The sequence below is a fragment of the Anolis carolinensis genome, chromosome 3 (assembly GCF_035594765.1).
Source record: "Anolis carolinensis isolate JA03-04 chromosome 3, rAnoCar3.1.pri, whole genome shotgun sequence".
NCBI classification, from domain to species: Eukaryota; Metazoa; Chordata; class Lepidosauria; order Squamata; family Dactyloidae; genus Anolis; species Anolis carolinensis.
In genome coordinates, this window is record NC_085843.1 from 17,301,981 (window position 1) to 17,374,069 (window position 72,089).

Here is a 72,089-nt window from a genome sequence, read left to right on the forward strand (position 1 = left end):
AACTATTCACCTCCCAGCCAATTCTACAGCACCCAAATCCTGGAACCCCTTTTGTGGTGCAGGCGGACGCCTCTGATGTGGCAATTGGGGCTGTACTCTTACAACCGGTGGGAGATCACCTCCATCCCTGTGCCTTTTATTCTCGTCAACTAACCACACCAGAGAGGAATTACACCATTTGGGAAAAAGAACTACTGGCCATAAAGGCAGCCTTTGAAACTTGGAGACATTGGCTAGAAGGGGCCAAATTTCCCATTGAAGTCCACACTGATCATCGTAATCTAGAACATCTAAGAACTGCCCGCAAACTAAATCAGAGGCAGCAACGTTGGGCTTTATTCTTTGAACGTTTCAACTTCCAGATCCATTATGTGACCCCAGCCCAAACCAAGCAAGCAGACGCCCTGTCACGTAAACCGGAATACGCTGCAGGACGCAAGGAGACCTTTGAATCCCAACTGCTACAACCCGAGAACTTTGCCACGCTCACGGTGGGGAACACCAAATCCATTCCCATTGGTTCAACTTCCCCTACTCCAGGACCCATCTGTGCTCAAGAAATCAGGGCTAGTCAGCAAGCAGATGCCTGGGCGCAGGACCAACTTCGCCAAGGTCTGCACTTTCCCTTTTCGCTTAAAGATGGGCTGCTCTGCTATAGAAATCATGTTTATATCCCACCCGGACCGGGCAGGGAAAAAGCGCTTCGTCTGTGTCATGACTGCAAACCAGCAGGACACTTCGGACTATTTAAAACTATGCATTTGATCCTAAGGGATTTTTGGTGGCCCAAGATCCGCAAGGATGTGGAAAAATATGTCAACACCTGCCCAGTATGCCAGCGCTCCAAGATACGAAGGGAGAAGCCCTCAGGGCTTTTACACCCCCTTCCTACCCCATCTCGCCCATGGGAAATAATTTCCGCGGATTTCATCACTGACCTACCACCTTCCTGTGGATTCACCACGATTTTGGTGGTGGTGGACCTTTTCACCAAGTTAGCCCATTTCATTCCCTGTGAAGGCCTCCCCACGGCCAAAGAAACTGCGGATCTATTTCTTCAACATGTTTTCAGACTACATGGATTGCCCAAGAGTTTAGTCACAGACCGTGGATCTCAATTCACCTCTCGTTTTTGGAAGGCACTACAAAAACTATTGGGCATAGACTCTCGCTTATCTTCAGCTCATCATCCCCAAACAGATGGGCAAACGGAGCGCACCAATGCCACTTTGGAGCAGTATCTTCGCTGTTATGTAAACTACCAACAGGACAATTGGGCTTCTCTGTTACCACTGTCTGAGTTTGCCTACAACAATGGAGTTCAAGCTTCTACAAAAGAAACGCCGTTCTTTGCAAACTACGGCTTCCATCCACGTTTCTTTTCCCCTGTCATTGAAACTTCAGAAGTTCCCGCAGCAGAGGATTGGCTGCAGGAACTCACAGCGGTGCAACAACTTTTGCTCCAGCAACTGGACCAAGCCAAGGAGGACTATAAACGCCACGCTGACAAACATCGCCAGCCGGGCCCCGAAATCAAGGTAGGAGATCGGGTTTTTCTGTCCACTCGCTTCCTGCCCTCCCACCGCCCCTGCCGGAAGTTAGATGCCCGTTTCATTGGCCCCTATCCAGTGGTGGCGCAACTTAACCCCGTGACTTTCAAACTCCAACTTCCGCGTTCAATGCGCATTCACCCAGTGTTTCACCGTTCCCTGCTCCTTCCGGCGGATGGTGTGCGACCTGATACAGACCAACCGGCCCCCCCTCCTGTTTTGATGAATGGGGAGGAGGAGTTCGAGGTTCAGGACATTTTGGATTCTCGCTTTCACCGCCGCCGCCTACAATATCTCATTGACTGGGTGGGTTTTGGCCCTGAGGAACGCTCTTGGGAAGACGCCTCCACCGTCCATGCTCCTGATCTAACCCGTCGCTTTCATCAGACCTATCCCACCAAACCGCGGCCTCGCGCCTCGGGGAGAGGGCCCCAGTTTGGGAGGGGCCTTGAGGAGGGGGATAGTGTGATGACCCATGGGCCTTGTAGTCCTGCTCAGGACATTGTAATTCCTGATGAAGATGAAAACTTGGGTTTTTTACCTTCCCAGTCTGAACTGGATTCCTCTCAGCCAGATCTTTCCCAGGCAGATCTGGGAACCTTGCACCTGCAAGAAAGTTGTCTCCCAGAAGTATGTCAAACAAGCCCAGAGCCTACTTCTCCCGTATTCTTGCGCCGGGAGTTTTGTAAACAACAGAGAAGTTTGGATTCAGCTTCGCGCAGGAGTGCAAGGATTGCAGCTAAGAATGTGGCCAATTAAGACTGCTTCTCGTGAGAATCTTTGGGGAGTCTCACATCTGGTCTCAGAGTTAGCTTTCGGTTCTGATTCCCAGAGAACTGCTTCGGCGGGAAAGCTAGACTCTATTTAGGTGTTTTACCCGCGTAGTAACTTCGCGGAGTCAATTCGTCAGCCTACGGAGCGGGTCGTGTCTGGACAGCGCGCTCCGATTCAAGCCTCGCTCTCGCTCAAGCCTTGCCTTGCTATCCAGCCTTCGCCTTGCTTCCCAGCCTTTGTTTACCTACGGACTTTGCCTTGTTTCCCAGGACCAATCCTTGCCTTGTACCACGGATTTTACCAAGTTATTCCACGGACCTTGTTCTTGTTCCTAGTTACCTTGTTCCACGTTCAAGCCTTGTTTCAAGTATCAAGTTATTTCCTAGCCTCGCTCAAGTTTCATGGACTAAAGGACCTTGTCATCTCCCCTCACTTTGCTTGGCAAAGTGAGTGTTTCGGTTATTGGATTACAACTTTGGACCTTAATATTTCTTATTGGACATTGCTTTCTTGGACTAATTCTGACCTTTCCTGAAAGGTCTAATTCTGGACTATTTTCTACACTTGTTTTTATTAACTTTATATATTCCTTCAATAAAGATATTAGATAGATTCTGGCCTCTGTGTATGGTTATTGGTGCTCTGCAGCCTGGGTCTTGACACTTGTCTTGTTCTTTATGGTGTCATAAAATACTTCCCTTGTAATGTGTGCTATCTAATTTCTCTACTTACAGCTTTACGCTGTTTTTGAACTGCTTAGGTAAATGGTGAGCTGGGCTTGACGGTCAAGTGTTCGCCCCGACCGGGCTTCGAACTGGCCACCTTTCGGTTGGTAGATCTTATTACTGCTAGTGATTTACCAGCCCAGAAAGAGGTGGTTCTTTCTCTATCATCTCTTAGCATGGGATATGAGAGACGCCTCCCACAGGATGGTAACACATCTGGGCTTTCCCTGGGCAACATCTCTGTAGATGGCCTATTCTCTCACACCAGTAGTGACTTGCAGTATATTCTCAATTCACCTCTGACACAATTTTTTTTAAAAACACCCTCTTAGCATTTCTCCATGCATCAAATTGATCACTTTCTTGTTCCATTTCTCCATGAAGCAGACACATCATTTCCTTGTCCCATGTTCTTCCTCCTCTAGTGGGGGGAGAAAACCTTTGAATTATTTTTAGCCTCTCTTATAAGTGGGATATCATTCTGACTGTTAGCCCTCCTAACCTTTCCTCTACAGATACTGGCTGTTCATTTGTACTGTTCCTTGGGTGGTTTGCCCCTTCATCCATTTTTATACATGCCCTTTTTAAATCTCAACTCATTACAAAGATCCTTATGCCACCATCTTTACATGCTTCCCACATTTCCTTCTTGTTTGTAAAAGTGCCTGTGATATCTCATCTTTAAGAAACTTTCATCCATCATGAACTCTGTCCTCTTCGAGTGTTTCTGACCTACATTCAGCTTTCTATTTCTTCTGTATAATAAATCATAAAAAGAACATGTCACTTCTACCCAAGGTTCTTACTACTATCATATTTTTTGCTAGTTTTTTCATACTGGTGACAATGAGGTCCAAGATGGTTGCCAATTTTAGGGGGAAATGGGATTGCTAGCAAAACAAGAGAGGAATTTGTTGGACCTTACATTCCTGGAGGAACCTGACTTGCCGTTGTTATTAGGATCTATGAGTTCTTCCATTGTTACGTTTCTATTGTCTGGTCATCTTATCTAAGGAGGAATTATCTAGCTGAACTAAGAACATGTTGATGCTATGTATCTTGACACTGTGGACAAGATCCTATATTGGGATATATAAAACTCTGATATAGCTACATCTCCATTGCTTCATCTCCAAATAGTAACCTCTAAAATCCATCTTGTTTAACCACACAGCACATGCACATGTGTGTGCGCACACACACACACACACAGGTATTTCTGAGATACTCAAGAAGTAAGGGATCAAAGGAAGTATATCCAGCTCGTTTCCTTTCAGAGATCCAGCATGGTGCAGTGGTTTGAGCTTTGGGACTACAAGTTTGGAGACTGGGGTTTGAATCCTCACTTGACCATGGAAACCTTCTGGGTATCCCTGGCCAAATCACACACTTCCAGGCACTGGAAAACCTTGTGAGCATCTAGGTTGACATAAGTCAAAAATTACTTGAGGAAACACAATAGCAACACAATAGTCTTCCTTTCTCTGGACATACTCTAATAGAAACCAGCAGGGAACTCTAGAGATCTTTGGGATCTCCCTATAATGACATTCTTGCAGAACATAGAGGAAAATAGCTACAGTATGGCTGCTTATTATTTTACTCTCCAACAAGCTGGAAATGCTTAGGTTGGAGGGGATGCACAGCTCACAAGGTGGTTTGGGGATTGTTCTTTGTGCGGTCAGAACAGACCTACACAATAACCAAGAAAATGAGTGGCGAAAATGAAAGACAGACAGATATGCAGTATCACAACCTACTAACAGGATGCCAGAATATATTCTGTTACATTCTGTCTCTCATTCTGATCAGCTATTATCAAATGCTCTTTTGTTTATACTAGGAGCCAGCATGATGTAGTGGTTTAAGCATTAGACTCTGTAAAACAGAGTTTAAATCCTTGCTCAGCCATGAAAACTCACTGAGTGACATTGCCATAACTTCAGAAAACTCAGTCCTGAGTTGGAAATGACTTGAAAGCACAGAACAACAAAGTTTAGAAGTGACACCAAATGTCACTGTTTAAAGAATTTCAGATCTAAATTTTAATCATGACTCCTTTGGAAAATGGCAATAAAAAGATTAAAGTGATGAAAATGGAATATCCACATTTCTCTTAAAAATAAAAAGGTTAGACCAGCCATGACAATTCTCCTACAGCCATGCCAACAGGGTCATGCTGGGCCCACTTCTGTCATATATATATTCAGTGGCTCCCAACCTTTGATCCTCCAGTTGCTTTGGACCTCAAATCCCCCAAATCCCAGTCAATTTACCAGTTGTTAGGAATTGTGAGAGCTGAAGTCCAAAACATCTGGAGGACCAAAGGTTGGGAATCACTGATCTATATAATGCTGATTGTTATTTCACATTTTAGTTCTACTTTATATAGTTGATCCTCCATATTCGCAGATTTAACGTTTGCAGATTTGATTATTTATGGATTCTATTAATATGGTCTCCCTAGGAATCTCAAGACCCCCTGGATGACCCCTATGATCAATGTGTGCTGGAAGTTGAACACATAATTGAGCTAGAGGACCTAGATATTACTAAGGATGGGTTCTCTCGGGTTAAAACAAAATGGAAGCTTTTTATTTGCAGTTTTTCCACTTTGGGGAAATGGTCCTATGCACCGAACTTCAGCCAATGTGGAACAGCATATAGCATTACCAGTATAATGACCAGGAAATAGGAATAGTTGTGATGAATAATAAATGTAGCCTGAAGGTGCATCTATATTGCAGAATTATTGCAGTTTGACATCACTTTAATTGCTATGGTTCAATGCTATAGAATCAGAGAAATTGGAATTTGGTGACATACCAGTACTCTTTGGTAAAGAAGACTAATTACAAAACCAAAACCACCATGATTCCATAACATTAAGCCATGACAATTAAAGTGGAGCATTAATTCTACAGTGTAGATGCACTTTAGGAGTATATTTGCACTACACACCAATAGTACAAATTTAACTACCATGTTTCTATTTTACAAATTCCTGTGGTTTGCAGTTCAAGGAGAGCTCTGCAGGAGAACTTGAGCACTACTGTGGAGACCTCTAGCACTGTTAATTTTAAAAAGCCATAACCTCCTTCTAGACTGCCATATAATGCATATTATCAAAGCAGATATTTGCTTTGAACTGGATTATATGAGTCTACACTGCCATATAATCCAGTTCAAAACAGATAATCTGGATTTTATATGGCAATGTAGAAAGGGCTTTAGAAATCTCTTTCAAAGTTTTCTATGTACCTCTCAATGCTGCATATCTCTGATTTCATTGAATAGGAGACATAGCTACTCAGGTGGTATCAGACTGCTGTAGGTTTATTATGGATGCAATCTAACTCCCTCCAGATTTGCCTCTACATAATTCCAAAAGCATCTCCATTGTCTCTTTTTCTCCTTCAGTCATCTGTATGCAAATGCATTCCACCCAACATTTTATACCCATCACTCATTCCTTCCAGACTTCCCTATTAGTCTTACAATAGCTAACATTATAATACAAGGACACAAGCTATAATAAAATTCATCTAACATCATACCAATGAACAACTGGACATGCACAGAATTGCCAGAGTTGAGATGCTTAGTCATGCAAAAGGCTAATACAAACATCAGATACATTATATTTTATTAATTCATAAGCTGCCCAGTTTGGGTTGGGGGAGGATAAAGTATAAATAAAGTAAATCAATCATTCTCAATTTTGCTTTGAATACACTACTTTCTCCACACAGCCTCAATGCATATATTCAGCACACAAATACAATGCATTCTAATAGTAAACCATCCACTTTTTGACACTGATAGCATCTGTACTAATACAAAAAAAAAGATACAGACCAGAAATAAATTTACTCACATCACTATTTGTGGCTATTAGTTGTTCCAAGGGCCAATCTTAGGACTGAGATGAGGTTACGTGCCCCATGTCTGAATGGTTTACATAGATGGACTATAGTATTCATCCCCACTTGTTTTTGTGGTGTGTGGCCTGAGACTTATGGTGGCACTAAAGCAAACCTATCACAGAGTCTTCTTGGCAGGATTGATTCAGAGACAGGATGCCTTTGCCTTCTTCTGAGGCTCAGATGGTGTGATTTGCCCAACATCACCCAGTGGGTTTTCATGGCTGAGCAAGAATTCACACCCTAATCTCCAGATTCCTAATCCAAAAATCAACTCACAACATCACAGGATTATTAAACTCATTTCCTCTTGCACATCCATGAGCAAGCTTCTATGGTCCAAGATACTGAATTGGTTTATTTCAGTCAGGATTAAAATGGTGGGTGCTGGCCAAGCATCTCTCTTCAAAGGCATCATTATATCACAGCCTTTTGCAAGTCCCTGGCCTCTCTTCTTCTAACAAAAGTATTCCATGCAGTAATTTTTTCCTTGGGGCTCCAAAATTCTCAGCTGCTTATTGCATGGCCATTCCAGATCAGAAATGCTCCAGATTATCCCCAGAGGCCTCCAAGACAGCCACATATTCCATCCTCAACCTGCAGCAGTAACAGGACATAGACTACCTTACCATCACTATCACTGCTGCCAGACAACCACAGAACTACTTGGGAACTCCTGGCTGTTGTGGGCACCCTATGCTGACATCATCAGTGACACCCATTTGACCAGGGAGAAGGAGAGAGCAATAATAGTGGTAAGCAATGTGGTCAGCAGACCAATGTATGGGACCCAGTCCTGCTGTTCACAGTGTAACCAAACTGCAGTCAAACTCTGGAGTATCCCCCAACTGTCCTTAAAATGGGGCTAAATTGGATAGACTTGGTTTACCCTGCAATAAGGACCAAATGTGCCTGGACATCTGGAAGACAGGCAAAAGTGGCTTCATGGTGAGTGTACACTATTGTTCTCATGCAGACAAGACCTTAGATCAGTGGTCCTCAACCTGTGGGTCCCCAGGTGTTTTGGCCTACAACTCACAGAAATCCCAGCCAGTTTACCAGCTGTTAGGATTTCTGGGAGTTGAAGGCCAAAACACCTGGGGACCCACAAGTTGAGAACCACTGCTTTACTTTCTCTTAGCCTGTTACCTCTGGACTCACTGAATACTGTGATGACACCTGGGCCTCCTCTGTTGACTGGGATATCTGCCAAGCTTCCTGCAGCTGCTCCTGACACAGTAGTCACAAGAATGGATGCTGAGCCTGAGGCCTCCTAGTCTGGCCAATTTGTTTCTGAAGCCAAGCTAGCTAATTCTCTCCCTTCAGTTTGCTTCTCTGTCCCTTTTAATCCGCCCTCCTGTCTTGCCTTTCCAAAATAGAATGCTATTATTCCACAGATGTTGCATATTATTCTGCTGAGGGCAATAGACAGGTGAGCTGCATTCTTTCTTTTCACCATTGCTGGTTCTACTGATTAATCCCATCTACACATAAAGTTTCTAGGTTCCCTTGGGTTCATCAGCAACTTTTGCTCTGGTGAGTCTGTCCAATTTTAGTATATTCTAGGCTGTCATACATTCCTTTTATGAGTTTTGGAAAGCTCCCCCTAACTTGGGATAAAATTTTGTAATTGGATTAAATTTATTTATTTATTTACCTGGCTAAGTATTTTACTATGGTTCTGTTGGGGTCACAGCCATTTGTAGGCTCTACTCTCTCTGTAATATTCTAAGTACAAAGGACACTTGGTATCCCTTGAGGTTTGCTTCTAGGGTGCACACAGACACACATGGATACAAAAACCCATGGATTTTCAAGACTCATTGTATAGAATGGCATAGTAAAATGGTGTCCCTTATTTAAAATGGAAAAATCTAGATTTGCTTTTGGATTTTTTGGAGAGGAATGTATTTTCAAGCCATAGATAACTGAAATCATTGATCCAGAATCCATGGATATGTAAGGCCAATTGTATTACAATTATATTTTATTTTTCATTATTAAAATGCTAAACACACCTTTGAAATGTATTCTTTTAAGTTAAAACTTTAATCCTCATTCTTATAGGAAAGTAAGTTGTGCTTGAATTCTAGTGACATTGCTTGGATTTTAGTTAGCAATGGTGGATCTTAGCTACCAGATTTTTTGTTTTAAAAAAAGGACTAAAAGTTATCTCAATTAGGACTCTTTGAGATTTTCAAATCTCATTCTTCTATCCCTTCCCTCACCTGGACTTGTTTCTCATTTGTCTAAGTCTTCAGGGACACACACTGCTCATAATAAAACATAGTATTTCAATTATTGCCTCAGCAGTGCTGTGGAGAGCAAAATAATTATTTGCTTGGTTTATATGCACCAAACCCCTCTTCCTCATCTTTCTTGTCACTGACCTAGAATACGGTATCTAAAATCCATGTAACATTTGTTCCAGTTCACATTAAGGCATAATTGCTTTCTGAATCAATGCCAACCTTTTATTTATTAAAACTCAGAACTTACTTCTACTGGAGTTTTTCAGCTGTTCAGTATACTGCAACAGGTCTCAAAATGGAACTGCCCTACCTTCCTTATATCAGGATATTTTAACTCATTTCATGAAAGACCACAATTAAGCTTCTGACAATATAAATCATGTTGCTAAGTCCCAATGGTTCCAACAATATAAATGTTGCTGGTTAGAACAGTGGTTCTCAACCTGGGGTCCCCAGATGTTTTTGGCTTTCAACTCTGAGAAATCCTAACAGCTGCTAAACTGGCTGGGATTTCTGGGAGTTGTAGGCCAAAACACTTGGGAACCCTAGGTTGAGAACCACTGGGTTAGAAGAAGCTTGAGACCTAAGACATTGATCTGAATCCATTGTCATCTCAACTAGAGTTAACAGATTGAATCAACGGAATGCATGAAAGTGTTGGATTCCTGGATTCTGAACAAGGCTCCTCTAGTTAGGACTAACAATTGAATTAGGGTTCTTTAGCTAGGACTAAAGGTTAGATAGGCATATGGTCTGCTTAATTCTTATGGACCATTGTACTCTCTCAGATTCATATACTGTCCCATGACATCTTTCAGATGCCAAACATCAGATACGTAGGGACCAATTTTTAATTTTCCCATCATGCCCTTGAGTTATGTGTCATCAGCAATTAGTGAATAATCAAAATGGCCAGTGCCAGGAACTCTCGAATTCTGCTATCCCTGATGCTGCCAACAATCAGGGGCTGTTTCACACTGCACAATTATAACACTATGATTCCACTTTAACCGCCATGGTTCCATCCAATTAATCATTGGCAGTTCTCCTTGATACCCTGGTGAGAGTCCATTACTATTAGTGACATATGTCTTATGTTATTTGCACAATTTATCATACTTTCAATAGAATGTCTCAGTATGTCAGCTGCCTTGGAGTGTGGTGGAGTCTCCTTCTCTGGAGGGTTTAAAGCAGAGGATGGATGGCAATCTATCAGGAGTGTTTTGATTGTGTGTTCCTACCTGGTAGGTGATTGAACTAGATGTCTCTTGTTATCTCTTCCAACTTCTATGATTCTTATTCTTCTCTGACAAGGATGAGAAACTTTTGTACACATCTAATACATAGCAGAGCTTTTCCACAACTGTTTAAGCTTTTTGTAGGGTTTTTTTTTTCCAGATCAGAAGTGGATGTCTAGACAATTTCATTTAGGAAATAAGAACAGTTTCATTTAGGGGATATGATTGGTTTATATGACCCCTACAGTGTCTCCAGGGTAAAAGGTAATATCTCATGGATCCATCACAGTTGCCGTAACTTTTTCCACTGCAAAAAAGTTCCTTTTGACTTAAAAGCCTTGAGCTGTTTCCAACTGGCTTGGCTTCTTGGTCTTGACATGATGGTTCTACTTCTTTGGACAAGTCTTCATAATGTGATCCTTTGAAGATATGTATGTTGCTTTCAGCATCAGTCCTCCTCCAGGAGAAATTAGGTTCTCTTCAATGTAATTCCAGTAAGATTGAATGTTAAAGTCTGAAAGGTTTCCTGGCACATCCATTTGCTTTTCTTCTTCTCCATCATTGTTTCCCATCCATGGGGAGGAAGAGACGACTCCATACCACAGGCATGATCGGCCAAGTCAAACACTCTGATTGAGATTAAAAATGAAGCAGATCTGCTTAGTCAATACACAGTTCCATGAAACATTACAATTATAGAGTGCCTTACCTGCTCAGTAGGCTTAATTGTCCCCCTGGGTGTTTATCCTCATACATTTTCCATGGCTTGTTAAAAATTAATAACAATTTGCTTTTGATCAAGTTGTAGGTCTCAAAGTGATGGGGTAGAAAAGTCTCTTCTGATCAGGAGGGAGAGATCTGTGAGTCTTGCTTTCTTCAACTTTTTGAAACCACAAGTTCTTTCTATCCTGCTTAGGGGGAAATATGAATTTTGAGAAACTGGTTCAAAAATGTAAATGAAATTTCTCCCAAATTTGCAACAGACACATTTAGAAAGAACAACACTCCTCAGTATGAAGTGGACCATACTGTGGGTTTTCCTGTGTGAAAACTCACCGTATGACTTGAAAAATTCACAAAAACAAGAGACGAGAAGTTTTAAAAAGTGCCTGAGTTCACCACAGGAATATTCTTGAATATATATGAATTGAAGGGAAACTTTTATCAGCTAAGAAAATGGTTTCCAAACCATTCCTCCCAGAAGCCCCAGCCAGTTCGACCATCAGTCAGGAATCCTGGGAGCTGAAGTGCAAAACATCTGGAGGACCAATGTTTCTGAACCACTGAACTAAGCAATCAAAGCTCCGAATCTGGAATGACAACTCTGCCTATTTAGGTTTCTCTCACTCATTTTCTTTAAATCTCAACATCTTTCTGTACCAAATAGGAAAAAATTAAAAGTAGGAAGTTATTGCAAAATTCCATGCCTTTACAGTTAAAGCAGTGCTCCATATTCCAGCTTTAGTGATAGGTCCTCCAGATTGTACAGTCTCTAGTGACTGCCTTACTACCTTATCACATTTAGAAATTTCCCTGTTGTAGAACACTTCAGCTTCTATTCAAACATAGAGAGGCACTTAGCTCTTCATATGAGTTAAAGTTAAACAACTTCTGGCAGTCATGCATAGCCCTCCGTAGTTGAAAAGAGGCAGAAGTGTCCTGAAAAGAGGGAACTCTGCCAATCAACCTCATCACATAGAGAAATTCGCCCCTGGTATGAAATTTCAGCCTCTTTTCTAGCATGAAGAGGCACAGAACTCATAAAAAGAGGCTGAAATGTCCTGAAAGGACAGAACTCTGAACACAGGCCAGCAATCATGTTCAGAGCTCCTACCTTTTATCACACTTTACTCACATTTTTACAACTGAAAAACAGGTGGGATGGGAACTATAAAAGTTTCCCGTCCTGCTTCATTGCCCAACCATCAGCAGTCACTTGAATCCTCTAGGTTGCAATGCAGATCGACAGGATCCCATGGAAAGCAATTATTTTAACCTGGATCACTGCCTCTTGTATCCTCTGGGGTTTGATGCAGACCAATAGGATCCAATAGAAAGTAATGCTTTTAACCTGGATCACTGTCTCTTGTATCCTCTGGGGTTTGATGCCGATCAATAGGATCCCATGGAAAGCAATGGTTTTAAACTGGTGTCAGTGTCCTTTAATGTAAGGGGCATTGGGCAGGGTACGGAATCACTTGGACAGTGATTTTTCTACTAATTAAAAGTGAAAAAGTAATACTGACCTTGTGATTAAGGTGAAAGCATTCTAGGATGGTTCTTCATCAACACAGGAAGGCCAGCACACTTCTGCCCCGTGATGGGGGAAGCATCATCGCATCAGAGTAGCACACCGGGCAAAAGTCAACCCACACACTTGCTCATAAGCTCATAAGAATTCTCTACTCTCAAGACCATAACTTAGAGAGGTTACCTTTTTGGACTTTCTTATTAACTACTATCAAGTTGATTTCGACTTATGGCCAGCCTATGAATGAGAGACCTTCCAGTTGCCCTATCATCAATGGTCCTGTTCAGGTCATGACCGTTATAGTGGAATCATACTGCATCAGTTCTGCTGTGTAAATACAATTCTAATCACTCTGTGATCAACAGGCTTGTTCAAGTCTTGCTGTCTCACTGCTGTGGCTTCCTTGATTGAGTCCATGCATCTGAAATGTGGTCTTTTCTGAATGCCTTCTACTGATCCAGTTCTTTTGACGATATGGCCAAAGTACAACAGTTTCAGTTTAGCCTTCTTGGCATCTAGGGACAGTTCAGACTTTATTTGCTCTAGGATCCATTTGTTCTTCTTTTAAAAAATTCACAGTATTCGTATGAGTCTTCCCTAGCACCACATTTTCTTCCTGCCAGCTTTTTTCACTGTCCAGCCTTCACAGCCATACATAGAAATGGGAACTACAGTAGCATGGACAATTCTAACTTTAGTATTAAAGGAAGTATCTTTTAGTGATGTGCATGGTATTTGTCTCATTTGTTTCATTCATGTTTCTGTTTCGTATCGTCCATCTGGATGGCACAAAACAGAAAGACTCCCAACTGAGAGGAGACTCAATAGAAAAATCTATCCAGTGTACCTCACAACCTCTGAGGATGCCTGCCATAAATGTGGGTGAAATGTCAGGAGAGAATACTTCTGGAACATAGCCATGCAGCCCAGAAAACATACAACAACCCATTTTTTTAACTATTTGGTGGCTCCATTAGCTGGGTGACTGTAAGAATTTTAATTCAAAAAAGCAACTTCCCTAAGCTCTGTACTAGACACCATCCCCCAAAAGCAGATATGCAAGTTACTTCTCCCTTTGACTAGCATTGCTTCTGCATTGCATATGAAATGGCTTTGGATGGCTGCAGCTCAGTTAAAAGGGAGCAAACGCATTTGGTTTTCAATAAGCAACATCTCCCCTGATGAAAACTGTAATAAAGATAACGTATAACAATTGCCTTTAAAGGGAGCAAATAAATGTCTGCTAAATAAAATCTATAGCATAAAAAAGCATATTTGTTATCAACAGCTGGCAGGAAACATGAACACTCATGCTTGCAAATATACATTGCCTTTTGAGGGCTCGTTTACAGAGCTTATTTCTAATTTTTAATTTGCAAATGCTGTTGATATTTCCAGTACCTCATTAGCATAGACTATATGCTCTGTAAATTATACAGTCCTCAGCTATGGAGAAAAGAAATTGTTCAAGGACATTCTAGGGGGGTGCCGGCACATAAACTGATATTAAGCATCAAGGCATTTGGTTCCCCGGCTCCCGCCTCTGTTAAGCAAGCTCTGTTCTGGTGCACTGAGATTAAGAAAAGCTTGGGAAGAAAATCTTGGGCTTGCAGTCTCAGAGTGAAGCGTGGAAATGGAACATCTAAAAAGCACAGACACTTTGAAATAAATGGGGATGAATAAATCTTCAAAGGAGATAGCATGCTATAGTAGTTTGAGTGTTGGACTAGAAGACCAGGATGTGAAAGTTCGCTTGGCCATGGAAACACAGTGAGTAACCTTGGAGAAGTCGCATATCTCTCAATCTTAGAAGAAAGCAAAAGCAAATCTCCTCTGATTAAAGGCAAATCCCACTATAGGTTCACCTTATAATCATTCTAATTCAAAGGCAGAGGCACACAAACAACAACAAAGAAAGCATACATACCATGATGGGACTGAAAGAAAATGTCATGGAGAGGTGCAGAATTCTTATTGGGTGCAATGACCCATTTGTCTTCCATTTCATTGCCTGTCCCCTTATTGCCCCTGTCTAATGGTAAGGCCATTCTAGAATAAATTATGCTATAGCTTTGGAAGCTGTGAATGCAAATCAGCAGCTACTTGAAGACATACAGCAACAAAAAACAGATCTTGAAAGTGTGCAATCCCTCTCCCCACCCATGCAACACTTTCACAGTCCTCATTCCCCACATTATATCAGTCTATAAAATAGATATAGTAAAGTTTTTGCAAAAGATACACGTGCAAGCCCTGAATTCTTTGCTTGCGTAGACTAAATGTCTCTACTACCAGCACCCAATACTTTTTTCGTGGAATCCAAACACATCTCTCATCTTAAAGAATTCTTCATTTGAGGTCCTGCATAGTGTTTACATGGTACACATTTACATTCACATAGTTGCACAGTGATTGTGCTTCACCATCCTTGGACTGGATACCTCTACAACCAGCGGTTTAAAGACCATTCAAGCAAGAAGCTTAGCTACTCTTACTTGAAACCCTATCACAAATTCCAGCTGCAATGAACCAGCTTCCCTGAATGACAGTTTGCTTTTCCTGATACTTTACTTAAGATCCTACAACATGATACTATGAACTGAGTATGACACTTTCAAAGCATGACCAAAAAAGTATGACATGGAAACATAAAACTATTGGGAACTTTGACCTTACAAACTGAGATCCATAGGCTTAGGCAAACGTAATGGTTTTCTCCTGACATGAAGTCTAGTCGTGTCCGACTCTGGGGATTGGTGCTCATCTCCATTTTTAAACCGAAGAGTTGTAGACAGTTCCAAGATCATGTGGCCAGCATGGCTACACAGAGTGCCATTACCTTCCCGCCAGAGCAGTACCTATTGATCTACTCACGATTCAAAGTGCTGGCTTTAGCCTATAAAGCTGTAAATGGTTCTGGCCCAGCTTACTTGTCTGAACGTGTCTCCCGCTATGACCTACCATGTAATTTAAGATCTTCAGGGGAGGCCCTGCTCTCAGTCCCGCCAACCTCACAGGTGCAGTTGGCAGGGACGAGAGACTGGGCCTTCTCAATTGTGGCTCCTTGGCAGTGGAACTTCCTCCCTAGTGACAGGTTCCATCCCTTTTGAGTTTTAGAAAGAAAGTGAAGACCTGGCTATGCTAGCAAGCGTTCAAAGAATAAGTTTTGTTGGCTTCTACTCAGTCTGGACGAAGGTTTATGTACAAGGTTTTGTGGATGAATGGCTCAAGTATTTTGTATTGTTTTAAATCTGTATTTAACTGCTTATGTTTTATTATTTTGAATTGTTGTGTATTGACATTCGGTTTCTGCCAGTTTTGTAAGCCACCCTGAGTCCCTTTGGGTGAGAAGGGCGGGATAGAAATGATAGAAATAAATAAATAAATAAATAAATAATACTCACATTTGCATGTTTTTGAACTGCTAGGTTGGCAGAAGCTGGGACTAACAGTGCGAGCTCACTCCACTCCCTGGATTCGATCTGGTGACCTTTCAGTCAGCAAGTTCAGCAGCTCAGTGATTTATCCCGCTGCACCATCGGGGGCTCCTTCCTTCCATAGGCTTAAATCTGCATTCATATTCCCAAGTGGTTGTGGGATGCAAACCTTCTGACGAATATCTTGTGTAATTATCAGTGTAACTATTTTATGTCCATTCTGCAATGGGTAATCCACAATGGATATTTCTGCTATCCTAGTGAATCAGAGTGGTACACTGTAGCGCCTCCTGAATAGTTACAGATTTGACTAGAATACTCATCTGTATAAGTGGAATCCTTTGAGTAGTCTGAGTTGGACAGACCCATTGAAACATAGAATCACAAAGTTGGAAGAGACCACTAGGAGCAACCAGCCCAACCCCATCCTGACAAGCAGGAAAACACAATCAAAGCACTCCTGACAAAGCACTCCAGTCTCTGCTCAAAAACCTCCAGAGAAGGAGACTCTTACCATTCATAAATTGTTTAATGGAATGTCAACAAATAAATAAATCAAATTGATTCAATGTCTCTAGTTGGAGCACATAAAAATTTGGACCAATGTAAATTGGTTACTGTGTTGAAACTCCATTTATGCCCCATTTGGGGTACCAACAAGATTACAACCCTTTGCTTTGGCCAGAATGGAGCTGGTCAGTGGTCATCTTTATTAGTATGGGAGGGAGGGAGAAGGAAGAAATAAGACAAAGGAAGATGAAGGAATCACTTGAAACTAGACTGATTGCAGCTATAGCAAATGTGAGAAGTTTCTTCCACCTCTTTAATAATAATATAATACCTTTATATAAAAGTATTTTATATAATGGCGTTCCATGCAGTCATGCTGGCCACATGACCTTGGAGGTGTCTACGGACAATGCCGGCTCTTCAGTTTAGAAACGGAGATGAACACCAACCCCCAGAGTCAGATACGACTGGACTTAACGTCAGGGGAAACCTTTACCTTTACCTTTATATAATAATATAATAATTCAGTTTAATAGAAATGAAATTGTTTTGTTATCCCTTCAAAAATTCATTGGAGAAGAAAAATTCAGTGATAGTTTCAAAGGTATGGTTTCAAGCTCCTGTACTTAACTTAGTTATGCGGTGACTGAGGCATTTGAGAATGACCTTTCTTCCATTGTATTCTCATCTCTCAAGCAATTTTCAGAGTGCCCAGTTGCCTATGCTTTAATTAAAGTCCAGGCAAGGATATCATAAGGTAAATCCCTCTATGGGGATTTTCCCCTCAAATCAGGAAGTACAGGTAGCTGAGGAAGCAGCCAAGTGTTGGAGAGATGTGAATTATAAAGAAGCGCACACACTGCACCTTTGTTGGCCTCTCACAGTGGGTAAAACAAGCTTAAAACACTGCAAATAGAAATTTAAACATTTGTACTATTTCCCCTCTGAGCCTGACGAAGGGATGGTTTGGAGTGGCAAGAGATACTGGGTAGAGACTGAGAGTGCACAGAAATTCATTGGACTTGACAATCTCAATGAAATTTGCATTTTCATAGCTACTCAGATTTGTTACAAGAAAATGTGTACCTAGTTTAAAGATACAATTCTTTGTCAATTTACTTCTTGAAGGAAGCAATGACTAATTTTAGCTTTTTTCTCACCGTTCTGGTTTTTGGAGACTGTTCACAATGTGATACTCACTATATGCAAAATTGACATGTTGTATTTTCAAACAGAAAATGTAATCTTCCCTGCAGAAAGTAGTATTTCCATACATAAATACTAGTCATTTTCTGCACGCAGGCACACAAAGAATGTTTCTGTGCAGAAAATGTCCTGGAGAAAATTTCCAAAAAAAAAAGGGGGGGGGGGGGTTATATGCAACATTTCCATAGAACAGATCCCAAATTGCAAAGATTCTCATCACACCAAAATTCTTCTCATCATAGTTTTTTACCCTTCAAGAAACATGTTTTTCAACCATTCTTCAAATATTTCATATATTTATCCCAGCATGTCATAAGAGTTCTGTTGTGGGACAAATAAATTCCTAAATAAGTATCAATGGATATGGATTCTGTGGTTAAGAAGATCTTACTATATTTAGTTCATGGGTTCCATGAGTAGCATTCTGCTTCTTGGCAGGGGGTTGGACTGGCTGGCCCACAAGGTCTCTTCCAACTCTATGATTCTATGATTCTACATATAAATATTATTTCAAATGGAGATAAATCTTATCCCTAATCCCAAATAGAGTACAGCCATTGAACCAAATAGATTGAATTATGTGTTGACTCACAATTAAGTGGGTGTACTCTAGTTGGGACTTCCCAACAAGATCCTAGCCATATCTTGTCAAATGTGTTGTTATTCATACATCCCTGTATATCATTTTGATTCACTAGGACTGCAGAAACAAAGATTGTGAATTTCAGATTGTAAAATAAGCAGACCTATTGAAGTGCCAGAAATTCAGATGAAAAATTACATGTCAGAATTGCCGCATAACTACGTACATGAGTACAGATGTACATTATGTAAATCTATTGGTCTCAATTCATGAGTTCCCAATCATACTATATTATGATTTCCATATTATATCTTTTTAGACATTTTGTGACACCGATAAATGATCTCTTTCTCTCTCCATTCTCTTCCAACATCTTTTACACCACTGTTTGTTCTCTAATGATATTGTATTTTTGCTATTTTGCATCTGTGAGTTGCTTGGAAAACAATGTCATTTGGCAGCTTATCCAAAAGCAGACATGAATACAGGCTCTAGCTGAACATTTTGAGAAAAAGGTGCAAGATGGATATTCACAGTGATAAAGTTCATGCCACCCAATGAGCACCCAAGCAACAATCCTCCCAATGTATTGTTTTGTGTTTCATTCTTCTCCTCTTTTGCAATAACGGTGTGGCCCAGTATCAATGTAATACTCCACCGATAAGACTCCCATTTGTGAGCTTCAGCCTATCTAACTGATTTGAATTCTTTTAGGCCCAGTAGATAAATGAGGTTGTAGTACATTGTGACAGATATTTTAATGAGTTTCTATTTACACCCAGACTTTTGTTGTGGTTCATAGAGTGATAACAATTGTACAAGCCAAGACATGATGCAGGCCAGCTAGGACTTACAATATATTAATAGAATGAACATTGTGGAAATGATTGCATCCCTTATTTTCTGCAGTGTAATAGAGGGTGCACAAAAGCAACAACGAGCATTGCTTGGTCTTCTGCTTAGACTTAACTGGATTTTTTATTCACATTTCTGCTCTGTCCATTGGCTTTGCCTCTGCTTTTTCTCATAGTTGGATAGTGTATCCCTCAGATACAGATGCTATATGTGTTGTCCCATTACATCTCCATCCAGAAAAATGTGTTCTACATCTTTACTATGAACATGGACAGAGATCTTTCTTCATTTACTTAATTATGGAAGCATAATTAAGTAACATCTCTTGGTCCAACCCTCCAAACATACATTCAACCAGAAGCCACACTGAGCAATGGAGCTCCGATCTTCTGTCAACTGGGGTGAAGCAGGATGTTTTCAGCCTCCCACCCCCCACACACACCAGAAAATGAGGTTGCAATAAGGGTTTGGGAGAAGAGTCCTGCTTCTGTCTACCACAACCTCATTCATTGTTAGGAGGAGGCTGGAAACACCATACTTCTACACTCTAATCGCCCGCAGAACAGACCTTCCACTTAAACCAGGCATGAGCAAACTTCAGCCCTCCAGGTGTTTTGGACTTGAACTCCCACAATTCCTAACATTTGCTAAGCTGGCTGGGATTTCTGGGAGTTGGAGTCCAAAACACCTGGAGGGCCGAAGTTTGCCCATGCTTGACTTAAACATTAGAACTTCCTGATGGTAAGAGCTGCCTATTAGTGGAGTATGCTGCCTCAGAGTGTGGCGAAGCCTTCTTTGCTGAAGAGTTTTAAGGCTGCATGACCAAATGTCTGGAGTTCTTTGATAGTGATTCCCTATATGGCAGGGGGTTGGACTGGATCCCCTTTCTAGTCTCTTCCAACTCTATGATTCCATCAAATGACATAACTGTAGGATTTGGCTTTGTAGTTTACTGAATATGGAGCAATTACAGATCTGTAACTCTTGGTTAAAACTATGTAAGTGCAATGGTTTTCATTTCTATAATGTCCTTTAACATTTAACAGAAGGCACATTTTGTTTTAGAGTTAGTCCCGTAGAATGCAGTAGGAGTTATTTCCAAATAGGCATGGCATCAAATGTGATCTTAATGTAGTTCATTATAGTAATATAATCTACATTAAAAATAAAATTAAAACTCTCTGAAGTGAAAAAAAGAGATTTACATTATGACTCTAAAAAAAACCTCATACTTGGCAAGGCATTTTTGAACTAGAGTTCAATTTTTAATTATTTCATTTCGAAATGAATTATGTTTATTATTTACATTGCAGCTTGCTTTGCAAAGTCTTCAGTACAAAATAAGACCAATATAAAAATTAATACTGTCTAGCAGCTTTCCATCAATGCACATAATAAGTTAAACCAAATTCAACAAGTAGGAATATGATTGGCAACCAGAAGGCCCAGGTTTTGTTCATGGTGTCTCCAGTTGTCATTGTGTGGCTTCAAGTTGTTTGTGACTTATGGCAACCCACATTTTCAGCCCCAGATATCACAAGGCTGAAAATGACTTACCCAAGTTAACCCAGTGGAAACCCACTGAGAGTTCCAGTGGTCTCCATAGTCAAAGTCAATTGCTCAAACCATTGCACCACAGTGAGTCTAAGGATGGGATAGCAGGTAATGTAAGGCAAATTTAAATGTACAAAGTGGGATCACAGTAACACTCAGTGAAATAGAGGAAGAACATACTAGTTTTCACTAGCTTGTAAAGAATATCAGGTAAAATTGCCAGAAAATATTTCAGAGAAGGAAGATTTGGAGTCAAGGTGCCACCATGAAAGGAACATGTCATTGACAACCATCTCTACTTACCTTAAAGTCATTTTACTTGAAAAACTTGCACCTAGAACAGTGGTTCCCAACCTTTGGTCCTCCGTTTTTTTTGTTTTTGTTTTTGTTTTGTTTTTTGTTTTTTTGGTTTTTTTGGACTTCAACTCCCAGAAATCCCAAGCAGTTTACCAGCTGTTAGAAATTATGGGATCTGAAGTCCAAAACACCTGGAGGACCAAACGTTGGGGACCACTGACCTAGATAAACCTACCCAGGCCTTAAGATTTATCATAGTCATATGTCTCCTGTTAAGTTGGCAGAGCTTTTTATGTGACAGCCTCATTCTTATGGAATAATACACATTATATCTGCAGATATGCTCCTCTCTTTCTGTTTCTAAATGACTTAATAATCAGGGTATTCCAGGTTTATTTTTAAATGAAAGTCAGCCTATCTTGTATAGATGTAATTTTATGTAATTTTATATTATTTTTGGTTTTGTGGCTGTTTTAAATGACTTATATTTTAATTGATTGGGGCTTGGATTCTACCAGCTAATCCTAATTAGAACAGATAATTCAATCAATTATTGGCTGGCATGTCCCCACCTAGGTGAATCCTATTTATTCAATAGATCCTCTATAGTTGAGATGTACAATAAAACTGATAGACTTAAAGAGATATACTGGCTGGAATCCTGTAGGCTAGTCCCGAGTACAGATCCAGCCCATTGAATCAGTTCTTGAATAGTGAGCCAACTCATGTGTTATTGCTGTCACAAAACATTTCCAACTTAAGGTGATGCCAAGGCACATCTATTACAGAGTTTTTTTATGGCCAGAAAAAAATATTTGTCTCTGCCTTTCTCCGAGGCTAACTGTGACTTGTCCAAAGTCATTCAATGGCTGCCCATAATATCCTAGTCTCTCATAGTTCAAGCCAAAACATAGGAACATCCAATTGATTTAACAGCTCTTCTCTACTCAAGATTGACAATACATCTCCATTTTCTTACTCCGAGAACCACTTTGTTGAGCCCTTGGTAGAAAAGTATGGAAATTATTTCAGTAATATTGCCCCCAAATATGAAAAACCTTTCATTTGTCCTACAGCAGTAGATAAGGCAACATGGCCCAACGTTTTCCATTCATGTACCATTGAAATGATTTTAATAAATAGTAATATATAACCATACAGCCCCCAAGTATGAAAATCATTTATTTCTGCTTCAGCAGTAGGCAAGGCAAATGCCCCAAGGTTTTCCATTCATGTACCATTCCCAGTAATAAGACAGAAAGTTTATTTTACTTATGACTTTTTCCCCTTCTTTCTCCCCCATTGACGATTTAATTACATTTGCTCCATATTTCTGAGCCAGACACTTTGACACTTAAAAAATATTAGGAGTATAAATTAGTATGATATTTTCTCTCTCCCTCCTGAACTTGTCCTAACCTATCTTTAACTGACATATAATTCTTCATAATCTATACGTGCCAAGCTGTCTCATCTTACAAGTTGTCACATCGGCTTGTTACAAGTGGCATAACAAGATGTTTTACAACCTGGAGGTGTTTCTGTTTGCAAATTCATCCACAGCTTTTTTTTTAATGAGTAAAAAAAAAAAAGAATCAGACTAAGCAACTTTTCTAGGGCAAAACAATTTCCCAAAAATAGAACAAAAAGTTCTTTGCTACTTCTTGTTCTTTCTGAAGAAGGGTTCCATACGGATCTCAAATAATTGCACCACTTTTCATACCTGGTTGTCATTCTTGGTAATTTCTTTTCTGCTCTTCCATCCATTCTGTTGTTAAAATTTTCAGGAATACGTGCTCCAGAGGGCTCAATTAAATGTCTGAGCAGACAGTAGGTCTTAATACAGACTCCCTTGAAATTCAGTCGCTGTACTCTACAGTTTTTCAAAGCATGTAAAAATGCTGAATGAATCAGCTGGAAAAACATAGTCCATGTAAAGTGGTGACACTGACTACTATCCTTCATGTGAGTGGGACAATGTATCATCTCTGGGTTTTAATCCAAACTGTATAGGAGCTGGATTGCTGGACTCAATCCTCAAAATAGGTTCAATACCTCCTTTAAAAACCTCCTTTAAAGTTCAGACTGAAACCCAGACTAAATGTGTGGCCTCACTAATGAGGAATCCACTATTTAAGCACAAAGTGCCCCCATTATATTTGGGGACTACAATCCCCAGAATCACCCAAAAAAACTATGAAAGCTGTGATGCTGCCTCATTGGCCTGCTTTTGTTGTTGTTAACTGCCATAAACTTTGACTTGTGGTGACCTCATGAATGAGATCTGTAAGTCACCCTATCCTCAACAGTCCTCCTCTGGTCTTGAAGGTGCAGGGCTGTGGCTTCCTTGATTAACAGTATCCATCTGGAAAATGGACTTCCTCTTTTCCTATTGTCTTCTATATTATCAAGAATTAGCTGTGCCCGGCCATGCGTTGCTGTGACAAAGTATGAGGCCCCTTCTACACAGCTGGATAAAATGCACACTGGATTATATGGCAGTATGGAGTCAAGATAATCCAGTTCAAAGCAGATAATATAATATTATAAATGGGTTATATAGCTGTGTGGAATGGCCTTGAGTCTACACTGCCATATAATCCAGTTAAAATCAGATAATCTGTATTTTATAGGCAGTGTGGAAGAGGCCTAAGTGAGGCCTAACTCTGCCTGTCCCCTGGGCTGAGTGGGTTGCTAGGAGACCAAGTGGGCAGAGCTTAGCCTTCTAACTGGCAGTAATTGGAGAAAAACAATTATTCCTCTCCCTCTAATTAGGACTTTATTTTTCTTTTCTTTTTGTTGTATGAACGTAGAGGCATGGATGAAGGGTTGTGCTGCCAAGTTTAGTGTTTCTGGGATGTGTAGTTTTGTTGTTTTGACCTAAGCCGAAATTTCATTACCCTTTTATATATATAGATTATTGTGATGACCTGCAAAATCTCTCTGCAGTTGATAGGAATGTTTTGCTGAGAGGTTCACAGATCTAATTAGCAGGACCTTAAACTAAGTTATGTGAGGGAAGAAGACAATGTTCATGAGAGCAGAAGTTCATCAAGTGCTGGATATAATAGCCCAAATGTTATAGAGAGAACTGAGTGACTAGTAGGGGAACCCAACAGTTGGAGGGAAAAATAAATCAATATGCAGTATAATATTTATTTATTTACAGCATTTATATTCCGCCCTTCTCACCCCGAAGGGGACTCAGGGCAGATCACATTACACATATAGGCAAACATTCAATGCCTTTTAACATAGAACAAAGACAAACAAACATAGGCTCCAAGTGGGGCTCAAACTCATGATCTCCTGGTCAGAATGATTCATTGCAGTTAATTGCAGCAGCTGGCTTGCTCTCCCGCCTGCGCCACAGCCCAGGCCATGGTTAATGGTCTTACATGTACTTACATGAACACACAGAACATGGGTGATAAACAAGATGAACGTGTACTCTTAACACAGCAATACAAATATGATATAATAAGTACCACTGAAACCTAGTAGAATGGAATGTAATAAGTAATGCTAAAAGTTTTCACCTGACATTAAGTCTAGTCATGTCCAATTCTAGGGGTCGGTGCTCATCTCAATAAGCACATGGATGGAGATGTTCTCTCATTGGTTGCATCAGTACAGCCCCCAGCGGCACATCAGAGGCATCCGCCTGGACAACAAAAGGGGTTTTAGGATCAGGGTGCTGTAGAATTGGTTGGGTCGTGAATAACCGCTTTAGCTGCTGGAATCCTTTCTCAGCTTGCTCTGTCCAGTGGAAAGGCTGTTTTCCTCGGATGCAGCTGGTAATTGGATCAGACCAGCAAGCGAAATCTGGAATGAACTTGCGGTAGTAGTTTGCGAACCCCAAGAAGCGCTGCACTTCCTTTTTGTTGGTTGGCGTCCACCATTCTAATACGGCTGAAACTTTTGCCCGGTCCATGGATAGCCCCAGAGGCGAGACGCGATACCCCAGGAAGTCTACTTCTTGCAAATCGAAAGCGCATTTTTCTAACTTGACATATAGTCCATGGTCCCGCAAACGTCGTAGCACCAGTCTGACGTGCTGGTCGTGCTCTGTTTGCGATTTTGAATACACCAAAAAATCGTCTAAATATATAACCAGGAAGCGGTCCAGATAGTCTTGGAAGATATCATTGACAAAATGCTGGAATGTTGCGGGCGCGTTGGACAAACCGAAATTCATAACTAACGTTTCGAATAATCCGAATTTGGTCTGGAAAGCGGTTTTCCATTCATCTCCTTCTCTCACGCGAATCAGATTATAAGCCCCACGAAGATCCAATTTAGTATAAACTTTGGCTCCCCGAAGTCGGTCCAATAAGTCTGAAATTAGTGGCAAGGGGTAGCGGTTTCGCTTCGTGATATTGCTCGATAGTCCACACAAAGGCGTAGGTCCCCCGACTTATTTTTCACAAAAAGCACCGGGGAAGCGGCTGGGGATTGAGAGGGTCTAATAAACCCCTTACGGAGGTTTGTCTCCAAAAACTCCCTGAGAGTTTCCTGCTCTGGTTCAGTCAGGGAGTAGAGATGTCCCCACGGAATTGGGGCCCCCTCAATCAGGTCAATGGTGCAGTCATAGGGTCTATGCGGGTGTAGTTTCTCAGCTTCCTTCTCATTGAAGACATCCCAGAAGTCTGAATACTTCTTAGGCAAAGTGATGATGGGCTCTGTGTCCGTGGCATGGCAGACCTTGGCTACTAGGCAGTGGTTCTGGCAGTATTTTGAAGCAAACTGGAGTTCTCTGTTGGACCAAGAGATGTTTGGGTCATGGAGTGTCAGCCAAGGGATTCCCAAAATCACGGGGAAATGGGGAACCTCAGTGACGAAGAAGGAGATTTCCTCCAATGTTCTCTTATCCACATTCGAGTGGGCTCGGTCCATTGGCTTACTGGTCCTGTCTTTAGGGGTCGGCCATCGATGGCTTGCACCACCCGGGCATTCTTAAAGTCATGGTATTGTAATCCCAAAGAGTTAGCATAGTCTCTATCAATGAAGTTGTTGGTTGCCCCGGAGTCTATCATGGCATGGATCATGACGGGTCCCTTTTTAGCTGACCACAGTGTGACCACCAAAAGAAATAGGACCCCCGTTTGCGGCTCTTGAGTGGAGTTTTTGACCGGGTTGGCGAGCCCTTCTACACCTGGTCGCTGTCTTCCCCCGTCGGCTTCATCTCAGCCGCCTCAGTATTCTCCGCATTTGTGGAGGACGCCGCCGCCAAACGGGTGGGGGGCTTCTTTTTTGCTGGACACTCCTTGGCGAAATGGCCCCTGTAAAGGTCTGAGGTGACAGGGAAGAATCCTTTTGATCCCACCGCTGCCACCAATTTGTAAAGGTGTCTTGATGATGATTTTAATTAATTATTTATTATATATATGACTATCTTCGCTGCCACCAAATGGAGGAGATGTCAGGCAGATAGCACTTATTCTTTTTATGCTTTCTTTATTTATTTTACTTCAGATGGTGAGGTTGCTTAGCTTAGGATATGATTGTGACAGAGACTTAGATGGATTTAAAAACAAAACAAGTTTATTGCATGTACAGAGCTTAGTGGTTTCTATAACTTCTTAAAGGCACTTAGATTAACGGTTACAAATAGATGTGAGGTGTTCCAACTTTCAAAATACTTCTTTCTCCAAAACTAAACTAGAACCTGATCCTCTTGGATCCACTGGGATTAGTTTCCCTTCTCCACAGCCTCTACAAAATAACCCTAAACAAGTCACCCAACTTGCTTAGTCTGGCCTATGAGAGGTCTGCCTCCCTGGTTTCCTTAACTTGGAACCAGTCTGTTCCCTGTGACTAGAAATCACAGACTAAGATCCAAACTTCCCTGGTTTCCTTAAACTTGGAACCAGTCCGTTCCCTGTGACTAGAAATCACAGACTGAAAACTGGGTTTTAAAACATTCCCTCTTTCCTTTTCCAAACGGCGGTTGGCTCCGCCCCCGTTGTCACGGCAACCTGTCTTCTAATGCTGAGCTGGTTACCTTCTGGTATTATCAGCTCCAATACTTACCATTTTAAATTAACCAAACCTGACTATTTAAACAAAATCAAATAAACATGTCATCTATAAACAAAATAAAATCACACACTTCTTTACAGCCCCCATTTCCACAGTACCAACACAGGTTTAAACGCTGTCGGCGGGCCTTCTCTGCAACATCCAGCCTGTGGCGCACATTGCCCAGCTGCATCGGCTCGTCCTCACTTCCCAGGGGAGTAGAGGCTGGCTGTGGTGGTCTCCAGACTGGGCGAGGCTGGACACTGGCGGTGGAAGGGGGTTTCGCCCCGGCTCTTCCACCCTGGCCCCGGAGCCACTGCCTCTTGTTGGCGAGTAGGACTTCTGCCCGTAAGCAGTGGGCGATGAGTCTCTCAAGAGTATCCGGGGGTTCCACCTTGGAGATTTCTTCCTGCATCTCATGGTTGAGACCTTCACGAAACTGTCCTCTGAGGGCTATATCATTCCAGCTGGTGTTTTGAGCCAACACCCGGAACTCGGAGATGTACCGTGATAGCGGTCTGTCCCCTTGGAAAAGGCGTCGGAGTTTGTGGCCAGCCGCCTCTTGGTCATCTTCAATTCCCCAGGTATTCCGAAGGTGGGCCAAGAATTGCTGTGCGGTGTTTAGGTACAGGGAACCCGCATCGTACAGCGCCGTCGCCCATGTGGCCGCAGGTCCATCTAGGAGACTGTAAATCCATGCCACCTTGACATCTTCTTGAGGAAACTCCGTGTGGCGGGCTTCTAGGTACGCCATACACTGGCGATGGAATACATGGACTTTGGAGGCTTCTCCGGAGAACTTGGTTGGCAACGCCAAAGCAGGAAGACGGGCTCCATGATCCTTTAAGCCCCGAATCTCTCCCTCTTGTTCTCGGAGCTTATCCTGGATCCGGTTAAATTCGTCCTGGGAGATGGTTTAACTGGCTGGTTGTGGTCCGGCTGGTGTGCCCGCTCCGGCTCCTTGTGGAACAGACATATTGGCCTTAGGTTGCTTGGTGCTTTGGGTGGCAGAGTCAAACTGTCACGCCCGTGGCAACAGAGCACCAAGAACCGGACACGGAGGCCAATATCTATCTAATATCTTTATTAAAAAAATATGTAAGAATAATAAAAACAAATAGAAAATATAGTCCAGCAACAGACCCTTCAGGAAAGGTCAAATTTAGTCCAGAAATGTAAAGTCCAATATATTATCTTAGAATTCAAAGTTGAATCCAAGAAACCGAAACACACACTATTGCCAAGCAATAGTGTGGAGAAACGTCCAGGGTCTTTCAGGGTCCAAGGTAAAAACCACAACAAGGTCGAGAATAAAACTTGATTCCTGAAGCAAGATCCGTGGCTAGGAACAAGGCAAGGCAAATCTTGAATACTTGGATAGACAAGGCAAGGTAACTGGGTTTGTGGACTTTGCGAAGTCCACACTAGGCTGGAAACATGCATTCACTCCTGAAGCTGCTCCGTTGACTCCGCACAGAACCTACCGTGCCAGGCACCTATATCTGGGCCTCGTTTTACTGCCAAACAAGTGTCCAGCGTTCTCTTTCCCTAGAGAACAGGAAATGAAACCCAGCTTTCTCCAGATGTGAGACTCCCTAGATTTTCCCAGGGGAAACATGGCTAATCAGTGTCTTGTTTAGCTGCAATTCTCAAGCTCCTGCGAATCTGTTCCTTCACTCCCCTGTCTGCAGCATAGGACTGTCTCCTAGCAAAAGGGGGTGAGAGCTGCTCAAGGTCTGTTTTAATGGGTTCTTGGGCAAAAACATCAACATCAGGCATCTGGAAAGATTCCGGCTCTTGCTGAGCCGGCGAAAACCCCATGTTTTCTTCTTCATTAGTCACAATGGCACTGGGAGCAGGACTACAAGGCCCATGAGACATCACAGATACTTAACAACAGTGATGGCCTGGTTAATGAGGTGGAAGTGGTAGGATCCCTAGGTGATGACCACGTTTCCTAGAATATTTTATACACCAGAAAGAGGAACCCAAGCATAGTTAAGCATGCATTCTATAATTTAAGAAAGCTGATTTCATGAAACATAGGGAAATACTATATGGGATCCTGTGGTCAGGAATACGAAATGAAAAGGAGTCACTTCTCACTAACAGTGATCACAAGGCAAACCTACCATGGAGTGTTCATGGCAAGATTCATTGAGAGGGGACTTGCCTTTGCCTTCATCTGAGGCTGAGAGAGTGTAACTTACTCAATGTGACCTAGTAGATTTCCATGATTTAACAGAGAGTTGAATCCTGGTATTCAAAGTCACATTTCAATGCTCAAACCACTCCATTATGTTGGCTTTCTTCATATGCATTAACAAACATGTAAACAGAAATATGATACATCTCTCTGCAGGGATCATGACTCTGCTCAGTTTGCTGCCCAAGTGCTACTGATAGATAAGGCTCCTGCTCTCTCTTTTTGTGGTTCTTCAAGCCAAACTTGAATCCTAAAGCTCTTTCAAGTGACTGCTTCAGATGACTGTTCTCTGTAAAAAGATTGCACCTAGCCACTATAAAGCAGACAGTATTAGAAAGTATTTCTCCACTAAATAGAGACATGACTGAAGTTAGAAAAGTATACATAGAATGAAAATGTTGATAGATATATTTTCAGTTGCCTCTTGAAATTAATTTCTTTTATTCCATATTTTAGAAATTAATCACAGTTATGATAGAGCTGTGCTGTTTTTCTAATCTGTACAGTATTATATGTCCCTTGAAGTATTGGAACAGAGCATACCGCAGGTGAATTCTACTTCCTTAGTTACAAGGTAGCTAAGCTATAAAAACACTGAGCTTCTCTGTCCAAATTCATAAAGTTCTTTGGCCCAAGCATTTTCCTCCAGTTCTCCCATTAGCCAGTGCTATAACTGAATAAGAATAATTTTACTCTTTTTTCAATGTTAACATTTCAATTAGTCATACAGAGTAATTTCATAACATACTAGAGGGGGAATACAACAAAGTACATGTGCTGGCTTATATTCCTGCCTTATAGTATATTGTGGATGGTGCGGTGACTATGATAAAGGGGAAAAGATTGTTGGGGTTTTCTTTTAATCACAGGGCAGTTACTTAAAATATTCAGATGGATATTTTCAAAGTACAAGCTCAGTCTACAAATTCTCAGACAAAGAAGCTCCTCTTTACAAAGTCTTATGTCCACGCAGCTCCCAATTTTGTTCCTTGTCTTCTGTTTAGCTGGATAGTTTTCAACTGTAGTGACACTGGGAACATGAGAAAGAAGGGCTTGAGAAACACAGATTTCCAGAGTCAAGTTAACAGCAGCATTTCTGAAGAAAGAACGAGATTCTCCTCTAGCCAATCCTACTCATGTGTTCCTGCCTATAAAAGGCAAGGTAAACAGCAGATGTCCACAAAATCACTTACTGGGCATGTGTGAATAAGAGAAGAAAAAGAAATGAGGAAAACCTTCTTGCCCTTCAAGCAATTTAAACACAGATATTTAGATTTTCCCTGCCAGATGGGAGTGGAGGGTTGTTTGCTGCCCTGAGTCCCTTCGGGTGAGAAGGGCGGGATAGAAATGATGGAAATAAATAAATTGTTTGCTGGCCTCAGATGAAGAGAGGCTCAGGTAATGCAGTGGTCAAGACAGAGGTTTAGTCCTGGCTAGGAATATTTTTGTGGGGCAGGGCCATTAAAGGATGAGACATATTTTCTCTTTACACTTACATATTTAATGATTTTCCAAAAGTAGGCTAGCATACTCTTCATAAGTTTCACAGATGAGTCAGACGTACACCTCGGGAAATGACTTTTTATCAATGCAGAGATCAGAATAATCTATCAATCACACACACCTGTGGGCCTCCAAGTCATTTCAGACTCATCGTGATACTAAGGGAATTTCTGAGGCTGAGAGTGTGGGACTTCCCCAGAGTCACCCAATAGGTTTTCATGGCTGAGCAAGGATTCAAAATCTGGTTTCCATAGTCATAATCCAACATTCAAGCAACTATGGCTGTCTTTGAGAAAATTCCCACACGAAAAACTTTTAGCTGTTATAGTCAACATGGACACAGAGAGGGTCATTTACATACTGGTGGATAATAGAGCAACCCTAGGAGCATCTTCCTATGTTCCTTTCTTTACCTGGATTCACAGCAATGTCATCATCCTTTAGTACTTCTGAAAGATCCTGGGAGATCCTGGAGGTTCCTTTATTTTTGCACATCCAGGTAGAGAGGCATACATAGCCTTAAAACTTCTCTCTACTGGCTGTGTAAAAGGAGAGGATGCTGCAGCTAAAAGGTCAGCTTGGAGAATGAAAAGGAAATGTGTAGTAATTCTACTTGTGCAGAATTTATGATCCATCTCTCAATTCAATGCTTTTGCCATATTTTCCATTCCAATCTGATTTTCTAGAATTAATTTTACTCTGTGATGTAAGCAAGTTAAAAATTGAGATGGAAAACTATAAATAAAGAGTACAGCAAGATATTCCAGACCATGGAATATCTTGCTGTGACAAACAAGATAGTGTTCTAACAGTAACACTAGCATCCTCTCGATCCTTCATGGCCACCTCATATTCTTATCTTACTTACTTTTGTCTTATCATTTGCCCATGTTCCAGATGAAGATGAGCTGAATGATAATATAAAGCTGGTTCTCAAGAGGGTGATGACTTGACTCAGAGCCGGTCCAACAATGAGGCGAATTAAGCGGTCACTTCGGGCGCCAAACATACGGGAGCGCAGTTGAGACTGCTTTTCCTGTTGATTTGTTGTAAAACATGATGTTTTGGTGCTTAATTTGCAAAATCTTAATGTAATTTGATGTTTAATAGGCTTTTCCTTAATCCCTCCTTATTATCCAACATTTTCGCTTATCCAACGCTTTTATTTTTCAGTGATTGTTTTTTTTGGGGGGGGGGCGCCAAAATTCTGTTCGCCTACACTTGAAAAATACCTAGGGCTGGCTCTGATTGACTAACTCCATTGACTAACTGTGTGAAAGCCAAGGGCCAATTTTTGATCTCCCACAAGTTGCAATGAACTCACTGTGCTTAATGCTATAACTAGTCTTGCATGCCTCAGCCTTAGAAGTGAGAAATCTCAGAGGTAGTACTAATGACTGGTCATAAAAAAGGTGAATCTCTCAGGTGATTATTTTCCTGCTTGTCATCTTTGGTGGTAGTGATGGATGTTTCAGGTCATTTCTTCACTGAGCTACAAGATAATCCAGGCACGCCTCTTTCCTCCTGTCTGACACGATCTGATCACAGCCAGTGGCCTTCCTCTGGGAGTCAAAATAATGTATTAAAATGGTTGAGGTGCTTACACATTACAGTACTTTGGGCTGTGCCTGTCCCCAAGATGGATTGAAGGCCCAAGGTTATGGACAGCTGTAGCAAAAGCAGCGGCTGTCATATTTCTTTGCAGCCCCAGTTATTTTGTGTACTCTCAAGTACTGAGTTCATTATTCTGGCGTGCTTTGGGACACCTTGAAAATGAAAGGCGCTAGATAAAACCATCTTTTATTCTACTGAGACATTGTAAAACAAACTTTCTTCTCACAGAACAATCCCTACTGGCCCCTTTTCTGTCTGTTGAGTAAATTCAGTGGCTAATGTATCTTGTGTGCATTGACAGAATCAACACAGAAGCTATTGTTTCTGTCTTCTCTAGCGTGAGGTAGATTCTCCCCTCCTCCGAGGCAATCACAAAGAGTCGGACATGAATGAAAAGCATGTATCTGAAAGCCTATCGCTTTCCTTTTTTACATGGACAGGATGAAAACAGCATCGATACAGGACCCCAGAAGGTTTACTCATTTACTGGAAACAGAGAGAAAAATAAAGTCTTAGAAAATGGAACATACAAGCGAAAGGGGGGAGGGAGAGTTACACAGCTGGGAAGACTCATTGCAAAATCATCTGTACCCTTGTCTGGTGAACTACTGGTGGCAGAAATGCTTAAATAATTTTTTTAAGATTCTGGTATGAGCTTACCTGATTTACATTTCCTGCTCCAATCTTCAATGAAGACTGAGTGCTAGTTAGCATTAGCAAACCTTGCACAGGTTCATCTATTACTGACTAATAGTTCATAGACTTTCCCCCCACACATTTCTTACAACTATATGCACAAGCAATCACTTGTCTTCTTCCCTCTCTTTCCTCTACTAGACATGGAGAATAATACACAGGATTCTAGAGCAGGAGGAGACCACAAGGGCTATCAAGTCCACATACATGCAGGAATATACCATCAAATCACTCCTAACAGATAGTGATCCACCATATATCAAAACCTCCAGAGAAGGAGACTGTACTATACTCCAAGGTAGGCTATTCCACATCTGAGTAACTTTTACAACCAGGAAGTTCTTCCTAATATTTAGGTGGAATCTCTTTTTCTGTAGTATAAATCCATTGCTCGGTGCCCTAGTTTCTGGAGTAAGAGAAAACAAGCATGTTACCCCCTCAATATAAGATCCTTTCAAATATTTAAACATGACTATCATGTCACCTGTTAACCTTCTCTTCTTGATGCTATGTGTCAGAACCCTGCTACTAGAGCCTGGATGTGGCTCTGAGTTTCAGGGTCACTGACATTGATAAGACACCTGCGTCCCAGGACTCGGAGGAGAAACGGCTGATGGACTTGGCGGGGAATTTGCGCGGGGTTTTACTGAGCGGGAAGAGACTGTTCAAACGAGGGGGAGGGTATATAAAGGAGGGTTGGCCGGAGCCTCCCATTCTTGGCTTTTCTGATGTTCATGTTTCCTACAGTAAAAGTTCCTGGTGATACCACAAAGAGTCTCGTGTGTTCATTCAGGAGCGGCTGTGGTGAGCTGACACTAAGCCAAGAATACGGACACCATCCCGCTGTAGCGGTGAGGTGTAACATGCAAGTGGAGGATGAAGAGCTCTTGGGCGCCGGAGGAGGAAGGTCGGAAAGGGCCACTCCCGAGACGGACGCTGAGTTCCACCAGCTGGCGGCCCTGGCGTCATCCACCGCTTATGCCCAGCCAAATGGGGTAACCCAGAGGCGCGGAGTGGTGCGGGGAGATAGCACCGGAGGAGAGGAAGGTTCACCTTCCCCAGGCCCGCAAAAGATGGTGTTTCTGGAGGAGAGGATGTCGGCGATGGAGACCACCCTGGCAGTGATGTCGAGGGCGATGGAGCGCCTGGCGGTTTTGGCGGAGCCGGAGCGAGGAAGGGAACTCCGGGCTAGCTCAATGTGGGACGTGAGCATGGGAAGCAGCCAGGGCTTTGCAGACCTCCCAGCACCGAAGGGAAGGGAAATGCGAAAGGAGCCCGGTGCCCGGCCCAAGATCCAAACGAGCCTGACGCGGGTGGAGGAGAGTGACGACGAAGGGGAAAAGCCTCCGAGAATCCCGGCTACGCTCCCAACTGAGACCCTGGTGCCCCTGGCGAATGCCGGGCGTGGCACAGGACAAAGGGAAGCAGCAGCGGGGCCCACTGGCCCGCAAGGGGGCTTGCGACGGGCGGAGGATTGGGGATTGCCACCACAGGGACCCCTACCGAGACGAGAGGAACTAAGGATCGAGTTTGGGGGAGAGTCCTCTGAACTGGATTTTTTCCTGACCACGGTGAGGGGCTATATGGAGGACAATGCCCACACCTTTAGAACGGAATCCAGCCGGGTACGGGCCATTGGTGCAGTGTTGAAGAGGGGAGCGGCCAGCTGGTACGTTCAACTACACGCGCGGCGCGACCCATGTCTGGGGTCACTCCGACGCTTTATGGGGGCCCTGGAGACCCGTTTCCGAGATCCACTGGAGCAGATCCGGGCGAGGGAGGAGTTGAAGACCGTCTCCCAGGGGCAGAGGTCGGTATCTGAGTATGCGGAGGAGTTCCAATGCCTCGCTGAAAAGGTGCCGGAATGGTCTGCAGTGACAAAGATAGAACTCTTCAAAGAGGGGCTCAGGCGGGAGATCCTCTCCTGGGCGGTGCATCGCGATGAGCCTGACACACTACGCGGATGGATTCAGCTGGCGGGGCGCATCGAGACATCGCTGGCCCAGGCGAGGAGGCACCGAGGAGGGCTACAGCAGCGGCCGCAGATGAAAGAGGGGAGCCGGAAGGAGGGATCAACCCCAGCCGGGAGGAGAACGGAGCCGACAGGGAACGTGAGCACCAGCAGGAGGGGCTGCTTCGTGTGCGGCCGTTTGGGCCACAGGGCTGCCGAGTGCTGGCAGAGAAAAGGGGAAGGCGGAGGCCCGCCCAAACCAAGAGCCGTGGCAGGGAAACGCGCCGAGGAAGAACCACCGATGAGGCACCACTCGGGGGGGTTGGTAAGTCAGGACAAAGCCATGATAGTGGTCCCCATTCAGCTGGAAAGTGGCAGCAAACAAGCAACCTGCAAAGCATTTGTGGATTGTGGATGTTCCAGGAACATCATCTCCCCTGAATTAGCCGAGGGATTGGGATGCGAAAGAACGAACCTAGAATCCCCAATAGCTTTTTCGCAGTTGGACGGATCCACAGCATCGGGATCATTAGCTAAGTACAGTGCCGAAGATGTAAAGTGTAAGATAGGGAGTTGGGAAGGAAAGGTGTCATTTGTGATATCACAAATAGCCAGCTATAATGTTATACTAGGCATGCCATGGCTGGGGCAGGCCAACCCGCAAATCAACTGGGAGGATAAGAGCATGATCTTCAGGATGAAGTTGGAAGAAGGGAGCCAGGAAGTGGAGAGAGAGCCGGGGAAAAGGGGGGAGGAAGACTCTATCAGGATAGCAGAACTGGCAGATAAATTACCCCCAGAGTATCGGGATTTTGTGGACGTATTTGATGAGAAGGAAGCAGACAGTTTCCCACCGAAGCGGAGAGTTGAAGTGAAGATAGAGCTAGTCCCAGGAGCAGAGCTTCCCAAGGCAAAAATATACCCAATGTCGGCTAGGGAAAAGGAGGAACTGAGAAAATACATTGATAAAAACCTAGCGAGGGGTTTCATAGAGCCTTCAAATTCCCCTCTAGGGGCGCCTGTGTTGTTCAGGCGCAAAAAGGACCAAACGCTGAGGCTCTGCATTGACTACAGGGGCCTGAATGCAATCAGTTCTGGAAATAAATACCCCCTACCTTTAGTGAAGGACTTGATCGCCCAGTTATCGGAGGGACAGATATTCACTAAATTGGACTTAATTGAAGCGTACCATAAATTGCAGATTAAACCAGAGGACAGGTGGAAGACGGCCTTCTCCTGTGCATTCGGATTATTCAATTATCGTGTGCTCCCTTTCGGTTTGTGCGGCGGAGGCGCCGCGTTCATGCAATTAATCAACGAAGTGTTGCATCCATTGTTGTACAAGGGAGTCTTTGTTTTTTTAGATGACATATTGTTAGTATCTCGGACTAAGGAGCAACACATAGAACTAGTCAGGGAAGTCCTGCAAAAGTTGAGAGAAGCAAAACTGTATGCGAAGCTTGCCAAGTGCGAGTTCAATAAAGACCAGATAGACTTTCTGGGGTATAGGATTTCCTCCCAGGGAGTGGCGATGGACCCTGCGAAGGTAGAAGACGTGAGGGGGTGGGAAGCCCCCAAAACACGGAAGCAGCTGCAATCCTTCCTAGGGTTCGCAAACTTCTATAGAACATTTATCAAGGACTTTGCGCGCCTCACTTTGCCATTAACGGATTTGTTAAAGACTAAAGGTAGGGGAGAAACAGCCAAAGTGAAGGCCCCAGGGGCCAAACTGACCTGGACAATAGAATGCCAGGAAGCTTTCGAAGCCCTTAAAAAGCGTTTTACTGAGGAGCCTGTCCTACAGCACCCTGATATGTCTAAAGCCTTTGTATTACATTGCGATGCGTCAGACCGGGCATATGGGGCAGTTCTGCTACAGAAAGACGAGGGGGGGAACCTGAAGCCATGTGGCTATCTGTCAAAAAAGTTTAGCGATACAGAAAAAAACTGGCCGATTTGGGAGAGAGAAGCCTTAGCGATTCTAAAAGCACTAGAGTGCTGGAGACACTTCCTGGAAGGAAGTGGAACACCGTTTGAGGTGTGGACTGACCATAGAAATTTACAGTATCTAAGATCCCCTCGTAAACTATCGGCGAAGCAAATTAGATGGGCCCAATATTTCAGCCGTTTTGATTTCAGACTCAGATTCTTCCAGGGGAAACATAATATACTCGCTGACGCTCTCTCTCGGATGCCTCAGCACGGGGGAGGAATTCAGGAATCTGAAGGGAGTATTTTTCTTGATAAGCAATGGGGCCTGGCAGTACTAACTCGAGCACAAGCGGACAAAGAAAACAAACGTACTGCCATTTCCACGGGGGGAGGAGAAATATGGGAGGAAGAGTTGAAGCGAGCGTATGGAATGGACAAATGGTTACAAACAAACAAAGAAAAGGGAGAATTGTGTGGGGATTTGGTGTTTGTAAATAAGAAATTGTATATTCCTGAATGTTTAAGACGAGAAATGTTAAGGAAGTACCATGATAACAAGGGTGCGGGTCATCTAGGCCCCACCAGGACTATTAAACTGTTGGCCAAACAATGCTGGTGGCCCGGAATGAGGAAAGACGCCAGGGGGTACGTCACGCAGTGTGAACTATGCGCAGAGGGAAAAACACCACCGGGGAAGCCCCAGGGGCTATTGCAGAAGGTGGTGGAGCCCATGAGGCCATGGGAATGCGTAGCCATGGATTTTGTAGGCGAACTACCCCCCAGCAGAGGCCACAGATACATTTGGACAATATTGGACCTATTCTCAAAACAGGCACACTTTGTGGCTCTGCCAAAACTTCCTTCAGCTGAAAAACTTGCTGATTTGTATGTGAAGCATGTATATCGCCTACATGGGTGTCCCGACAAGATAATTAGTGACCGGGGAGTCCAATTTACTGCAAAATTTTGGGGAAAATTCTTACAGCTGTTAGGAGCAGAAAGGAACCTGAGCTCGGCCTTTCATCCCGCGACCAACGGGGGGGTCGAACGTACCCAACAGACACTGTGCCAATTCTTAAGGATGTACACCAATTATAGACAGGATGATTGGGCGGACCTTCTTCCGTTTGCTGAGATGGCTTTTAACGGGGCCGTACATTCAGCCACAGGTCGTGCCCCATTCGAAATAGTATACGGACAGGAGGTGGCACCTTTCCCCAGGCTACCCGAGTGGAAGGAAGGGGAGGGCCAGACCGACGAGGAATGGCCGGCCAAAATCAAGCAAGGGTGGCAAACCGTGGTAGAGGCATTGCGGGAAACACAAAAGAAGTACAAGCTCTTTGCGGATCGTAGGCGCCGAGAGGGGGACAAATTGGGCGAAGGAGACCTGGTTTGGCTGAGCACAAAAAACCTGAAATTGGGGTTCCCATCCAAGAAATTGGCTCCACGCTATATAGGGCCATTCAGGGTAGCAAAAAGAATAAACGAAGTGACCTATGAGCTGAGGCTACCCAAGGACCTAGGAAAGGTACACCCGGTATTCCATTGCAGCTTGTTAAAAAAGTATAAAGGAACTCTGGACAGCGGAGAACAATAGTTGTGTTTAATCTTTTCCTTCCAGGACGAAGGGGAGGAGGACGCCATGTCAGAACCCTGCTACTAGAGCCTGGATGTGGCTCTGAGTTTCAGGGTCACTGACATTGATAAGACACCTGCGTCCCAGGACTCGGAGGAGAAACGGCTGATGGACTTGGCGGGGAATTTGCGCGGGGTTTTACTGAGCGGGAAGAGACTGTTCAAACGAGGGGGAGGGTATATAAAGGAGGGTTGGCCGGAGCCTCCCATTCTTGGCTTTTCTGATGTTCATGTTTCCTACAGTAAAAGTTCCTGGTGATACCACAAAGAGTCTCGTGTGTTCATTCAGGAGCGGCTGTGGTGAGCTGACACTATGTTTGATTATGAGCAAGAAATTTTGCCAGTAGAGCTACTAGTACTGTATATACTCGAGTATAAGCCTAGTTGTTCAGCCCTTTTTTTAGGACTGAAAAAAACCTCCTCAGCTTATACTCGGGTGAGGGTCCTGGTGGGCTTATATTCGGGTTGGCTTACACTCAAGTATATATAGTATATTTATTATTTTTCTCTATTATTATTGGTATTATTACATTTATTATTTTTCTCTGTTATTGTTGCTACTATTACATTTATTTTACTCTATTTTTATTATTATTATAAATACATTTATTATTTCACTCTGATCTTATTATTATTGCATTTATTATTTTACTCTGTTTATTATTACTTGTATTATTTTCCTGTATTTATTATTATTATTATATGTATTATTTTCCTGTTATTATTATTAAAAGTATACATGAGCACATTTACATTGATGAGAATAATGATTGGATCAGAGTTGGACAGTCTTATCTTAAATTTGAGCTTTATGTAAATATTCAAAAACATTTAACCTACTGATGCCCCAATTACTGTAATTTTATTGGTATCTATTTTTATTTCTGAAATTTACCACCCTCGGCTTATACTGGAGTCAATGTTTTCCCAGTTTTTTGTGGTAAAATTAGGTGCCTCGGCTTATATTCGGGTCGGCTTATACTGGAGTATATACGGTATTTATTTTAGGAGGAAGTTTAAGCTTGCTTTCTTTCTCTCTCAAACCTGAGAGGGTTATATTTCAGCCCCTGCCTTATCAAACTGATTATTCTTCTTGATAGATCCAGTAATATCTCCCACATTTCCCAAAATTGATCCACTGGGTTTCAAACTTCTGGATGTTCTCATATAGTTCTTACCTCAGAAAGCATATGCTGCACAATTATAGCAATTTCACATCACTTTAACTGCCATTCATCCATCTCAGTAGATATTCCTAAAACATGGAATTCTCTTCCACAAGAGGTGAAAAACAGAAGGGTCCCCTTCCTTCTCTCCTTTCACCAGCTAATGGGCTTTGTTATTAAAACATGCTTTTAACCATCTGCGCAGAGGGCTCTTTTAAGGGAGTGGCATAGTACTGTACTAGGCACCAGCTAATCCCTCTGCAATGCCAGGAATACAACTTAATGGTGTCACATTAGAAAACATTGACCATTTCCACTACCTTGGCAGCCACCTCTCCACAAAAGTCAACATTGACACTGAAATACAACACCGCCTGAGCTCTGCGAGTGCAGCATTTTTCAGAATGAAGCAGAGAGTGTTTGATAATCGGAACATCTGTAGAGATCCCAAGGTGCTTGTTTACAAAGCCATTGTCCTCCCAACCCTGCTCTTCGCCTGCGAAACGTGCACGGTCTACAGACGTCACACCCAACACCTGGAACGTTTCCATTAGCGCTGCCTCAGAAAAATCCTGCAAATCTCTTGAGAAGACAAGCGGACAAATGTCAGTGTGCTGGAAGAAGCAAAGACCACCAGCATTGAAGCGATGCTCCTACACCATCAACTTCGCTGGACTGGCCACGTTGTCCGAATGCCTGATCACCGTCTCCCAAAACAGCTACTCTACTCCGAACTCAAGAACGGGAAATGTAATGTTGGTGAGCAAGAAAAGAGATTTAAAGATGGGCTTAAAGCCAACCTTAAAAACTGTGGCATAGACACTGACAACTGGGAAGCCCTGGCCCTTGAGCGCTCTAATTGGAGGTCAGCTGTGACCTGCAGTGATGCAGAGTTTGAAGAGGCATGAGGCCCGTCCAAGAGGAAGGCCCGTCAAGCCAACCCTGACCGGGACCGCCTTCCACCTGGAAAGCGATGTCCTCACTGCGGAAGAACATGCAGATCAAGAATAGGTCTCTTCAGCCACCTAAGAAACCACCCCCAAGACACCAAGGATGGAAGACAATCCTCCTTGAGCTACAAGGGATCGCCTAAGTAAGTAAGTACTGTACTTTCAAATACTTTGAAACTGTTTTAAATTAGTAGTGATGTTGCAATAGCATCGCTTATTTAATTATTTTTAAAAATGTATTAGCCAGTTTTTAGCTGTGCTTTACTATAATCTCTGCTGTGAGTCACCTTGGGTCCCTTGTTGGGAGAAAAGCATGCTATTAATTAAGAATGTTAATTAATATTAATAGTTAAGCCAAAAAAAAGTCACGCTGTCCCAGATTCATGCCAGAGGGAACCTGAAGAAGTCTGCCCCACAAAACAAAGCACAAAGACATTTCAGGAAGGAGAGAGTTCCAAACAACACTACAGTATTATAATTGTAGTGAAAATATCTCTTCTCCTTTTAAATGCTTAAAATTATTATTCCAGCAGCTCACCCAAGTGGTGAGTAAATTAATCTTTTTTCCTAGGATAAGCCCAGAGCAGAAATTAGTAACCTTAAGTGAAATGCATTTATTATGCTTTTTGCTTAATATGAGATTTCACTTATGGAATTACTATGTAATTTCAGAGCTGTAATCCTAATACGAGAGTGAAAACAAGATGTCTGAATTAAAAGTATAGCTCTAATTTGAAAATATAGCAAAAAGACCAGCTGACCAAATATTCAGCCATCTGAAACTGGGTGGAACCCATCCCAACCTGCGCATGTTAAACATTACTTGGAATTAATTCAGATTAATGTTTCAGCTAATCACCCTAATTAGCATTGGAAAGGTTTGGCTCTTGCCAGGGGGGCCATCCTTTGTTAAGAGTCATTAGCCGTCCTTGGGGCTCCTCTGCCCTCAGAGTGTTGCTTCCCATCTTCTGTTTTGATTTTTGAGTTTTTTAATACTGGTAGCCAGATTTTGTTCATTTTCATAGTTTCCTCCTTTCTGTTGAAGTTGTCCACATGCTTGTGGATTTCAGTGGCTTCTCTGTGTAATCTGACATGATAGTTGTTGGAGTGTTCAAGCATTTCTGTGTTCTCAAATAATATACTGTGTCCAGATTGGTTCATCAAGTCCTCTGCTATGGCTGAAATCCCTGGTTCAATTAGTCTGCAGTTTATCCATGCCTCACAGCTTCTGAAGATGCCTGCCATAGATGTGGGCGAAACGTCAGGAGAGAATACTTCTGGAACATGGCCACACAGCCCGAAAGACATACAACAACCCCGCCTTTTATTTATTTCTTCTAAACAACTTGCTATAGCTACCACTACTGTCAAAGCTTCAGTTAGCTTATGTGGGAGTAGCTTGTTTTCCTCTTCTAGCAGAATGAGAGAGGGGGTAGATTATTCTGCCCTGCAAAGGATCAGGGACCTCTTCATGCAGGGCAATATAGGCCCGCTTTGGCACTTTTGCCCGGGGCTTAGCCAGTGCCTGCCAAGCGCCATGAGATGACTCATGGCAGGCCCCACTCACATACTTTCCAAGGTGGAGGAGAAGCATCAGAAGGTGCTTCCTCTTCCACCACATGGAGGAAAGTGTTTTTTGGGTAGTTCCAATGGAGCTACCTTCACTTTTCTCCTGTTTTCCCCATATGATGAGGGAAAGGGGGGCAGGGAAACAAGTGTTGCCGTGTGTTGCTGCCCTTTCTCCCATCTGATGGGCACAGGGACCGGGTGCCAATGCACAAAGTCACAGACCCATGGGCTGTGTGAAGAGGTCCAAATAATAGTATTTATCTGTGGGTGCTTTACCTCTATAGCCTATATTGATTTTGAGGATTTTCCTCTAGTCTTTCCTACAAAAATTTGAAAGATCCCACAGGGGAATTTTCTAGCTGCACCCTTTTTACCACACTCTGGTGTTGTTCAACTGTATGCGCCCTAGCTGTGAAATGCCATCTGATCTCTGAGATCATCTGGCAGAAGGTGTTTATGTTGGTATAAGGGCAATTCACCTGGTGGAAGACCACTTCACCCAGTACAAGAAGCTTCTGCATATTCCTATCCCTGGAAATCTTTGAGTTAGGATTGTACTGTTATTTTTAATTTGTAGGAAGTTCTCCAGGTCTTATTTGATTGCAACTGTAATCTCACCCTGAATTTTGCTTTTATGACTGATGGGAATTGTATACTAACAACTTCTGAAAAACGACATGTACTAATCTTGTTCCTCCATTCCTCACCAAGATACTGGGGCCTTAGTAGTCACGAAAAAGCCATTAATCACAAAAATTCAAATGCCCATTTTTTTTTAAGATGCACTACCTTTTTTGCAAGGTTTTTACATTCACAACAAAAAATTTTAAAGAACCAAAATCCATAGCCACCTTGAGTCCCCATGGGAGAAAGGCAGGGTATAAATAAATATGATGATAATAATAGTAGAAATAATAATAGGAATCACTGAATTCACCTCAATATGAAACTGATTTTATCAAACTGTGATTGTGGTTTTCTTGTTTATTTATTTATTTATTTATTTACAGTATTTATATTCCGCCCTTCTCACCCCGAAGGGGACTCATGGCGGATCACATTGCACACATATAAGGCAAACATTCAATTCCATGACATAGAACAGAGACCGGGCCATACGCTGGCACGGGCTGGCCTCGAACTCATGACCTCTTGGTCAGAGTGATTTGTTGCAGCTGGCTGCTAACCAGCCTGCACCACTGTCTACCTTAATATCTTTATTGGTAACAAGCCTAATTATAAAATTTGGAAATCTTATGAGAACACCTTTGAGAGACTATTAGGCTTATGAATGACCAACAATATCCTCCCTCTTTTTCTAATTGTCTGACCACACAGAAAATGAAAGTGAATGTACCTCTTCCTTTCTCAATGTCTATGTGTGTGTCCTAGCACTTGAAATGCTGGGACATTACTATCCCAGGTTGTTTGTGAATTGGGCTGCTTGGAAACTCTCACAAAAATGACACCTGGATTAGTATACAGGTAAGTACTGCAAAATGATTCATGCCACATTCACGTTCCCAATCAAGTAAAGATGAGTTTTAGTGTCATTATTAATGAGATCTCTGCTTAGGGGCTAAAATCTGAATGAGGCACTTCTGAAAATCATTCTCCCAAATGTTAAGTTCTTATCTGTTTCAGAAATCTAAGCCTAGTGAACATGGTCATTGGCTTTATTATGAATTCAGGTTTGAAACCGTTGATGATTAATCACTAGCAGATAATTATGTCTAAAGTCTTCATTTAGTCCCTATTTAATCTATGTGAGATTTTGCTATCATGTATTTCTCAACCAGATCAAGTTCCTCAGCCCTTGGCTGGACTTTCCCATTCATCCATCATGTGCTCAAAACTTTGTCAGCTCTAGTTTTTTGCTTGTTGCACTATTGCCTACATGGGCCATGGAGTGTAAATATTGTGTATGTTTCTTTGCTCTGGAGAAACAGGCTGACGTGTGATATACAGTGAACATGATCCATCCAAAGATAAGTATTTCTAGATCCCATTGATTTTGATAAAAGAGATTTTCATTCAGATTTCACGCTGACATTGAATCAGCAGGAGCTAGAAGTACATTGCTTCAATTGGATCATGTGCGTTTATCTTTCCTTCACTCAGGCTGCAATCCTATACACATTTTCTTAGGAGTATATTCCACTAACACAGTAAGATGTACTTTTGTGTAGCGGTATATTGTTAATGGTGGTGTGAGCCTTCAAGTCATTTCAGACTTATGGAGACACTAAGAAGAACCTATCACAGGGTTGTCTAAGCTTCATGGCTGAGCAAATTTTTGAACCCTGTTCTCCAGAGTTGTAGTCCAATGCTCAAAATATATATTGACTCCATGTAAAACTGTACAGTCATATATTCATTTTTATAGTGTTAAAGCCATGTGAAAACAGCACTCAGCAGTATTGTTTATAATTGCAGTTTAAGAATCTTGACTTCTTTTTCACATTTCTAATCTGCTTTTCCAAGTAGAAGAACATTCAAGGCAATTTCGAATGTCAATAAAGCCATCATACCAAAGCATAATTAAAACTCAATTACAATCATCAGAGTAGTAATACAGTACCATGGACTTATCCATCCAAGGAATTTATGGTCAGCATTTCTATAGTTCTTCCCATCAGTAAGCATGAAAGGATCTGATTTATTTATTTTTAATCCTTTATCATCACTTTACAGAATGTGGATAAACCATGTTCACAACCTAGTGCTTGTGCTCCCATATTAATGCAATTTGTATTGTGTGTACATAAAATACATACTTCGTTAGTAGATGTCAAGTTCATCATTTGCCTTTAAGATGACTTCTTATTCCTGAAGGTGTCCACATTCAACCAGAAGGTCTCAATCTCACTAGCTGGAGGATATATGAAATCATGGTAACCTACAGAATAATATGCCTACACATACCGTATATACTCGAGTATAAGCCGACCCGAATATAAGCCGAGGCACCTAATTTTACCACAAAAAAACTAGGAAAACATTGACTCCAGTATAAGCTGAGGGTGGTAAATTTCAGAAATAAAAATAGATACCAATAAAATTACATTAATTGAGGCATCAGTAGGTTAAATGTTTTTGAATATTTACATAAAGCTCAAATTTAAGATAAGACTGTCCAACTCTGATCAAATCATTATTCTCATCTTCTTCAATGTAAATGTGCTTATGTATCCTTTTAATAATAATAGGGTAAAATAATACATGTAATAATAATAATAATAATAATAATAATAAATACAGGAAAATAATACAAGTAATAATAAATAGAGTAAAATAATAAATGCAATAATAATAATAATAATAATAATAAGATCAAAATGAAATAATAAATGTAATAATAATAATAATAATAATAATAATAGAGTAAAATAAATGTAATTGTAGCAACAATAATAGAGAAAAATAATAAATGTAATAATACCAATAATAATAGAGAAAAATAATAAATGTACCATATATTCTTGAGTATAAGCTGACCCAAATATAAGCCAACCAGGACCCTCACCCAAGTATAAGCCGAGGGGGGCTTTTTCAGTCTTAAAAAAAAAGGGCTGAAAAACTACTTGAAAATACTCAAGTATATACAGTAAGTGTAAGGTTTGGTGCACAGCAAAATCAAAAATTGCTGTTTTCCAACTATTTTCCAAGGTTGATTGAATCTGTTATGCAAAATCTGCAAATATGGAGGATCAAGTGTAGATAGCAGCTTCCATGTGAGTATATCTATTCTATGTTCTGCTCTGAACTTTTAAAGAGGTCCTGAATCTATCTTTAGGAAAGCATATACAGCAGGTATGGGCAAACCCAGGCCCAGGGGCCGCATGCGACCCTTTGGGCTCTTTTCTCAGGCCCTCCTCTTTCACCTTCCTATAAACATGAGAATGTGTTGGCCCGTCCATGTCCTCATGCTGAGAGAAGACCAGGGAAGTCACATACGGCAGCAACACCAGCCTAAGGCAGAGCGTCTTCCTGGCCTACACCTTGGCTTCCACTGCCACAGAACTCAGTTGCTCCTTGCAAGCACACTTCTCTTCTTCTGGGCCTCTGCCTCCAGTGACAAGGAGAGCAGATCCTCCTCCTCCTCCTTCTCCTCCACTGCCGCTGCCTGGGCATGCAGTTACCTAGAACTCTCCTCCTTTTCCCGCCTGCCCCTGTTGTTCTTCTTTCCGAGGAGGAACTTGAGGCTGAGAAGGAGGAAGAGGAGGTGGAAGAGAGCCACCTTCCTCATTGCGAGGGCGGAGGCCTGGAAGAAGGGGAATGCACTGGCTCCATGGGTGCCAGTGAGGAGCAGCTAAGTCCCATGGAGGTGAAGGCCAGGAAGAGGCTCTGCCCGGTGTGCTGATGAGCACAACTTCCTGGGTGCGGCTGTGGACCAAGCAAGCTGCCATATGTGAAACCCTCCCTCCCTGCACCAACCCCACTGGTCTCCCAGCTCCCTCCCTACCCGGCCCACCCACTCTGCTCTGGCCCGCCATGTGACCCCCAAGTTAAAAAATTTGCCTGATCTACACTGCAAAATAATTTTGTTTAAATACTACTTTAACTACCATTCTTTAATGTTATGGAATCCTGGGAGTTGTAGTTTAGTGAGGCAGAGAAGACTAAAAACCTTGCAAAAAATACAATTTCCAGAATTCCATAAGATCATCATCGTCGTTGTCATCATCATTATGTTTATCCATATTCCGCTTTTTATCTCCACAAAGGAGACGTTGAGCTATGAAAGTTAAAGTATTTATTTATTTATTTATTACAACATTTATATCCCGCCCTTCTCACCCGACAGGGGACTCAGGGCAGCTTACAATAAACACACATATAAAAATTGTACAATACACTATAAATCAGATTAAAAATTATTAGCTTACATCAACATTCATAAAAAAAACATTCTAAAATACAGATGGGCGTGTCAAACAACATTAAAGTCTACAATGTAGATGCATCCTGAGATAAGGTTTAATATTTTGAATACATATTTAAAGTTTGGACTAAAATCTGGAGCAGATTCACCACTAATATGGAAACTATGAGATGTCACATATAAGGCATGAAACATTCCTGGCTTCGTTGTTCTCTATTTTCTCTCTTTCTCAAACTGGATCAAATGCATACATAACAACCTAATGCTGTATGCAAAGGTAGTAGATGGAGAGTGCTGTAGCTGGTGGCAATATTGATCTCTCCGTGCATTGCTTTTCAGATTTCTGAAATATTTATATTATTTTAGGTAGTCAAGGCAAACTACTTTGATGTTGTTGATGACACTCTAGCATTTCTGCAATACATCATGTTATGACAGTACTGATGAATAGTTGAAAGTAGGTTTAAATATCCAGGTGACAAAGATGTTATCTTTGCATTTTCAGATGAGAAACGTTAAATGAAAACATAATTAAATACATGGAGAGTGATGCTGAATTCTTTTATTCTCATTTAAAAATTGCATTGATATTACTTTTTGCCCAAACGGGGAATCATGACAATGAAGAGGAAAGACACATGGAGAGGGAGTAAATGAAGGCATCACCATCATCATCTGTTTGATTGTTTGCTATTGTTCCATTTATTTATGCTCAATGCATCTCACAATATATCAGAAAAGCAGCAATGTTTGAAAAGAACCTACACCAAATAACCATTATACCAGCAAGAAAATACAGAGTGTGTCTTAACTTAAAGGAAATGTGTATAAGATGGTGCTTAGATGTTATCTAACCCCAATTACTTTTCCAAAATGTATAGGAATGTTTCAAATCAATGTTGCAGCTGTCAAGAGTAAGAGGTGGATTTGTAAGAAGGTGAAAAGTTATTGGCCTAAAGATGTACATGCTAGTTCAAAATAAAATTAAAGTAGATCTTGCAATGTCAGCAGAAATGTTTTTGTGGAGTATTAAGGACAAAAGATTGGATAGCAAATATGGACTGCTTTTTCAATATATAATAGTAGCAATGTTTGCTGGATCCTGGAAATGCTCCAAAGCACTGACAATGGAAGAATGAATAGGAGAGTTATTCCAAATTGCCAAACTAAAGGAGAAATCAATGGAAGGATTTCTGAAAGATAGGAAACCTGTTATGGACCTTTTGAACAATGAGAAATCTAATAACTGTAATAACTGTTGGAAGCTTCCTAGTCGTGAATAAAAACACCACTGCATGATGTTGTCCTAAATCTATCCCTAACCAACATTCAAGACATATTAAAGTATTAAATGAAAACACTCCCCCACCCCGCATATTTTGATTTCTAAACAACTTTAGAAAGCAGGATCTACAACCTAAGACAATAAATTTTAAGTAACCAACTTAAGAAAACAGTAACCAACTGAAGCATTAATCCTAAAGAACTCTGATTTCAACCTGAATTATAATGAAAAAAAATACAATTATATCATTACAGATTGGGAAAAAAGCCTAACAGTAATAGTAATAAACATAGGCAGAAATAATAATTAATATTAGAGACTTGGTGCAGTCACAGACCTTTGCAGTTTCTTTGTTTATCGAGCCACAATACACACACACATCTATAGTTCACCAAATAACATGATTTTTTATTTTTATTAAACTCTTTTCCAGAGATCCTGAGTTGTGAAATACTAAAGCACTAGAGGCTCTGGAGTGAACCTACCGTGTTTCCCCAAAAATAAGACAGTGTCTTATATTAATTTTTGCTCCCAAAGATGCTCTAGATCTTATTTTCAGGGGATGTCTTATTTTTCCATGAAGAAAAAAATGAACATTTATTATATACTGTACAATAATTGTCATCACAAACCAGCATAACCAGACAAACTGTGAATCCTATCAAGAATTTCTTGTTACTACCAATTATTTCCATGTCCAATACTCTACGGTACGTACATTTACAGATCCTGCATGCTCTGGTGTTCTCTTCGGTGAGCATGCTTCCAAACAAAAACTTTGCTAGGTCTTACTTTCCGGGGAGGCCTTATATTTAGCATTTCAGCAAAACCTCTACTAGGTCTTATTTTCTGGGGATGTCTTATTTTAGGGGAAACAGGGTAGTAGCAGCTGTACCCTACAAACTCTATCAAATCTAACCCTTTAATAACATGTATCAATTTAATGATTTCTGTATAGTTTGTATCTTTTCTATACTGTGTACTGTGTCAGTTCCTTATATGAAGCGTATAAACTGTTTCTAATATATGTATCAAAATGTAACTTGAAGGCAGCCAGCTCTTCCTTTGTCTTTTGGGTTTTAATGTTTTGTCTCACATGGAACCGGACACTTGAGTTAATCAGAGTCTCATCTGCATATCCACACCATTGTTTCCTCATGGACCATTTTCTCCCAAGAATTGTCTCTACAAAGGATTGATTCTTGAAGAGACCAATCCCCAACTATCATTCTTCCCACCCTGGAAAATGTCTCCTGCAGACTGTGACGTAAAGGAAACTGCCCGGCCCATCGGAGAGCAAATCCTAGCCTGCCTCTCTTTCAGCCAACCGGGGACGGGAGTCTTAATAGCTGTCAGTACTGTATAAGATGTCCTGCATGTCTCCATATTTTTATGCTTGTACCTTTTGAAGAAAATTACTTGTACTTGCATCCTTTTTAGTGAAATCATAATAAACCTCTGTGGCTTGTCTTCAAACTAGTGAGTGTGTTTATCCTGGCTGATCTTGTTTAGCATAATGTTCACTAGGCATGGACCCTTTAACCATAGTCCTAACTGAAATCACTAAAATAGGGCATGGTCTCCAGACCTTTGATCATTTCAGACACCCTCCTCTGGACAGGTTCCAGCTTGTCAATATCTCTCTTAAATTGTGATGGCCAGAACTGGACACAGTATTCCAGCTGAGGTCTGACCAATGCACCATAGAAGGGCATTGTTATTTCCCTTGATCTAGACCAGGGGTCCCCAAACTAAGGCCAGGAGGCCAGATGCGGCCCACCGAAGCCATTTATCCAGCCCTCACAGCACAAGGGCAGAAGGGTGTTGGGCTAAATGACCCAAGGGGTCTCTTCTTCTCTTACAACCATTATTATTATTATTATTATTATTATTATTATTATTATTATTATTATTATTATTATTAACATTGAGGCTGAGTGGCCATCTGTCAGCAGTGCTTTGCTTGTGCTTTTGGTGCACAAAGGCAGAAGGGGATTGGACAAAATGGCCCAAGGGGTCTCTTCCAAACTTCTTCATTATTATTATTATTATTATTATTATTATTATTATTATTATTATTATTATTATTATCATCATTGAGGCTGGGTGGCCATCTGTCTGGGGAGCTTTCCTTGTGCTTTTGGTGCACAAAGGCAGAAGGGGGTTGGACTAAATGGCCCTAAGGTTCTCTTCCAACCCTTATTATTATTATTATTATTATTATTAGTAGTAGTAGTAGTAGTAGTAGTAGTAATTATTAACATTGATGCTGGGTGGCCATCTGTCAGGGGTGCTTTGCTTGTGCTTTCGGGCACAAAGGCAGAAGGGGGGTCAATGGCCCAAAGGGTCTCTTCCAACCATGTTGTTGTTGTTGTTGTTGTTGTTATTGCTAGGTGGGCAACTATAGTCCGGCCCTCCAACGGTCCGAAGGATCGTGAACTGGCCCCCTGTTTAAAAAGTTTGGGGACCCCTGATCTAGACACTGTACTCCAAATGTCAAATAGTTCTGAACCTTTCCTCACGCTCCCCAAAAAGCAACCTAGATTATCCATATATTCTGCAAGTAGTAGCTGGCAAGCATAATCTCTCAGGCACATATTAGAGGAAAGTACTGGAAAATAATGCATTGGAAAAAAAGCCAAAATGAATTTGTTCTTGAGAAGCGGAGGGTCTCAGATTAAATGACTCTCCAACAATGCACAATCACATCAATATTAGTACATAAGCAATATTATGTGATGACAGGCCTCCCTTTCTGCAATTCATACTTTGATCCATTAAAAAAAACAAAGGAAATCCCATAACTCGACAGTGAAAAGCAGCTGCCTCAGGCATCAGACTCTGAGTATTACAAAAGCACCAGCGAATTGATTTTAATATATTAGCTTATTTAATTGTTTTTTTAATTGTTCTCTAACATTATAACTGCTCGGTTTTTTGCTCTTTTTGTAATAATTTATGTTGGATTTTGCACTGAAATAAAAGCAGCTGTTAGTAAACTAATGAATTAATTAGGACAAGTTAGTTAATTAATAATGGTTATGTTTTACTGCCAGAAGGGAAGATAGGGGTTTGTCAGCTTTTCTTCCTAAGTTCCCAAATAATTGCAATACAATACATCAGGATTTATGAAGAAAGAGTACCATTTTCTTCTCTGCTCTTTTTTGGGCAATAGGGGTTGAATCATTCCTGGGAAAGAGGAAGGAACAATAACTTCCTATCAAGACTTAATGTCCCCCTGTTATCTAAAGAGAAATCAACAGGTATAGTTGTACCTTGTGTTTTGATGAAGCAGACTCAAACACTTCTTTTCAAAAGATGACTTTGAATGAAAGAAAAATTACTTCAGTGAAATGAGATACCTGAAGGTTCTTTTTGTAAGGGATTCATGGGACGCTTCTGTTTTTTTCAAGAACTTACTTCAGTCACTAAACAAAGAGGACCTCGATGAAGAGAAAGACGGAGGACTTCTTCTTCTGAAGTTTTTCATAGAAACATGAAGTTAGAAGAGACCACAAGGGTCACCCAGTCTAACTCCCTACCGTGCAGTAATACACAATCAAAGCACTCTGACCTCTCTTTGAGAACCTCCAAAGAAGGAGACTCTGCTACACTCCAAGACAGAAAAGTCTACAACTGAAGAGCTCTTACCATCAAAAAGTTCTTCTCAATGTTTAGGTGAAAACTCTCTGTAGTGTGAACCCATTGCTCCATGTCTTGGAGCTTCATCACACATGAGGCAAGCAAATGACATTGCAACTGAACAATAATCTTTGGTGATGGTCCTATCAATATTGTGTGCATCACACTACCAGTTTGATTCCCCTGTTATTCTCCTGTCCCCTTAATGGCTCCCAATCTGGCTATGTAAAATCCATTAATGATTCCCAATCCTGTAATGTACCAATCACATGCCTTAGTGCAGTGGTTTTCAACCTGTGGGTCCACAGATGTTTTAGCCTTCAACTATCAGAAATCCTAACAGCTGGTAAACTGGCTGAGATTTCTGGGAGTTGTAGGCCAAAACACCTGGGGACCCACACGTTGAGAACCACTGCCTTGGTGTTATGGGTCCCTTCCGTTTCTGGGAGAGGGAGCCTTCTCCTCTCCCCTTTCCCCTTCAATATTTCCAAGCTGACTCTTTTCCTTTTATTTTATGCCTTTGCCTTTTTGTTTTGAATGTTGAAATTCCACAATAGGGCTAAAAATAAAAATTATATTTTTAAAAAATAAAGGGACTACAGTAGTGCAGGAAGGCGGAGTTACAAGGTGTCTGGAAGTATGATTGCAGAACTCCAAAATGGAAAATCAGTGCTATTTTACTATCGTGATTTTTAAATTAACTCAATATGTATCCATTATCTGTGCTAATGCAACTGTTGTGAAATAGTGGGTTAATGTGATAAAGTCTCTACTCTCCATCTTTAATCTGACATTCCTTCAAATGTTTAAAGATAGCTACCATGTCCCCTCTCTGCCTTCTTTTCTCCAAGCTAAACATACCCAGCTCCTCAGCCACTCATCACAGGGCATGACTTCCAGACCCTTGACTTTTTAATGTGGTTTTGGCTGGCTTCCTAGCTATCATGTCTCCTCTCAGCCTTCTCTTCTGCTTGCTAAACATACCCCTCACTTTTAAACACATCCTGCTTATCAATATCCTTCTTGAATTCTTCTTTCAGGTGCTCAAACCTGAAAACAGTACTCCAGTCAAGGTCTGACCAAAGCAGAACAGAATGGAACTATTTTTTCTCTCAATCTAGTTCCCATACTCCTATTGAGATATATGAAGTAATCCAATTTAGTTAGCATTATTTTTGGCTGATCCCATATTGGACATGCAATTGTGGAGTATATACCCAACATTACTTCATTTTCCATAAGGCATCTTTCACAAGATGGAACATTTTGCTTTCCTGTTTTTCCTTTTTAGCTTCTGAGATTTTTTTCCTCCACTCAGGGCTTAGCAAATTTGGAAAACAACCTGCTTCCCTATCCTCCAATTTCAGATTTGCCCAAATTAACATGGGTCCATATCCGAATCTTGATTCAGAGCTCCAAATCTTCCTGTCCCCCGTTGAGACTGGAAATAAACAAATGACTATAATTCTGTCTGCTTCAGCCCCAGCTATTCCAAAATGGATTACATTTATAAGCATAATAGTCCCTGGAGATGATGCAGGGTAACACATCTAGAATGTTTAATTACATTAAAAGGAAAATAACAGCCAGAAATGAATCTTCTTTTTAAATTTTTGGCAGGATTGGGTGAACCTGCAGGGACAGTATCCTTCACTTAGGGCTACAACTTATTATTATTATTATTATTATTATTATTATTATTATTATTATTATTATTGTCCCGGTGGTGATTGGCACATTGGGTGCTGTGCCAAAAGATCTCAGCCGGCATTTGGAAACAATAGACATTGACAAAATTACGATCTGCCAACTGCAAAAGGCCACCCTACTGGGATCTGCGCGCATCATCCAAAAATACATCACACAGTCCTGGACACTTGGGAAGTGTTCGACTTGTGATTTTGTGAAACAAAATCCAGCATATCTATCTTGTTTGCTGTGCCATACAATAAAATAATAATAATAATAATCTTTATTCTTATACCCCGCCTCCATCTCCCCGAAGGGATTCGGGGCAGATTACATGGGGCGAAAGCCCAGGCAAATACAATAAGAAACATAAAACACATCAAATAACAAAAACCACATGCGAATGAGAATAAGCATTAACATTTAAAAAAATGACAAAAACATTGGTAAAAACATTAAAATACAGCAATAGAATCATAAAAAACGAGCTGGGCAAAAGTGCGCTAAGTGAGTTTTGTAAACATGAGGTAGTTGATAAAGTGCTACAAAATCATGGGAGATTTGGAGTGGGGTGGACACTGTGGTTATATCAGAAAATTAAAAAAGCAAGGTGCAACCAATGGGAAAGTGCAACTGCCTGGTTTCAGAGGAAAGATTCAGTTAGTCATTGACAAATTACCCTTTACATTGTGATATATTTAAGAAAAGGGACACATTTTTCTTAGGTCTGTTGTGAAGGATTGTTATGAAAATGACATAAGAGACTAGAGAATTTTGGAGGGTTTTTTCATGTCAGGAGCAACTTGAGCAACTGCAAGTCACTTCTGGTGCAAGAGAATTGGTCGTCTGCAAGGACATTTTCTGGGGGACGCCCGGATATTTGATGTTTTACCATCCTTGTGGGAGGCTGCTCTCATGTCCTTGCATGGAGAGCTGGAGTTGACCGAGGGAGCTCACCCACTGTCCTCGGATTCAAACCTTTTGGTCAGCAGTCCTGCCAGCACAAGCGTTTACCCCACTGCACTCCTGGGTGGGTAGGTCCAGAGTACAATCTCACTTGGGAACAAGGGATAGGGTCCTTTTGGTGGCTGCTCTCAAACTTTGGAACTCCCTCCCTAGAAATGCCAGGATGCAATATGGTGCTGCTTTGAAAGTTATTAAAGAGCTTTTATGTACTTAACACATTTTGATAGCTTTAATGTTTCATGTTTAAATTTAAATTTTGTATTTATACAGAGTGGGCCAAAAGTCAGAAAGGGGCCTTGTATCTACTCTATATGATGCTATGGCATTGGATGCCATTTACAACATTTGATATTTCACACATCATGCAAATTTATTTCCTATATATACTGTATATGGTGCTAGACTATAATATTGCAAATTAAAAACAAAAAATAAAGGTGTTATAAAATATTGAAACCCTGTTGTGACTTTTGGCTCACCTTACTTTTATTCTGATTTTCTATTGTTTTTAACTTGTATTGTTTTAGTATGTTGCTAGCTGCCTTGAGCCGCACTATTGGGAGAAAGTGCGATAAAATGGATAAATGAATGAATGATGATGATGATGATGATGATGATGATTCCCTATTATTAGCACACTTTTCTGACTTGTTTAAGGTCACACATTCAGATCTTTTTGCTATGGGAAATCACATGCAGTGACAGCGACAAGTACATTTTTTAAATACCCAGTTTACTACAATAGGCAAAAATTAAAATCCATATTATGACTCCAATTTCCAGTGGTCACCTTCAGCATGGATTATGAGATCAACAGTCTCTAAGAATATCGGGCCATCCGTTTATCTAATTCTGAATTAGACTGCCTTTTTCCAGCAGAAGACTGTGCTCAAAACACTTGAAATGTAGAGACAATACAATTCCTTCAAAGATTAGATTAGCATTTAGGAAACATTTTAGTTTGAAAGGATTTCCATTCTGAGCCAAATAATACCCATTTAATCCTGTATCAAAGGAACGCTAACAGTAAGTGTATCATTGTCACCTAAAGTGGAAATACAGCAAGGCAAACATAAATAATGTGTTCACGCTACATCCAAAAAAATGTCATTCACAGAAACAAAAACAAACAAACAATGTTCAGTTTCCAACTCCAAAAAAAGAACAGCGAAGGGAGGATGAAACCTCTGGAAACATATCAGCCATATCACCAGGATTGATAACATTGCTAGGGATCAGAAAGCTGACTATTCCACATAGCAGCTATGAATTTCTGGAAGCATGTTGGGAGGAATAAAATAAGCAATAAGATCAACTTTCAGTTGCATGCATTAATATTTTTTTCAAAAACAGACCACTTGTGTGAATGTTGAAATAGACAGTTTGCAAATGTGTTTTATGACACGTGACATGGTTTTTAAAGTTGCTTGGGTCCCACTCTCAGAGAAAGACAGCATATAAATTGAAAGGGAGGGAGGGAGGGAGGGGCAATCCTAAGCTAGGGGCTAATAAAAGGATCCAATGATCTTATGGATGTTGGAGGACTACAAATGTGATATGGCAGCTTAAAAAGCCAATGTGATTGTAGGCAGCATCAACAGGAGCATGGGGTTTAGACTGAGTGAAGCATAGTCCCACTCTATTCTGCTATGATTAGACCTCAGCTGGAATTCTGTGTCTAATTCTGGGCACCACAAGAAGGATATGGATAAACTGGAAGGTGTCCAGAGAATGGAAACCACAATGATAAAAGGTTTGGAAACCAGGCTCTATAAGGAGCAGGTTAGAGAGCTGTTTAGCCAAAGGAAGGCTAAGAGGGGACATGACAGTTATGTTTAAATATTTTAAAGGATGTAATATCGGTGGACAACAAAAGAGATATAAAGATGGGGTTAAAACTAACTTTAAAAATGTGGCGTAAATGCAGAGAACTAGGAAGCACTGGCACTCAAGCGCTCTAACAGGATGCCAGCTGTTTCCAATGATATTATGGATTTGGAAGACGGTCAAAGAAAAAGTGAAGGAAAAAACATGCTGAGAGGAAGGTGTATCAAGCAAATACTTGTTATGATCACCTTACATCTGGAAATATAGGTCCTCAATGTGAAAGACCATGTTGGTCCACAATAGGTCTTCACAGTCACTTATGGACCCACCACCAAGATTCTTCCACAGGTTATTGCCTATGATGATAATGATAGTGACCATCTGTTGGGAGGGCTTTGATGGTTTTCCTGCATGGCAGGGGGTTGGACTGAATGGTCCTTGTGGTCTCTCCCTGTTGTACTTCAGGGCAGGTATTTAACCACCACACTCCAATCCAAGTTAAAACAGCTAAGTAGTTGTTTGAAGATTATATTTTAAAAATCAGTTCAGCAAATAGTAAAAATGTCAAAGTCTAAATGAATCCATAAGATTCAAGGTACAAGAGTTGTTTCAAAATCCAAGACAACAAGACATCCAACATAGGATACAAAAAGGCAACATAAAAATTCAATTCAAAAAGCCAGAAATAATCACTTAAACTTGAAAGCATGAAACATGAAACTAGAATTCCCTTAGCAAGCTTAGCTAAGATTTGACCATGGATGTTGCTTCTCAAATTCCAACGTTGACCAGACTGATGAAGAATCCCTCTGGTCTCTCTAATATAGTCATAAATTCATGCCATCTCCCCTGAGAACCTGATAACGTCTTTTTGGTTAACCAGTGTTGTGACCTTTGCAAACTCTGCTGGGTAGCTCTGCATTCACAAAAACAAAATCTGCTATCTATCGGGTCATTAGACTGTCCACCTGGTATTTCATCCTCTGAGCTCATCTCTGTCACTGACCTTGCGTCACTAACGAAAGGCTGCAAAACAACATCTGTCCCCTTTTCCAGAATGTGGCCTTCACTAACTACTGGAGACAGAGACAACTCAGTTCCAGGACTTAAAATCTCCTGCTGGCTCACAGGCACAAAATCCTCATGATCCACTTCCTCAGTGACATCAAGTCCAGGCACAATCAAAGGCTGAACTACAGCACTCCCAACTCTATGTCTCTATGATTCAAAGGACCTTTTCACATTTTGCTGCTTTGTTTCGCTGCAAGGACGGGATCTACCACACAGCATCACACAGCAGGCCCTGGCCACATTTCTTTCAAAGTGGTGTGGAAACACCAAAAGGTGCTTCATCCACCACTATGGGGAGGAAAGTGTATTTTGGGTAGGTCCAACAGAGCTACCTTCATTTTCCTTCCTTTTTCCCCGTATGATGGAGGAAAGTGTGGTGGGCTAACGTGTTGCTGTGTGTTGCCGCCTTTTCTCCCAATTAATGGGGACAAAGACACGGTGCCAATGCGTTGGGGTGCCCCACGCACTTTCCCTTTTGACGGTGATTGATGGTGCAACAGCACAGCCTGAAAGGACCGTGTGAAGAGGTTGTACGTCTTATCAGGCATTGCCAGTATTACATAGTTGAGAAATGCTAGGAGTTGTCATTCTACAACTTCTGGAAGGCCACTGCAGTCCCATCTGTAAGCATTAGGTGGTTTCGGCTGGCTTCCTGAGAGGCGTTGCTGAGATGTCTTTTGGCATGTACATAAAGAGACCTTTATATTTGAACCATGCTTAGTACTGGAATGAAAAACATGTTTGGCATGCCAAGATGAAACATCTCTCTATCAATACCTGCAGAAATACAAACAAATCTGAAGGCCGTGTCTACTCCAGGGAAATCCACGTAGGTCAACCACACATTGGCTGGCTTTCTTGCCTTTTCGGCTTCTTCCCTCTGTGGATTCTAGTCACATCACTGCCACTTGATAACTCTCTTACTGTAAAGTCACCTTGCTTGCCTCTTTCAAAACCTTGCAGCTGGGTTCTTTTTATTTTTTCCCAAGCTGAGGGGAGGGGAACCAACTTTATTACTAAGCCTAGCTCTTTTCTCTTTGTTGACAGATGAATTTTTACCCACATTTCAGGGGTGGGGATAAAACACGCTGACTAGCTATTTGCATGGGAAACCTTATGGGCCTTGTGAGAAATGCTCACATGATTATGTCAAATGAATGGCTGACTGATATGCATAGCTCAGACAGAAGCGTCCATTTCCCACCCCTTCAGTTCATTTTTAATTCATATTTGCAGATAAGAAAATTGAGCGTGTGAGAGTCAGTGGGAATGTGGCATAATATATCTGTGTCTGCTTTCCATCCAAACAAAAGACAAGGAGATGAAAAATGCATATATTAACATACGAACAGTCATCTCTTATGGTAATGATCACAGCCCTGTCCTCCAAACATTACGCACAGTGGAGAAGTGTAGTTTGTCAGCTACTAAGTACATTGTTAGTTTTTCCTTCCTTGTGTGTTGGCAGGCCAGATCCTTTAACTCACATGAAATCTTTACATTTATTGGGCTATTGATTGGCAAAATGCACTCAAAGGCAACCCTTTTACCTTTTTGTGGTTTTCAGGAAGCAATGCTCATCAAAAATCCATGTGGCTATTTTTAAAAATAGATTTTAAAAAGAACAAGTTACATCAGGTAGACACAATTCTTTACCATGGAGCTCTTTCTTCTGACTGGATATGATATCTCAGATTTGCTTTGCCCCACATTCTGTTTTTTTCTTTTTGATTTAATTCTCAAGGTTTTCTGTGTTCTTTTTGTAAAGAGAGATGGAGATCCTGTTAAGTTATCTTCAAAACCAAATCAAGCTAAAACCTAAATCCAATGTTTTTATGATTGTATGACTAATAACGGACAGCCCTGGATCATGACTTGAATTGCGCTTTTTAAACAGATGTTTAAATGGGTGTTTTTAATTAATGTTTAATTCATTTTAATTGTAACTGTTTAAATATTGTTTTCTAGCATCTAATGACTGCTGATTGTGAGGCTGTCCTGACCCCCCCCCCCCCACACACACACACACACCCCGGAGTGTGTGTGAGAAGAACGGGATAAAAATGTCTGAAATAAATAATAAATAAATGTTTTATCTCTTGATTAAGCCACTTTGGGTCCAATGGGGCAATGCCTGGCTGCTCTTCTCTTCCTCAGATGCCTGAACAATGACAGTTGCAATGTAGAAAAATGGCCTCTCACCAGCTGCTGGGACAAAACAGGATGGAGCTTAGCCAGGCTGCTCTTCTCTCCCTCTAAGCTAGAGTTGTGTAGGCACAATGATTCTATTGAGGGTGTTAAATGCATGTTAACTTACCAAGTGCCCACTCTGGGGATCCACTGGCATGGAAGCCACCAGCTGCCACTGGTGTGGAAGCATTTAAAATTGGACAATGTGAGGGGAATTAATTTTTTAAAAAAGAAAAAAATACCCAATATTGATATCCAGAAGAGCCTAAATACCTTAAGGCCCCAAAACATCTCTAATCTTGCATGCTAAGCAGTGTCAGCCCTGGTTATTATTTGGATGCAATAAATAACAGGTGCAGCAGCCAAGGGCTTCTTGAATTTTCAACTTGTGACCCCTTTCTGTCTGAGAAATTTTTAAATCACTCTGGGTATATAGCTATATAAAATAAATATAAAATCAAATGTATACTGATAATTAGCATTTGCAAGTCCTGCTAAACAGGCTAATTTCCTTGTTTTATGAAGTACAGCTGAAGTGTTTTCTGCAAAGTCCACAGTAAACCATACACATTGTTGCTAACACATCCATGTAATGTCTAAAACGGCCACTCTAAGCGGAATTCAGAAACCTTTACAGTTGCTTAATTTTTCACAGCCCCAACGTTGAGCTAAAAAGACTTTGTTTCAGGTGAGGACCCACAATTTAAGAAGCAATGCCATGGGCTATGTTTCTGAGCAGGGGTGTTAAACTTATTTTCATCAGCCTTATGCTTTCCTTCGAAGGACCATTTATAATCGTAAGACTATGTTGCCCTGACACTGAAAGCACTATGGGCCACATAAAATGATGTGGCAGGCCAGAATCGTCCCACAGGCCTTGCATTTGACATGTTGTGTTTTAGAGGAAAGAACTGGCAAAGCCACTTTTGTATCAACCTTGCTTAATAAAACCATATGTACTCCACAGGACTGACATAAGTCAACAAGCTACTTGAAGGCACATGTACACAGACATAGATATCCTGATCAAACTGAAAAGTGGAGAGTTTAAGTGAATAATCCTCAAGCATTTCTGTATCTTGGAGTAGTTTAGACATTGAAGACTTGTTAAAAATCACCGTTGGTTTAAATTAATCTTTTTTTAAAAAAAGAAAAGAAATAATACTTGAAAATTAAAATGTAAATTATTTAAAATGGTTAATAATTAACTACAAACAAGATTTTCTAGCTGCTCTACATCTTTTTGAGAAAGGTGAGGACCTCTATCAAAACAGAAAGATCATATCCAGGATGGGGAATAAGAGTTTGGAAAGCATTTTGTTTCATCTGAAAATATGATATTAATTCCCTCCACCCTGTCATCTAAGGTATAAAAAAGTTTGAAGAGTACTAGTCCTAAGACAGAACCCTGAGACACACTGAGACTCTCCTCCACTTTGAAACACAGCCATTGACGAGGAAATACAGTTTTCCAACCAATAACGATTCCATCTAACCGTGTTCCTATCTAGTCTTTATTTAATCCATTTCGTGGTCAAAATATTATGGTTTGCTGAAATACTGACAAATGACATCCACAGCATTCCCACCATCTACTAAACTAGTGGCATGATCATTCATACACACACACACACACACAATTAATTTGGCAAGATTTGTTTTTCACAAATCCAAGCTGGCTGCTACTATTCACAGTATTGTCATCAAGATACTTGCAGGCAGGTCCCTGTACAATCTTTCTAATATTTTTCCTGATATTGAAGTCAGAGTGCTCCTTCTATAGTTTCCTGGAGTTACTTTTGCTTTTCTTTTTCTCCAATATAACAACATTTTTTCCTTTCTCTAGTACTCTAGTCTCCAGGGTTTCTCAAAATTGATGGCAAGTGGTTCATTAGCAAGTTTCCTCTGTCCTGTGGGATGCAGTTCATCTAGTCCTGCAGATCTGAACTCATTTCATTTAGCTAGGTGATTACTAGCTAGCTCTCTGTCAACCTTGATTTGCCAAGATCTTTGATATTGCATAGTACCACATAGTTCTTTTTTTTTAATAAAAAACATTAATCAAAATAGGTATTGAGTGGTTCTAGTAGAACCAATTCTTAACTGTGACCACGGTGTTATACATTTTAATTTTCTATAGAAGTGGGAAAGTGCTAAAGAAGTCCAACTCAGTCCTATTTGACTTTAGAATAGCCAATTTCTCTAAAATAAGATAACTAGTAAAAAGGAAAATTGGAAAGGAAAAGTCAAAAGGATCAAATCTCCCCATGATGCTTGGGCTCTACTTAAAATTACATTAATGGATGTTCGGCTAGAATGTACCCAAGTCAGAAAGGATGATGATGATGATGATGATGATGATGATGATGATGATGATGATGATAATAATGATGATGATAATGCATAGCAAATGCTTCCCCCAAACCTGGCCCACCAAGAAGATGCTACATGGACAAGGATGAAATGGGAGCCACAACTCCCAATTCCCTGCAAGGCTACCTCATCAGTCAGCTCTCAGCCGGAGTTCAACCTGGACCTCTGAGGACCAACCACTTCACTGGTTACTGTCTGTCCATCCACGGGCTTCCTGTTCTCCTGCAATGACAGACATTCACTTGCTTCAGTGAAGAACAAGGAAAGGGTATGCATAACTATTTCATTACTATACCTCACACAGTCCTAAACACTTGGGAAGTGTTTGACTTGTGATTTTGTAATATAAAATCCAGCATATATATCTCGTTTGCTGTGTCATACTATGTCTTTGTGTCAATAATAATAATAATAATAATAATAATAATAATAATAATGATAATAATACACTTTATTTATATTCTGCCCTCTTCCCCTAGGGAACTCAGAGCAGATTACGGCATTTACATACATAGGCAAACATTTAATGCCTTTACAATCACATGAGACACACAAACACAAAAAAGGCAAGGCTTCTTTCATTTCTGGCTTCTGGAAGCAGTGCTCATCTCTGGCTCTGGGAGATGCTTTTCTCCAATTGCAAGCTGAGGAGCCCACATTGTCTCCTCTTGGTCATGTGGCTGGCAAGACTTTTCCGGTCAAAGCAGTACCTATTTATCTACTCCCATTTGCATGTTTTTGAACTGCTAAGTTAGCAGGAACTAAGGATGACAAACGGGAGTTCACTCCGTCTCACAGATTTGAACTGCCAACCTTCGAGTCAGCAATTTATTTATTTACAGTATTTATATTCCACCCTTCTCACCCCGAAGGGGACTCAGGGCGGATCACATTATACACACATAGGGCAAACATTCAATGCCCATAAACACATCAAACAGAGACCGAGACAGACAGACGCAGAGGCAATTCAACCTTCTCCTGAGGGGATGTTTGATTCTGGCCACAGGGGGGAGCAGCTGCTTCATCAATTCAGCCACTCTTCAGGTCAGCAGTTCAGCAGAACAAGGGTTTAATCCATTGGGCCACCGCAATACATAATAATCCAAGATGTCATCCGCCAGGTTAACAAGAAACATGAAAAAAGGTATTAAATATAAAAAGGCTTCCTTCAGAAATGAGTAATTTTAATAATGAAGTGAAAAGAACACAAAAATGAGTATCTTGATGCACAAAAGGATTGGGAGAGCGTATCACAAATAATATCAAGACCAACAACATATGTTTTAAAGACATTAGAAGCAGGAAGCCAGAGAAGGACTATACCTGGCCCACTGGAAAATAATAGAATTCAAGAAAGGAAATTACAGAGAAGCTAAAAGAATTATTTTCCTCTTTTCTTAACCAAATACATATTTGAAAAACCCATGCCGAATATTATTTCCAATAAGGAAGAGTGAGAAGCAGGGGTGAATATTAGTAACAGAGGTGGATATTCAAGACTTCATTGACAAATTTAAAACAAACAGATAACCTGCTCCAAACAGTAATCTCTCGAGATTTTTTAAGGTTTCATAAGAAAAATATAATGTGGAAAAGCTAAGGAATTAAGTGGAAAGCTGTCTTAAGTCCACAGTCAGTTTCTCTCTCGATATAGTGGCTCTCATTTATTTGTAAATAACTATAGAATTTAGCTCCATATGGAATAATTACATTTGTGAAACTACTTATGCAATGTGAGATGAATGCACAAATGTTTCACGATGACCAAAAATGTGCAATATCACATGCAAAGGAATTTACACAAGTATATACAGTAGATTCTCACTTATCCAACATAAATGGACCGGCAGAACGTTGAATAAGCAAAAATGTTGAAAAATTAGGAGGGATGAAGGAAAAGCCTACTAAACGTCAAATTACGTTATAATTTTACAAATTAAGCACCAAAACATCATGTTTTACAACAAAGGAACAGAAAAAGCAGTTCAATACATGGTAATGTTATGTAATAATTACTGTATTTATGAATTTAGCACCAAAACATCGCAATGTATTGAAAACCTTGACAACAAAAACATTGACTACTAAAAGGCAGACTGCATTGGATAATACAGAATGCTGGACGAGCAAAGGTTGGATAAGAAAGACTCTATGTAACACCATCAGGACAATCATTGACGACTTGGCCTTCTAAAATATTTTTAGTAACACCACACATCAATGACTCCCGACCAAGCTGGAAAAGGAACAAATGATATGGATTATATTATGGGGACAGATTATTTAATAATATCATCAGATCTTGATGTTTAGTGAAGGTGGTGAGATCAAAAATGAATTGTGAAGAGCTTCTAAATTATCTCCTTGAAGTTTTCCGCGTATCATCCAAAATGCTTTGACACTATAGTTCAATGATTCCATTTTCATTGCCATGACATCTTGAGGTTTGTAGGCTGGTGGATCACTAGAGATCTCTGGCTGAGAATTCTGAGATGCAAATTCCAGGAATATATACAATGAATACCCCCTTTCAAAACTTCAAATCCCATGATTTTATAGAATAGTGTCATGGCAGTAAAAGTAAAATCACAGACCAAGTGTGAAAGAATCCATGGACTAATTATGGGGTGTTTTTTACTGATACAACATAGTTCTTTCTTGTGTTCTGACAATGGGAGAAATGGAGCCATCAACTTAACAGAGCCTTCTATCGTCTAATGCTCTAGTTACCGAGAAAGGTCACTACCCATTTATATAACCACTAAGCTAAAACATTAAAGAATTTGTTGTCGTCCAATAATGTAATGTCAGAATCGGAAGCTATAATCGGTCTTTCATGGCATTTGTCCATTTTAACAGACTGGACTGCTAGAGTGTTTTTGGAAAGAGAATTAGAAGATGCAGGACTAGAAAAGGAAGAGGCAGCTGTATGAAAAGGCAATAAAGTAAGATAGAGTGGATATAGATCGGCACTAAAATTTGTGATCTGCATTCAAAAGATCCCAACTTCAAGTCCTGAGATTTTAGCTTTCGCTGACAGTTTTTGCTGTTGCAGAATATAGATATACCTCAGCTTAAAAAGCATTTCAGAATACAGATATGTCTCAGTTATAAAAGTAGTTATACCCCTGGGTGTTATGTCTTTAAAAGAAGCTTAGAAACCAGAGGCAGAAATAGCATGGAAAGAAAAGAGTTAGCTTCCTATTCCACAGAAAAGAGAAGCAGGTGAGCATTTTTCCACAGACATTTTATTCAAAACTAACAAGATGTACATATGAAATGAAAGACCCAGGTGAAGTCAAACTTGCATAAGTAAACAAAACATGCTGATAAAAATCTTTAAGAAGTCATAATTCTGGTGGCCAACGTTATAGATCTTTAATAATAATATACTTTATTTATATTCCACTCTAGCTCCTCGAGGGGACTCAGCAGATTACAGGGTACATTTTAGGCATGGGTGAATTAATCGGAATCGTCGTTAATCGTAATAATTTAATTAATCGTAATAAATCAGAACGGGATTCCAAGGTGGTTTGGCGCTTCGAATTTAACCTTCCAATTCGAAGCATTGGCGCCCATGCCTTGGAATACCTTTGGTTAACCTTCAGATATATGAGAAAGTGTTTTAATTCAACCAATCTCCTGGCTAGCATTGGGGTTTAAGAGCCCCATAGAAACCAAGCCTGGAGCGTTTTCTCTCCTGGCTATCCAGGAGAGAAAACCCCCTTCCCTTCCTGGTTGATTTCCACACCCCTCCTCCTTCCATGCTCTGGGGATTTCTTTCACACATACATTTTCGTGTGTCTCTTCTTCTCTCCTTCTCCTCCTCTTCTTTCTTTAAGTTTAAAATGACTGTGGTTGGAGATTTGTAGGCCGATCGTCTGCATGCTACTCGAGTGACCCGTGGTACCTTGAGGTCAATCCCGGATCCTTTCGAGCTCTCCTCTTGAGGAGGAGAACCCTTTTGGACTTTCAGCTGACCTCCCGGTTTTGCTGTTCCCCCCTGCCTCAACCCACGGGAGGAAGGGAGGTGCTGCTCTACCCAGTCGCCCTCCAGAGATGGCACTCTGGAGTCCTAATGTGCGCCATGACCACGCACCTTCCTGGTTGGTTTCTATGGGGCTCTTAAACCCACTCCTGAGCCTTTTCCCTCCTGGTTAGAAGCGGGCTAAGCCTCATAGGAAGAAACCCACTCCTGAGCCTTTTTCCTCCTGGTTACAAGCAGGCTAAGACTCATAGGAAGAAACCCACTCCTGAACGTTTTCCCTCCTGGTTAGAAGCAGGCCCGTTTTGAGACAGCATGGTGTAGTAGTGTAGTGGCTTGAGAGCTGGACTACGATTGTGGCTTGATTCCCCACTCAGCCATGGAAACCCACTGGGTGACCTTGGGCAAGTCACACACTCTCAACCCCAGAAAACCCAATGAAACAGGAAATAACACTTTCAAACCAGGAACAGATTTCCTCATTGAGAGACTGATGGCCATCTGTCAGGAGTGATTGGATGGTGTGCTATGATTTCTGTTCTTTGTTGATAAATGTCATTTCCTAACAGGGCCGGCCAGAGATAATTTAAAATATTAAGCGGGGGTGGGGAAAAGCGCCCCCCCCTCGCCGGCGCCGCGGGAGGCACATGGCCATGCCTCCTGCAGCGCCGGCGGGCCCCGCCTCCCGCGCCCTGGCCCTGCCTCCCGCGCTGCTCGCCCTGACCCCGCCTCCCACGCTGCGTGAGAGGCGGGGCCAGGGCACGCTGGGCAGGAGGCGGGGCACCTCCCTGACGGTGCCCCGCCTCCCGCCCAGTGCGCCCTGGCCTGGCTGGCCTTGCCCAGCCGGCAGCGGCCATGTGGAGCTCGCTCGTCGCCGAACAGGCCTTCCTGTTCACCGGCGAGCGAGCCCATGGTCCCCACTGGAGCGGGGGAAGCCTGACGGCGCCCCCCAGGGACCTGCGGCCGAAGCAGCTGCCTCACGTGGCCTCCATGGTGGGGCCGGCCCTGTTTCCTAATTGGTTCTGTCATAAAAACATGGCAAAACTTTATTACACTGCCAAAACATTGGCTTTGCGCAAACGACATCATCCTATAAAAATAGCACATTATGGTTTGTTGAGTCTCTGTCCACCAATTTAACAAAGTTTCAGCCACAAAAACAAAGTTTCTGAAGTAGAACAATGACTTCGAAAGTAAAGACAACCCAATGAAACAGGATATGACACTTCCAAACCAGGAACAGATTTTTGTTATTATTAAAAATGTTTTTTATAAAAAACTTTGAAAATTTGCCAAAAATCTGAGGATAAGTCAAATGTTCTAAGATTTGGTGAGATAACAGTGGAAAATTTGTTTTACCACTGTAGCTCAAAAAATGAGGGAGAGAGAAGCCCCTCAAGTTTCTCCATTGACAGTAATATTTTCTTTCATGCGCAAAATTCGGAAATGACTTCAGAAACGAAGCGCCAGCGCCCCCTACTTTCGAAGCAAGTATTGGACCATTTTTTTCATGGATCACACATGCCTAGTACATATATAGCAAATTCAGTGCCATTATACAATTGACAACAAAGACAGACACTACATAAACAGAGGCAAGGATTCTCTTTTTTCATCTCTAGCATCTGGAGGCTGTCCTTGATTTGGCCATGGGGAGGTGCTGTTGTTTCATTTTTCCACACCAAGGAACATGTTGTCCATGGACACCTTCCTGATCAAATCGCCAGCATGTTTTCAGGGGTGCCTTTTATCTCCCTGCCAAAGCAGTACCTATTTATCTACTCACATTACTTTTTTGAACTGCTAGGTAAGCAGAAGCTAGGGCTGATGGTGAGAGCTCACCCTGACCCACGGCTTGAAATGCCAACCTTCCGATTGACAAGATCTTTGGTAGCTGGCAGTTTAATCTGCTATGCTTGCTGTGGCCCCATGATCTATGCTTTTTTCTCTCCATGTGTGTTCAGTAAAGGATTCTGAAGGCAGCTTCTGCTTACTTTGTCAGTTGTAGGCAGGTACACACAGACATGATAGGATCAGCTAAAGTAAAATACTATATTTTCCCAGATTATGCTTTATTGATTGCTTACTGCAGAAATTCAGCTACAAACCAATGCTGAAAGTCTGTTTCTTTAACCCTCCTTCATCATCCTCCCTATGTCAATGCTGCTAAAAATAGTCTAATTGGACAGAAGAAAGAGGGGCTGGGTCACCATTTGTAAAAAGGAGCTTCATTGTCATATTGAACAATGCTGGTTATTGACCAAAATAAAATATTCATTCATTCATTGAAGAATGTCTGTTTGTTGGGTGTTTGGATGTTTTTGAAAAACAGCTAAGGCATAAGCATTGTAATAGATAAATAGGAGTATTAACCTTTCAATAAGCAAACACTCATTCTAAATAACTACTAGGAGGAGCTTTAATTTTTTGTTTGTCAAGGCTCTTTCTTGATTCTAAAGAAGAAAGCAATTATGTTGTTGCTCATACCTTTTGATTAAGAAAGAAACATAACATAAAGTCAACTTACAGCTTGAAAATATGCCCTTGAATATTATTTTGAAGTTTCTCTATTGGAAGGCACTTAATTAAATGCATAAATTCTATAACTGGTGTCAATGCTTATAATTAAATGAGACAATAGGACAAATCAGAAAGAGTTGAAATAGCAGACAAATCTGTGATTTTTTTAAAGAAATGCTGTGTTTTTATACTGCAAGTCCAAATGAGTCACTCCTTTCCTGGTAGCGTAGGAGTAAGCTTATCGTCTCGACTTCATACATATGAAAATTCAATTAAGTTCTCAACTGTGAATTACAAATATCAACAACAGATATCATGACCCAGTTATTCAGAGTTTCTTTTCTATTAAGCTAGAAGCTGTCACATTTCAAACACCATAATTCAGTGGATAGTTTGTTACGACACAGTTTTTCTCCTGTTTTGGTTTTACTTAGAATGTATTTGGATCCTTCAGATGTAGGTTTCCAGATCTTTAGGTTTCTGTCTTGAATTAAAAGGGACAAACCTGAAATGTGGTGCAGGAAAATTGCTATTCAACCATTTTGTCATTTGCCTGTGGAGTTCCACAAGGCTTAATTTTATCTCCCATTTACAGTAGAGACTTGCCTATCCAATATAAACGGGCCGGCAGAACGTTGGATAAGCAAAAACATTGGATAGTAAGGGAGGATTATTAAGCAGCTATTTCTCTAGGCAGCAATGCGCAGCAGGCCTTTTCGCGTGCCGGGCACTCACCAAGAGGGGCGCTGAGCAAAGGTAGACAGAGAAAAGTGAATCTGGCACTATGCATGGCTGGTTGGGGGAGTCTGGGAGTTGTAGTACACCAAAGGATCTCCTGATTGGAGTCACTTCACACCTATGACTCACTGGCAGCATTTGCTTTCTAGGGCAGCTGAGCCAAAACCTGGCAGACGCTAGGAAACAGGAGGTGGAGGAGCAGCCAGCTGAGGGAATCCAGCAGAGTCACAGGCCCTTGTGCCGCCTAAGAGAAGTGCAGCATCAGCTGCGGAGCCAAGCTGCGGAGCCAAATCTCTCACCGTCATATCTGCACCAGCCATGTCTCAACCCTCCCAGTGGGCAGCCAGCATGCAGAGAGGCCCGCTGAGTGTTGCTGCCTAGAGAAACAGCTGTTTCTCTAGGCAGCAATGCACAGCAGGCCTCTCCGTGTGTCCAGCTTGCACCGTGTCCAGCTTGCACCGGCCACATCTCACCCTTCCCGGTGGGTGCCCGGTGCATGGAGAGGTCCCCTGCACATTGGGAGGCAGACTGCGTCGGATAATACAGAACGTTGGGTGAGTGAAGGTTGGTTAAACAAGACTCTACTGTATATTTAAAATACAGTGGGACCTCACTATCCAGGACATTTCATGGATACCAAAATTCATGGATGCTCAAGTCCCATTAAATAGATTGGAGTAGCAAAATGGTGTCCCTTATATAAAACTGCAAACACTTAGATTTGCTTTTTGGATTTTTTCCCAATATGTTGATTTGTTCTAAGTACAGCAGACTCAGGGTACTTCCAGGTAGCGTCAAAATGCTGGTTTTAAAAATAGGGCAAAAAATCCTTGGATCTGACAGCAAGTCCACGCACAGACCTATCAGTCCCAGGAAAACTTCCCCCGCTATCCTCAGGCCTTCCTTTGAACTGAATTTTTCAAGTCCAAAAGATGGTGTGGGGATGAGGAACATCCAGTGGAATTTTTTAAAGAAATCTCTCTGAGATGTGCTGGACCTCGTATGCGCGCATGTGGTGATTCTAAAGTACACACAAGCAGATTTCTAATTTTCTCTCCATCCAATTCTAAATTCAAGTTCTGTCTAATATGATAAACATTAGAAGAAATGAATGATTGCAGAGAGTTCTCATTGCTTACTAACTGTACTTAGACTGAGCCACCAATGTGTACATCGCTCAATTTTTTGTTAGCCTGATCAGTTGTTTCAGGATTTTAAAATGTGCATGTATGCTGGAGTAGTTCACACAAGGGTTCAGAAGGAAACCATGTGTTTTGCATCACTGCAGGGATATGCAGTCAAGCAAAAGTGCACACCTTGGGGCAGAATCAGGTTTTTTTAAGCACACCCTTTAAACACATTTTTTCAGCTGTTAACCCAATTCCGCCCACATTTTCCCCAAACCTCATTTAGCCATTCCCCCTTTTATCCTGGTTACTTATGGGTTTTACTGCATGTGTAGAAGGGCCCTCGGACCCATTCAACAAGTTCTTAAGGAGGGAATAGACAATAGGTAAATCTCACTGATTAAATAGTTCTACAGTTTGCATAGTTTTGCCATATAATTATTTGTGTAATCGAATTAGAATATGTGTAAGGGGATTTACACAGGTGTTGGACACCAGCCATATTAATACCAGATCTTCTTTTTGATATGCTAATAGCTTCCCAGGATCTCTATTGTTCAATGCAACTGAGTCATCTGGAACCTCACTTTCGGTTCAGAGGAATATTGCTAGGGACAGGTAGGGGCAGGATCAGTGCAATCGTTTGACCCTGAAAAGCTCTAACATCTGAAAATGTGTACATGAGGTTGGAGGAACAATGATATCACACATCACTTGAGCTATTGTTACTCAAGAATAGAGGGACACTACTACAACCAAGAAGTATGTCAGAACTGGTTGAACATCAATCCATATGATATGATAAAGTGCTATTACAGGAAACCAGTTTCTCTCGTTTCAAAAACCTTGCTGAGTAATCATCATCATCATCACCATCAAAACTCAGAGATAGTTGTCAACCACAGCTGTAAGCTGTTTAGTGCTAACAATACATCTGAGAACCATCATGGGTTTTATTTATCACTTCATTTATCGTCAAACTTCTTATATTGCCTTGCATTTTCCATTAGGCGATCCACATATTTCAAGTCAGCACACAGGTATGGATGGTGTTGCATTAGTGAGGATAATTGTTTATCCATGTCAGTTGGCCTGTTATCACTTACCCATTTTAGAAACTGGCTGAAGATATCTAGCAGACTTGAAAAAGTTTATTTTCTGTCACATAACTGGAGCTTTGCAGGTTATAGCCCTTAATTGCTTGCTTTTCCTGACAGCTCTGTCTTCTGAGGAAATAAATGCATGTTGGAAGAGTCATTTTCATCAGGGCATTTGGGAAAGGATGCCAATTTGAAAATCTGCCTTAAAAGTCATGCTGCAGATGTAATAGCAAAGCCCTTCTGAAATGTGTTGTTTCAAGGGAAGCAATAACCTTTACTTATTTTGC

At 41.4% G+C, this 72,089-nt stretch overlaps 1 protein-coding gene across 1 annotated transcript; it reads left to right on the forward strand.

The window, feature by feature from the left end:
* Window positions 1–33,699: 33,699 nt before the first annotated feature.
* Window positions 33,700–38,981, forward strand: LOC134297330 (uncharacterized). The gene is made up of 2 exons (XM_062974525.1): window positions 33,700–35,471; window positions 38,700–38,981. Exons 1-2 carry the CDS (start codon window positions 33,924–33,926, stop codon window positions 38,739–38,741), a joined length of 1,590 nt encoding a protein of 529 aa, XP_062830595.1. The 5' UTR covers window positions 33,700–33,923; the 3' UTR covers window positions 38,742–38,981.
* Window positions 38,982–72,089: the final 33,108 nt, after the last annotated feature.

Bases quoted from the DNA above. Each gene is read 5' to 3' on its own strand.
- LOC134297330 (XM_062974525.1), top strand. From the start codon at position 33,924: ATGTTCATGTTTCCTACAGTAAAAGTTCCTGGTGATACCACAAAGAGT. The intron at 35,472-38,699 runs GTAAGTCAGGAC...TTTTCCTTCCAG, and splicing joins GGCACCACTCGGGGGGGTTG to GACGAAGGGGAGGAGGACGC.